General features: G+C 45.3%; 1 protein-coding gene across 2 annotated transcripts; it reads left to right on the top strand.

The window, feature by feature from the left end:
- The first annotated feature begins 21,499 nt into the window (after positions 1-21,499).
- CTCF (CCCTC-binding factor) lies at positions 21,500-50,688 on the top strand. 2 transcript variants are annotated; one of them, XM_019535562.1, is made up of 11 exons: positions 21,500-21,644; positions 29,325-30,117; positions 30,751-30,921; positions 31,702-31,835; positions 34,213-34,333; positions 37,496-37,645; positions 40,918-41,078; positions 42,487-42,669; positions 43,006-43,144; positions 46,174-46,335; positions 49,111-50,688. In XM_019535562.1, exons 1-11 carry the CDS (start codon positions 21,636-21,638, stop codon positions 49,290-49,292), a joined length of 2,205 nt encoding a protein of 734 aa, XP_019391107.1. In that variant the 5' UTR covers positions 21,500-21,635; the 3' UTR covers positions 49,293-50,688. The 2 variants fall into 2 exon arrangements, with proteins under 2 accessions (XP_019391107.1, XP_019391106.1); XM_019535561.1 differs by having other exon boundaries at positions 21,503-21,644; positions 46,171-46,335.
- The last annotated feature ends 21,017 nt before the right edge of the window (positions 50,689-71,705 follow it).

Here is a 71,705-nt window from a genome sequence, read left to right on the forward strand (position 1 = left end):
CATTTAAAGATCAAGTTATATGGTTGCTTTCATTTGGCTGCTTCTGTAGGTGTTTTGCCATGCACTCTCCCATCGGGTCTCTGACTATTATTTTTATTTTGTGAGAGCCAAATTGAATGCCAGTTAAGCATAGGACTTGGTGCAGATTCCTTGGTTTTTCTCTTTATTTTTATGCTACTTATTATTTGACTTTCACTCACTGTAAGAGATGTTCCATGTGAAACCCGAACATCTTCTAAAGTGCACATAAATAAGCCAGTCATAGTCACAGGAGGCTTTCCTGGTAGTTTCCTGCAACACGCCTAATTTTTCACTTCAGGTGTACACTCGTGGTGTGCATTCAGTACTTTGACTAGCCTTGGTCACCTTTTCAAACTTTACCCTGTGGTTCATCTTTCTTCATGCTTAACATAATGAATACTGCTGATTATTGGGCATCATGCTTCTCACTAGCAAGGATAGGTTCTTATTTCTGTTCTTAACTTTTTGCATCTGTAGTGCATTTAAAAAACAAACAAACAATGTTTTACTTCAAGTGCCATGGTTACAAACCTCTGTAAATAAGCTGTAGAGACTGTTCAGCGCCCCCCCTTTCCTGATCGTTAATACACTTGCTTTCAATAGCTCACTAAGTATGTATTGCTTTTTCAGTGACTTGCAAGGTCCTAATTTTTCACTATACCTATGCAGAGTTCAGTTGAAGTCAGTGGAACAATGGGTGCAAACATTTACATGGTGAAATCTGTTTTCAGGATCTCATTCTTACTTGTAGCACCTTACCTTGTCCATTAGTACAAAGCGAAAATGCTAGAAGAGACTAGAAATAAACACTTAAGGCAGAGCAACAGAGAATCTTTAAAAAAGATGGTATGTGCAGAGAGAGACTTCTTTCCCCCCACCCTCTCTTTGTGCTGGTGTATAAAGTAAGTGCAGCCTTGTCTCTCTTTGCTTTACTCGATGGAGGTAGTAGCTGTGTTAGTCTGAAGTCATGCAGAAGTACTTCAGACTAACTCATTCAGGAAACGTAAGCTTCCATAGTTAATGGCCTACTTCATTAGATCTGTCCCCTAAAGAAGTGTATGTCTTTCTGAATGAGCTAGTCTGGAAGATGCTGCTCTGCCCTGCCTTCTTTCTTGCTTTACAAGAAATTCAGGTCTTGTAACCATTGTCAATTGACAGTTGACAAGGCTATCTAGCCAGGCTTCAGAACTATTTTATTAAAGTTAATTTAACACAATTGAATATTTGGGAGAAATAAAGCCTAAGATTAAGTATTCTTGCCACTTCAATTTAAAAAATAAATAAATCATGAACTCTTAAGCATCTGTACTGTCAAGAGGCCCTCCAGCAAACTGGAGAAAGCTGGGCTTCGTGTTATTTCCAAAGTTGTTCCATGGGATGTAATAAGATATTTGCTTATATCTTGACACAAAGGTGGAGGCATTATCTAGAATGAAGTATCCCCCCAAAGCCCCCCAAACTGATGCTATGGTATCAGCTGACAGTATACATGATAGGAGCTTTGGCTAACTTGTGCATGTTAGTAGTTATTGTTGCCCAAAGTTCATGTTTCCCCAATATCTCAGTAGTCATCTTTACTGTTGTGCCTTGGAGGCCAGAAGAAAACACTTGGTGTGTATATCTAGGTGGATTCTACTCAGTGATTCCCTGTGCCTGCAAATTGCAGGCATCTTCTAATTTCTTTTGTATGGAGAACCTACACCAAGACTTAACTTCACTTTTCTTTAATAGCTTTATATCCAAGAATTGGTGTTGTGTTAATAAATATTTCTGTAAATGTGGGGTTGTGTGTAAAAATGAAAAGACAACCCCCCCCACAACTGAATGCATCCCAACTGTGCAGTTGGTCCAATGAAAGATACCACTCCAAAAGTCCTTGCCATTTGAGTTGAACATAGTCCCTTTGCACAATAACTGAAGAGTTCTGAAGTACTCTTTGCTTATACAGACATCTGTAACAGCAAACCTCTTTTTGCTAGACTCTTTATTTTGGGGCAGCTTTTTTTAGCCCCTGGTTGATGGAGCTTTCAGGCTGCCTCTGTACTGATCATTTTGGGACATCTTCTCATATTTCCTATTCATAAAGTCCATTTTTCTGTAAAAACTCCACAATTTATGCACTGAAACACCTTTTCTACCATCTAAGTCACGAGTATTCTACATGTAGGTGAAGCAGACCGTTAGTTCTAAATATATTACTCCTGATGACCGGCTTATCTGTGTGAGGAACCCTGCTGTCTGCTGCTGTTGTTTTAAGCAACTTGCTGACTTCCTACAAATTGTTCTAACATGATTTTGAACATGGGGGCAGTAGTAGGCTCTGAACGATTTCTGTGAGACCCTCAGTATGGCAACTTGACAAAAAATTTTCCAACATAGAGATGGCCTTGTATTCAGATAACTTTAAGGCCCCCTACTCCACCAAAAAAAAATCATCCAGGTTGACCTTTAGAATCTTTTATAATCTAGCTCAGGGATAGCCAGCTTGGAGCACATGTATCACAAGTGTAACAGGTATCATCTGTGGCATGTGGCAGATTGGGGAGGGGACAGGCAGTAGTGGCAGATAGGGCAGAGAGCAGAAAAGAATTACAGTAAAAGGTTTGTTATCTGGCATGAGTGGAGAGAAGAGGGAGGGTGCCAGTTATTCAAAAATTGTGGTCATCTGAGAGTTATAAAGACAGTGCCATACTTGTAGTGCAAATGCTTGGTGTGCATGCTGGATAGACTCAGCAAAGATTCCAGTCGTTAAAGTGAGGATTTGTATTCAGGGATATTGGAAATTCTGGTTTATAGAGTATTCCGGTTAGTAAAATGCTGGTTAACACAGCTTTTACTGTAACAGATTGAGCAGGGAGCAAAAAGCAGAGCAGCAGATGGGGTAGAGGAAGGGAACTGAGGGAACACTTGGAGTGTGTGGGAGGGTCTAATTTGTGGCGCACCTGACAAAAAGGTTGGACCTCAGTGTACTAGTTCATTGAAATATACATGAACTTCTGCCACTAACTTCTCCATGATCTCCATAAAATTTTCCATTATTAAATCCTACCCCTATCTCTCAGTCAGCTGGGACTCTTATGAGACTACCGTTCCAGTCATAAATTTAGCAAGTTTTGCCTTTACTACAAATTCTCCCTTGAAAGTAACTTCTTTTGTATTTAAGGAAGAATAGTAACACCCATATCAGGGTGGATAAAAAATCAACGATTTTATTTAAATCAGGTTTTTTTGTTTTAATCATTTTTTGTTGAGATGCTTATTTAAAAAAAAATAAACTTATATAAAGAAGTTTTAAGATGTGTTAAAGCTCAAAGAGATCATCATGGAATAGGGTTTATAGCTTCTAAGTCTATGCTATTCTGTAGCTTCTATTTGAGACAATATATTCATCTAACATTTTTAGAAAAGTTTTATAAATAGGTCACAGCAGGCCCTGTGTTAGGGACCCAGTCTTAGAGTTCCCAGAGGTTCCTCTATAGATTAGTAAAGATTAAAGAAAATCACTCTACCCAATGGGACTCAGAGCTCAGTCTAGAAGATTCCATTAAGCATCTCTGTGATGCTTGGTTTCAGTTCTCAAACTGTGGATTTGTGTCTCCAGAGATCACAGGCAGACAAGGTTCTTCTAGATAGATGTGATAACTTTTAGTAGACCAGCTAAATAGTTGGAAAAAATGTTCTTTGCAAGCTTTTAAGCACACGCCCTTCAGGCATAGGGAGAATTTGTTGTGTCCAGAGATGACATCCTTGTTAACAACAGTATATGGAGATGGGTGGGTAATCAGGTCTGTTATCTCTCATCAGACTTATTGGACATTTAAACACCTACCTTTGTCTGCTCTAACGTGCTGGAAATCCAGGCCATTGGAGCAGACTTGATTAATCGAGTCTGCTGAGCACATGAGCTGACACGGTGCTGCAGCACATGCATTTGTATAAATGGCAAAATGTGCATCAGCGTGCATAAAATGGCAGTGGTCCGCTTCTGAACTACAACATCTTTGATGTATGTTAGTTCAGAAGCATGCCACCAGCATTTTGCCATTTATACAAGTGCATGTTGGGCACTTCTGAAAGTGCCTGGTGCTGAGGCGCATGCATGTCTACAAATAAATGCCCGTTGTCTCTCTGCAAGCTTGCATACACAGTCAGGCCCTTACCTTTCTCTAAAAGTGCAAAGTTTCAAGAAATTAAATAAATAAAGCAGATCAAACAACAAGAATGCATTTGTTGTAGAAAACAGTGATTTAAATTAAGTCTTCCTAGTCAGTGATTTTTAAATCATGATTTAAATCTATTTGATTTAAATCAAATCCACCCTGACCCGGATTCTGTGCTGGTGAGGAGGGCTTTAAGATTATAATCACTGGGGAATCTTAGTCTCTGCTCTTATGCACATACACTTTTGAAAATCATAATTATAATGGCGGCAGTAACCATGGCCATCTGTATGCATGAGCACTACACTAACTAAACTACTGGTAGCCTTCAGCTTTCCCAGAAGATGTCAAAGAGATCAGAGTTCTGACTTAGCAGTTACTTTGTACTAACTTACTAAACTGTACTGCCTTGTTTGTTTAATTTAAACTTTCTTCATTCTCTTGGGTCTGGTCTTTATGCTTAATTTTTTTGGAATAAGTCTTAGTTTTATTGAACTAGCACTTTGTCACTCTGACTTCTATATGTGAGATGATTTAGTGACTTCCACATAATTACACAATTTCTAATTCTTCTGGACAATTTCTTTAACTAATATATAGAAAAATATTGACTTGATTGTCAACATTTCTTTTTCATAGAGCATGGGTTTTGCAGTTTTTAAACACTTTCATGAAGCTTACAAAAAGTCTCTGTACTCCTAGTTCTAACTCTTTTTTTGGTCTATGAGGAAGTTTCTCCTGAAACTATTTGTGCTGCTGTCCTCTCTTTCAAATAAACCAAATCTAATGTCTTGCCACATAAGCCACAAAAAGAAAGCAGTAATTTAAACTGAATAAACTTCAATCTTTTAGAATATTTGAGAATCTGAATACTAGTGCTTAGTTGAGCGGTAATGTCACTTAAGTCAGTTTCTTGACCCAAAATCCCATTGATAGATTTACTTTGCTTTTAAAGTGCACATTGAATAACATCTTGTAGGTATAAAAGTAAGTCTTCATATATAGCTGCAGTTATCCAATTATATTTGAGTAATAAAGTCTATAAATACAAACGCCCATACAAAATCTTGCAAAAAAAATCAAATCAAGGAAAGGACCCAAATGATTAAATGTACTAAAAACATCTAAATAAAAAATTCCAGGTTTGCTATCCTCTTCAGCCTAAAATTCCACATTAGTGCATGCTGAGATGCATATATTTAGTTAAATGGAAAGTGTTTATAGTTTTGAACAAAGGCAGGCCCCAATTAAAAGGCCAGATTTTAATTGGAGTTCTTAATGCAAATTCATGGACTTAAGCAGCCTGGGTTTTAGGAGTTCAAAATCCCAAGTTTTCCTAATTTTTGAAGGGATGTGGGGAAAGAGGAAGTTAGTATTTACATTATGTGCAGGTGTCAGTTCAGATTTGACCTAAAAGTGTGATAGAGAACATTCAGCTTACTTGTTTTGGAAAGATATTGTCATCTTCTAAATATTTTAAACTTAATTGACTTTTCAACCTCTAGTTTAGTGCCAGAAATGTATAGATTCAGTAGTGTTTTCCACATAATTACTCCCTTACTTTCAATGGACAGTGCTTTTTTTTTCCCCCCAGAAACATTTTAAAATAGTTTTGAATGTTTAAGTCCACACTCTGAAGTGTATATCCAGCTCTCTCTGGCTACCTGCCCTGGACTTGGGGATGCAAGGTATTTCATCTCTCTGCTCCTTGCAGTGGAGTTACAGCTCTGGAAACTACAGCTTGCCCAAGGGCTCCTAGAGCTTCTGAGGTTTTATTCTGTCTGCCTTCCACAATAGAGCACACCAGGGAGATGCCCAGGAATTGCAGGGCAGTGGCAGACTGGAACACTTAATCATTGTAGAACTTCTGTATGCAAGCTGAGCCTGCTACCACTGCTAGAGCAGGTGATTCTGCATAGCCATTGTGGTGTCATCTGCCTTGTTCTGTTCTGCCACCATTCCAGTACTCTGTAGGGTCATACTGGCTACCCCTTGAGTGCCATACAGGGTCATCTGCTTTGTAAATTAATACTGTATTGTTCTGATTATAGTTTTTTTCCCCACAGTAAGTTGACTGTTTGTTTGTTTGTTTTTTAGTGTTTCCTTCAATAAGAGAAAGATCCTCTTTGAATAATATAGTGAAGTGGCTTGTTGACACTTTCTGGTATATTATACAGCTTCACTTCTAAAAGTCAACACAAAATTTATTTCTATTATGTAGGTGGGTTTTTCAGATAACAAAGGATGGATTGTTGATGCTTTATATGTATATGTGGATTGTTACATTATGGTAAAAAATTATGATTCATTAAAAATAATTGGTGGCATTTCTATATGTGCATAGTATTTATTTGAGTATATGCATATACTACCTAGTTTTCCATCATGTTCAGCTTCTGGTAACATTTTGCCACTTTCAGGCACCTCAGGACTTTACAGTGTGGCAACTAGTTTTACCAAACCATTGTTTAGATCAGATAGCTTCAAATGCGTAAGTAGCATAGTGATCCATATTCTTAATATGCTGCGCCTGCTTTAATTGGTTACTTAAATGAAGTCATAGGACTGATAAATAGTCCTAACCTATACTAACCTAAATTGCAGTGCATTTTCTTAACTTGCAGAATTTAGGGATTCAGATAAATGTTTTATTTTATATGCTAATATGTGTTTGTCAGTCATTGACTTGCACTATAAGTTTAGAATGAACAAATTGCCTCTTAATGTCCTTGGAATGAAGAAGAATGATCTTTTTTTTAATTTCTCCAAATGTATTGTTCTGAAAAGGCTAAATGAAGAAGGTTAATATCACCCAAGTGTCCTGTGTCTAGGGTGGCCATCATAGAGGACAGTCCAGTTGTCCTCTGTCCTCTGTTAATACAAAACCTGATGCCTTTATGTCCTTTATTAAGAGAAAAATAGAGGACATAAAGGCATCGGCTTTCATATCAAAAGAGGACAGAGCAGCAGAAAACCAGAACGTCCTCTATGATGGCCACCCTACCTGTGTCCTCCAGAAAACCAGAACATCCTCTATGATGGCCACCCCACCTGTGTCCTCCATGTGTCCTGACCATGGCAGATGTTATAGTCCCTTTACAGCAGGCCTCTCTTTTTTTTTTTTTCCAGGTGCCTAGCTTTGTATAAAGTTGATTCAGTTTCACATGTCATGTTCTAGTGCAAGGGCAGGTAGTTTTTTCTGCTGGAGGGCTGCTTAACTAGGCTTGGTGAGCTTCTGTAGGCTGCATGGGTAGCCCTGCCCCTTGGCAACCGGGGGAGGGGCAACTGCCATCTTATGACCAGAAGTCCTGCCCCTACCCTCTGACCTTTTGCCACTGGAAGTCCCTCCCCTTTCTCCCAGAAATGCACCTTCTGGGGTGGGGTGGGTGTCATCATAGAACAAGAAAAAAACCCAAATCACACTAAAAGTCAAAACACCTACTATATCATTTTTGCTTCTATTACAAGAAATATTTTTGTTATGTTTTGTGTTTGTATATTGCATATAGAGGTGATTGCATAATTGCTCAAAAACAAATTCTTAGTTTTGTATATTGTGGGGGCATGTGGTTAGGGGATGTGTGTATGTTGGGGTGTCAGGGGCATAGAGTATGTTGGGGGGATGTGTGTATGTGGGTGGTTGTGGAGGCAGGATGTGGGTATATGGCGTTTGTGGGGTGTGAGGGAAGGGTGGGGACCCTCACTCCCATGGTGCAGCAGCAGGTAGGGGTGCTCATGTGTGGCACTGGTGCCCAGTGGCATACAGCTCAAACCAGCTGTGCACATTGCAGTCGGGCTGCCTTTATTGCTGGTGCTTCCTGCCACATGTGGTATGGCGCCCCCACACACACATGCCATGGGAGGGAAGCTCCACATGCTGGAGCTGGCTGTTTGTGCAGGTCCCAGGACTCCACGGGGAAGCAGGGGCTGGGGTTCCCCTGTACTTCCAGTGGACTCCCGGGACCTGTGTGGCAAGGAGTGGCAAAGGCATTTGGCTGTAGCGTGTGGAGCCACCCTCCTGTAGTACATGAATGCAGGGGCTGTGAATGCACTGTGGAGAGCAACGGCAATAGAAGTGGCCTGGCAGGACTGTGCCCTTTGTCGCGATGTGCAGCACTGACCAGAGCTGTGTGCTGCCAAGCAGCAGCGCCTCTGCTGAGCATGAGCGCCCCTGCCTGCTGCTGGTACTGCTGCCGCCTGTTGGTGCCATGTACAAGTGGGGAGGGAGTGCACACCCTACCCACCTGAGTTCTGTGCTGCCACCACCCTCCTGGGCACAGGCTCTGTGTTGCTGCCAGCCCTATGCTTTGTGCTCCCTCCCAGCTGCAGCTCTGCCCCCCGCCCCTGCTGCTTCTCTACCTAGTGTCAGGAGTGAGCAGGATGCAGGAGAAGCTGAGGAGGTCCACTGGCAGCTGCAGCAGTGGCACCAGCAGCCCCACTAGGAAGCTACGTGCTGGCCAGGCTGGGCCCTTCCATCTACAAGCATAGAACTGGGGCACAATAGGGTATATTGGTGAGGGTTAGTTGTTGGGTGCTGCAGGTCAGATGACAGTGCATGGTGGGCTGGATTCAGCCTGTGGGCTGTATTTTGTCTGCCCCTGTTCTAGTGTAATACCAGATGGCAAAATAGCTTTTATAGAAGAAATATAGAATCAGTCAGTCTGGATGCTTTTGTATTCCAAACATTCCTATTTTGAATATGGATTATAAACTTGTCTTTCAGATGTCTTTATCTGAATCATCATAAAATTATGATATTGAATATCTTCAAACACCACCAAGGTAAAGTACCTACCCAGAAATTAGAGAAGTAATGAAGGAGGGAAGGGTAACTGGTGGGTAGTTCAAGTCGAGTGGCTCTTATAAATGCAGCATTAGGTCAAGAGGAAAACTTTAGTGATTGTTTTGTTTTTTAAAGGTGAATCTTCAGTAGTGTGTTTGGGTTTTGGGAGGTTGTTTGTTTGTTTTTAGTTGTCCACAGTTTGCTTGCATTGGCTGAAGCTGGTAATGGGGACTAACTCTCCATGGCATTACTTTGTTTTGTAGACAACCTAGAGGCTAGTTAGCTTATCTCAGGAAAAATGGAAAAGTTGAAATAAGAGTCCATTATAGAGGTGCACTGATGCATCGGTCCCATGTTGAATCGGCACCAATATAAGGAAAATTGACATTATTGGCAATCAGATTTTTTTGGCTGATGTGGCTGATATTGTCTTTGATAAATGCCCCGTACATGCGCACAGTCACAGTGTGGTGCGCAGGTGGCCAGGAGTGCAACCTGGCAGTTTGGAAAGCAGCATTTGGGCTGGTAAGTCTGTTGTGGGAGGAGGTAAGGGGCATGGGGAGGCAGACTGAGGCTCCCACAGTGAGGGAGGGAGTGGGGCAAGGGCAGGGCGCAGGATAGAACTGTGAGCAGCTCATCTACAGAGTCCAGGGGGTGGCTCCTGCCATTTCATGCGCCCCAGGAGGGCATGCAGGGTGTGTGCCCCCCCTCCCCCCCCGATCTGTGTATGGGGCAAGGGTGAGGGCCCACTGCTGCTGTAGGCTAGGGCTGGAGGTGGCACTGGGCTCTTCCTGGCAGAGGAGAGGAGCAGGCTGGGCTGGGGCTGCACTTGGGGTGGGCAGCAGCAGCACTGGGAGGTAGGCTACAGCCATCCTAGAATTTGCAGTAGGCCCCTCTGAACCCCTCCTCCCAGTGCTGCCATTGCCCACCCCAATTGCTGGGAAGAGCCCAGTGGCAGCCCACCCACAACCTCACCCACACACAAATTGGCAATCACACGTTCCCCCCCCCACCCCACCCCCATGCCCTCCTCGGGTGTGCATAACAGTGAGAGCATCCTCACCCCCCTATGAGCTGTGGCTCCACCATGCCCCAGCCCCACTTCCTCCGTCACTGAGGGGGCCTCAGTCTGCCCCCTTACACCCCTTTCCCTCCCACTTGCCCCTTCCCTCACAATAGATTTACCAGCCAGATGCTTCTCTCCAAGTTGCTGGGCCGCATATCAGCAATCAGATTGGTATCAGCCAATATGGCTCTGTGGCAGGGCACCTTTGAGTGCCTGCCACTTTAAGAGCAGAGGCAGACAGCTACCAGGTGCCTGATGAGGGCAGCCATTTTGGGAACCTTAGGTATATAAAGGCTGCAGTTTGCTGCTGCCAGCCCAGGCTGAAACATTGCCTGGCTGAGCGGCATGGAACATTTAAAGGTGAGAGCAGGAGGCTCTTGGTCCTGGTGGTGTGGGGCTCCTAGTGGTGTGGGAGCCCCCAGGAAATGCCAGGTCAGTTACCACCCTGGTGAAAGGCGGGTCAGGGACCTTAATAACCCTGTGGTGGGTAATTCTGAGAGCTGGAGGAATAGTGGGGGCCAGGTACGCCCATGCGTAGGCACCTGAGCCCAGGAAGAATGCAGATTCCAGAGACCCCAGAGTGGGTAGTGTGTAGAGTGTTGGGAGGCCCCACACACTGTAAGTCCGAAGTTGGACCAGGCCTGAAGGGCTGTGCGTGTATGTGAGGGATGAGTAGGGCCGAAGTGCGAGTAAGCCTGAAGGACAGTCCCACAGGACTGATTGGGAGTAAGCCTGAAGGCCAGCACAAGGGCCAGCCTTGAAGTTGGTTGCAAGCTTGACCCCAGGGTGGGACATAGTGTACAGTTGCCCAGTGATGGGTTTGGGGCAGGATTAGCCCAGGGTTTGGCACAAAGCCAGACCACTTAAAGTAGGGGAACTCGTGGGAACCGAAGGAATGCATGGCAAGACCAGTATGTGAGCAGTGAAGCCTGATGGCCCAAGAGGGGCCACTTGGGGAGAAGCAAGGGCAATGGAGTGTGGCCTAGTATGGGCGGTGTGCCAGAGGCCCCAGTGAGATGGGGGCTGGAGTGTAAGAGGCCTCCTGTGAGAGGGGAGGTGGTATAAATGCATGGGTGAGTGGAGCCCAACTTTGGACTGGGTTTGCTCTAGTTTCAGACCAGGCAGTAGTAATCTGGATGCCATCTTTGAGGCATGGGCTGTAGTACAGGAGAGGTTTGGAGCTGCAGATAGCGCCTCCTAGCATTGGGGTAGTAATGGACAGTCTCCCGCATTATACCATCGGTTTCTGGAAATAAAGTCTTGGCAGGAAAGATTGGGTGGACTGCCCCATAGAGACAAGTGGGCGGGCTGATAGGAGATTCAGCCCCGAGAGATGCTCATTAAAAATTGGCCATTGGTATTGGCCCAAAAAATCTCTAGTGGTGCACCCATAATCCATTTAACAAAGAATTAAAAGAAAGAGGGTATAGAATTAATGATAATCAGCGTGGTTTTATGGGAAATATCTTGTCAAACCCAGTTTCTTTCTCTGAAATTCAAAGTTTGGTAATATACATGTAATATATTTGTGAAATGCTTGATTTAGTAGTATTGCATAATATTCAGACTTAACTGGCCCATGAAATATCAGTCAAACTCATGCTAAATTGATTAACAACTGGTTAATATACATGTCCCTTCCTGTGTCCTGCACCCTCCTCAAAAAAATCATGTGTCCTTGGGGATTTGCCTTGAGAGAAGCATTCATAGTGACTTTCTGTAGGGATTGATACTAGCTGCAAAGCCTTTTTGGGTCATGTAGCAAGCTGGACCCATTCGAATAGAATGTTTTAAGATATTTAATTTTGCCTGTCTGTCTGGGAGAAAGAAATACACACCATGCCAATGGAATGAGTGGGCTGTATCTTGGAAAACAGTGACAAAAGAGGATCTTGGCAGTAGGTGGACAGTCCACTTGGTGTGAACTTCCATTGTGGTACTATGGTTAAAAAGCAAACAAACCAACAACTCATGATCCTTACTCCTATTTACTCTTCTCCTGGTTACATGAGTAAGGGAAGTGCCAGACTTTTAAAAGGATGCTGAAAAAATCCTTTTCTAAAAAAAAAAAAAAAAAAAAAATTGTAAGGCTGGAGAAGAAGCTTTGCCCTGAGAGAAGAGGGAAATGCTCAAGCTGTTTAATTTACCAAAAAAAGATTGGTAGGTCACCTGATTACATTGTAAAAATACCTCTGGGGGAGGGGGGGAAGGTAGTAGCTATTAACAAAACTTCTAATCTGCCTGGGAGAGTTCTAATAAGAACCAATGACCAGAAATGAACCCAGACAAATTCAAATGACAAATGAGAGATTAGACTAATTCTTTTAGTGAGGGTGAAATTGGAACAAGCTATGCAGAGAAATGGTAGGTCTTCCACTTATTTATATCTTCAAATCTAGACTTCATGCGCTTCTAGAATATGTGCTTTAGTTTATCACAGATTTTTGAGGCTCAGTAACTGGGTAAAATTTTAAAGACCTGTAACACACACAAGAGGTCCTTTTCAACCAGAGTGCTGCAGCATCCTAGGGTGTTATGGGGTGCTGTGTAATATTAGCACTGCTAGATGTGCAAACATGCATGATGTGTCACAAAATAAACTCAGATTTCAAGTAGGAGTCCTTAAGATCTTTGGAATTTGCGACAATAGACCAGTTCTATTGTTTAGACAAAAAATCAAGTGAAAGCTAAGAGCTGGCATTTTGTGAGTGGTGCCTTGAGTTTAAAAAGATTGAGAACTACTGCTTTAACTGTGAATCTATTTAAAAAAAAAAAAATTGTAGACTGATTACTAGATTTGCACAAATGTGTATAGTAGGTACAGTAGTTAAAACACTAGCTGCTTGTTTAGTTGTGTGCTCCTACCACTAGTAGTATCATAGAAGTAGGGTCAGAATGGACCTTGTAGATCTTCAAGTCTGACCCCCCTGCCTGGGCAGGAGAAAAACTGCGCCCAAATGACTCTAGCCAGGTAGGCATCAAGCCTCTTCTTAAAGACCCCCAGGGTAGGAGCCAGCACCACTTCCTTTGGAAGTTGGTTCCAGGTCCTAGTCTATGAAGTAGTTCTTACGGATGTATAGAGGGCATTCTTTAGGGGACCATCTAAGATTAAAGTCAGAGAATCATTTTTCTGGTCTGAAGGAAAAACATTGGGACTACTCGCACTGGGGATGTAGAATATAAGTTAACTAATCACTCTTGCAAAAAAAAAAAAGGCGGGGGGCGGGGAATAGGTGTTGGTTTGTATTAGATGATAGATTAAATCTTCTGCATGTAAAGATGCTAATTCATATTTTATTTTGATTTATATGGGGTAAATTTGAATTAATTGGTAAATTTTTAGGGAGAAATATTTCTTTCTACGGAGGCAGTCCAAAGACTAATATCATGCTAATCTGCCTTCATGTCACAAATATTATATCACAGTTGTTGAATCGAAGATGGCATATAATTTGTACTTCGTCTGCTCTGGACCCACTGAGATTCTGTTTGTGTTGCAGTGTATTTTTCTAGGCCTTTACCTGTCATGCATCCTGTCTGTTCAAGAACTCTTAGTTTTGATTAGGTTGGAGAGGATTGCAGGCTTTTTCGGTTGGAGCCACAACTTAAGTAAATGAATTCAACATAGTGTAATGTTTCTTTTCTCTGAAGTCTAACATGGTTTGGTCCATATTCCTCAACACATTGTCTTGTCACAAATTAGGGCAGGCAACCTATTGTTGGAGAGGCTGAGGGTAGGAATGGGCCGAAAGGATTAATATTTTTAATTTCATCAAAATAAACTTGATGAAGTACCTAACTGTAAAGCAACTGTATGCACTGTGGGTCCCAGAGCAGGTGCCGCATGCGGTATGGGTGTCACATGCTGCCATAACCCTGGCCTTATGGGCAGGATGGGGTGGGACTGGTCCTGTATGTGCTGCTTGTGGGTCAACTTTTGACCCAGGGACTGGGTGGTGGGGCTATGTGAGCTGAATCTGGATCATGGGCTGTCATTTTGTACCCCGTTCTACATTATCAGACTGGGTTCTTTAAAGACTGACTTTGGCTCTGTTTCTCTATTAAGGAAGCCCTGTATACCAAGATGATGCTGTATAATGTAGGGTAAAAAGAGACAAGTTCAAAGATTCATTTTGTCCTGCTAAAGCATTGGCTGCCATTGACTCATCCCAACTCTATCAGTTCCTTCATGTAAGAGAGAACAGACCTAACTGAAGCTGTAAGTAATTAATTTCCCTTTTGGGAGAATTGTATGGAAAAAAAAAAAACCCCTGTGCTTCAGAGGGGAAGCTGGACACATACCACTGTTTATCCTTTCCCAGAATGGATCAAAGTTCTGCCAGTGCAGGGAAGAGAATTTGGTGCCCCCACATCAGTACAAGTGAGTAACTTATCAAATGTTCAGGTAACTGATTTGGCTGAGAAGGCTGCTCTTTCTTGTACTGTTTACTTTTTTCAAAGATGTTTGTTCTGGATGGCTTGCAGAGACCAATAAATTGCAGGGATAAAGTTTCTTATCTTTATCTTAATTTGATAATGGGAGAAGGCCTTGTGCCTTGTCCTCACCCTGTTAGGTATTTAATTTGGGCAGTGGTCCCCAGCTTTTGCTGGTCCTTGCAGTGGTGCTTAACAGACAGCCTCATTCTTCATTCTCCCTGGCAGCCAGTTTAATCTTTGTAATCTTTCATGGTAGCAAGCAGTGATACAGGATTTTGTTAGGAATATGTTGCACACAAACCACCAGTTGGGGTACTCTAAGGAAAGGGAATAAATTTTGCCTGTTTTGATTCTGTCACTGGTGTATCTCATGGGACAGAGGCACCCCAGTCTGCCCCTTTAACCCATATCCAGTCAGCATTGCAGCCTCCTGGTGCCATGACCCCATAAGGCCTTCCTCTGAGACTTAACAAATGTCAAGATCTCTCCCTTTTAGGGGAGAGGTCTCCCAAGTGTTCTTCCCCCAGAATCTTTTTTTGTTGATGTACATTAAGAAGGAAATTCTGCTTGGGACCTCAGAGTTTTTTCCATTGCTTTTAAAATAGCAAAGCCATAACAGTAAAATGCTAATGTAATTGAATATGTGAAAAGGAAAATTCTAGACTTGAAGTGGTGTTCTGAGTTTAAGTGTGCCCATTTTCATTTTTCTCACTGAACTCAGTGGTAAGTAGAGCTGTATTCTCATTTATTCTTGTTTGGGGGATGTTACAACATGGGGTGCAGGCATCCTTTCTAGGCAGTTCTGTCCAGATATTCTGAGGTGCTTGTACATCTAGAGCAGGGGTGCACAATCTCTAGCTGGTCTGTGGAGCCATGGCATCTGGCCTGTGGGGCTCCCCAGGGGTCAGGAAATTGGGTGTGGGGGGGAGTAGTTAATACTGCCACCCTCTCCTGCTGCCCCTTTCCCAAGCCTCTTTTTCTCCTCCTTCATGGGACCAGGTTGGGGACCCACTGTGCCCAGCCCAGGCAATGGATCAGGGCCCCAAGCCGGGTCCAGCCCACAAAGGGATGAGCACTGTTCATCTAGCCCACTGGGGGGGGGAAAAGGTTTGGCCCTACTAAGCTCAAACATGGATCCATCAAGCTCAATCATGTATAGAAAAGGAAGCACAACTGTTGTAATATGTAACTGTCTTTTCCTTTATCCAAGAGGCTGCAGTGGTAACAGGATTAAAGTCAGCATCAGAATAGAAGATCTCTTTTCTGTTACATGACTTGTCAAGCAGAAGTTTTCAGGCAACTTTCCATGTGTCCAGAACATTAAACAGAATTTTTAAAAAATGTATCCATGGATAAATTCATTTAAGTTGCGGGGGCAGGGGGAGGCTGGGGAGGGAATGGAAGGAGCAGGCATAGTATACTACAGCACTGAAGGTCAAACCTTTTTGGCAGGTATGTCACAAATGGACCATGCACTGTCCCCAGGTCTCAATCTAATTATCTTCCTTTCCCACTTTTCTGCTCTGCTTTCTGTTCCCTGCCCTGTCAGCCACTTTACTGCCTATCTTCTTCCCACAGCCTGCCATATGCCACATAGACGGACTGTTGTGGCAAGAGTACCACAGGTTGGCCAACTTTGCACTACACCCCTAATTGGTAAAGGGATCTTGCTTCCAGTGAAGTGTAACCCATTAAAAAAAGTCTTATGAAATAGTTTCAGTTTTTTGATCTTGGTGCTAATAGAGAATATTTTATCTATAAGCAGGCATATGCAGCCCTATCTGTGGTAGAGAATAAACTTTGACAAACAATATAGCCCCTGATAGTTAGGCTTTTTCATAAAGAAACCTATTTATGTGTACAGTGTGTCCTGAATCTGTTTTATCCTTCCAATAAAAAAGTTGAAAATGTTGCCATCAGCGACCAGGTTGTGCTTGTGGATGTTCCATATGCTATTTGCAGTACATGGGGTGGGGGGATTCATAAGTAGCACTGTGTTTCTAGTTAAAAGCATGAGGAATAACTAGTAAAAAGTTGCATTTGTTTGCGATTCATTGCTTGAGCTCTGTGAGTGGCCTTTGATAGTTCCATGATATTCCACATGAAAGGATGTGGGCCTACACCTTTCTTTTTAATGACATGAAGCATTGAGGGGACACTATTACCTTTGCTGCCCCCTTTTTTTGTGTTTAGTTTTGTTTTATTCTGGTCATCTTTTAGCTGCTTTAGTATTTTTGTTACCTGGGGCACTGAATGAAGACCTGGTACATAAAGAGCAAAGTAGGTTGGTAGAATCAAAACAACAACCCTAAAAAAACAAAAATATGGAGAGAAGGTGGTAGCACAAAAAACACTCCCTAACCTGATGTTCTGAAAGAAAGTTTAGGGCAGGGGCAGGCAATTATTTTTGCTGGAGGGCTGCATAACAGCTCCTGGTGAGCTGTTGAGGGCTGCAAAGGTATTTAGGACCCTTGATGAGTGTCACACCTCCTAATCACCTTGGTGATCGGAAGTCCCACCTTCTAACTTCTGAACTTTGCCACGGGAAGCCTCTCCCTTTGCCCCCTGAAGTACTCTTGGAATGGGGTTTGAAGTCTTGGAACTGGAAAAAAACAATCATATACTAAAAATTAAACTAATTCTATACATATTCTAATTTTATTTCAAGAAAATATTTTTGTCCTGATTGATCTGTTTGCATAGTGTATGTAGGGATGATTGTGTAATAGTTCAAAATAAAAGCTTACTCTTCTATATTGTGTGGAGGAGGGGCATTTGTTGGGGGGGGTGGGATTGTGAAGGGATGTGGGGCTTGTTGGGGGTGGTGGTATAGGAGTGTATGGGGTTTTTGTGGGGAGGAGGGTGTGTGGCTGTGGGCCTCCTGTGAACAGCCCCCAGCAGCAGGTCCCCTCTACCATATGTATCCCCCTGTTGCCCAGCCCTTGCTGCTGGTAGCAGGCGCTTGGGGCACTCGTGGCCATGGCAGGCAAAGCCTCCTGGCAACATGCAGGTCTGGCTGAGTCCTGGGGGCTGCATATGCTGGCCCAAGCCACTGGCACGTACAGTTAAGCCAGACTCGGCTGGATCCGTGTAAGCACATGGGGTTCATGGCATTGCAAGCAGGAGCTGCGTGTCATCAGACCAGGTCAGCTCTGTGCCTTCACGTGCTGGAAGCCCCACATGGAGTCATGGAACCAGCCTGACCTAGCCCAGTGGTGCACATCTCCCACCTGCTGTGTTGTAAGCTCCATATGCTGGCACAGAGTCAGCCCACCAGTGGGGCCAGCTCTGTGCTGCCACATGCAGCCCTTGGGATTCAGCCGGATCCGCACACTGCTGGGAGACTGCCTGCTGCAGCCGTGAGCCCCCTGAGGGCCTAGCTGCTGCTGTTGATGATTATGATGGCAGGGGCTGTGCACCATGGTGGGGCTCCCACACCCACCCACCCCCTTCCTGCAGGCAGAAGCTTCCTTCTCCACTCACCACCTATCCAGTTGTATGCCACAGTGTTTGGTACCTCCACATGAGGCTCCCAGCTGCAGTGCCGGGAGCCTCATGGAGGAGAAAGTAGAGTTCTGGTCCAATGGCACGTGACCTCTGAAAGCTTGTGCATCCTGTCAGCCTTCAGAGGGGCAGCCATGGGCTGGTAACAAGTTTTTTAGAGGGCCCCACAAGCCATATTTTGCCCTCTTCTGATTTGGAAGTAGCCATTGTGAAATCATGGAAACTGAATTTAAATTGCAGAAACTAATACATGCTAACTGCTTATGTGGCATTCAAGTTCTGTGGTAGGAATGTCTTCACGTAGTTTAGTTTATGATTCACTTTAGAAGAGGATTAAAGGTGTTTTTAGGACTTGTGTGCATAGTGATACTCAGGAAGATGCATATGAATTGACTAAAGGTTAGGGGTACACCGAATAAATATTTTTTTGGCCGACTTTTTTTTTTATTAATCCAGCCATATCAGCTGATACTGATCTGATTGCCAGTATGCAACCCAGAAGTTTGGAAAGCGGTGTCTGGCCAGTAAGTCTGTGGGGGGAAGGGTTGTGAGGGGTGCAGATGTAGACCCCTGTGAGAAGAGAGGGAGCGGTGGCTGGGGCAGGGGCAGGCACTGTCTAACCGGGATGGAGCATGAGACAGAGCTGTGGGTGGCTTGTCCGAGGGGGGCAGGGGAGGAGATGAGTGGCTCCTGCTGCTTCATGCACCCCTGGGGAAAAATGGGGTGCATGTGGCTCCCAGATTTGTGCATAAGGTGAGGGTGGGCTCTCTGCTTCAGGGCCAGGGGCTGTGCCGACCTCTTCCCAACAGAGTGGCTGGTCTGGAGCTGCGCTCAAATTTTGCCGTAGCCCCCCAGCCCTACCTCCCTCCAGGAAGAGCCAGGTACAGCCCCTGGCCCCAGCCCACCCTCGTCCTGCACACAAATCTGGGGGCGCATCTGCTGGGGTGTGTGCAGCAGCAGGAGCTGCACCCCCTGGACAAGCTGCCTGCAGCTCCATCCCTCTTCAACCTCTCTTAACCCATGCAGGTCTATGCTTTTGGTACTAGAAACCAGATCCACGCTTTTGGTATTGGAAACAGATGCCTCCAGCACTGTCCATTGATACAGTGCTATCATAATGGCAGGCCCTGAACTCCTGTGGCACCCTTTTGCAAGTTCACCCTAGTGGAACAAAATTACAAAATCCTGGGCCCTGAATTCTTAGCCATCAGAGTGGAAGGGGTGTATCATGGGGTACAGTACCATAAGTTTCTGGGGTACTTCCAGAAGGCTAAGTCACTCACCCAGAGGCACCTTTGGGCACCTTCTCCTGCGCTGCTTTCCAGATAACTTCCTAGGTCACTTTTACTGGGTGTAGCATCTGCGCATCCCTGCATTGGGCCTTCTCCTAAACTGACTCCCTGTTAGCAGGCCATCCCAGAACAGAGAAATAGATTGGCTTTCCTTCCACTAGTTTTGGCAGTCATGACTGCAACCCAGTTCAGGCCTTTATCTGTTCTTGCAGTGTTTGTGCCCACACCAAGAGACCCATTCAGAAACCTTGCAGATTCCTCTGACCCCTTCCCATCCTGCTCTGGTCATGATCTGCAATCTCCCAGGTCCTCATCGTAGACTTGCCCATCTCAACAGTTGTTTTACGATCCTGACTGTAATGAACCAACTCACCAAAATGGCCCATTTACCACCTTTACCACTGCATGGACCATCCATCAGCACAGGATATAGCATGGCTGTGGTTGAACCATACAGTTGCCCTTCATCGGCCCCTCAGCTTGCATCGTGTTTGACCATGGGTCCCAGTTCATTTCCTGGTTCTGGGGCTTTGGACTTCTTGGAATATATGCCCATCTCACATTGGCCTGCCATTCCCAGACAAATGGCCAGACAGATGAGACCAACTAGTCCTGAAGCAGTACCTCTGATGTCACCTCGGTTTCAAATAAAATAACAGGTTCTCTTAACAGTCTCACAATTATCCTACAGTAACTTTTTGTGCATGTCTTAGCCAGGTGAGGCCCATTCTTCACAAAATATGGGTTCCACCCTTGTTTGCACCCCACCTTATTCACACACTCGCTCAGCCCCATGGCTATGGATTGGGTACACCAGTGGGTTTTCAAATATTTTGGACTCTAAGCCCCCCTCACTCCTGACCTGCAGTCCCCTGACCCTGCTGGTGCCCCTGACTCCCAACGTGCTGGGGGGGGGGGGCATGGTCTGATGTTGCCACTCCCCTCAGGTTCTCTACCTTCCCACACATGCATGTAGCATCCCCCTTGGCCGCCTCCTGCTCCCTGCAGTCCCACACAGCCCTTTGCAAGCTGAAATGCTGCTAGCCTGCCAAGAGAAACCCATTGTTTCCCATATTTTTTCCTTTAAAAAAGAAAATCCATGGTTTTCTGCAAACCGGGTAGTAGTGGTGGCAGCAACAGCAGGCTCGGCCCAGGTGTTGGCTGCCCCAGCTGACCTCGGAGATCACAATCACGCCAGGTCTGCGTCCACCGCAGTTCCCATGAAACCTGTGGTGAGCCCCCAGGGGGTTGCATACCCCTGGTTGAGGACCACTGCAGTACATATTGATAAGATCGTGGAGGAATCAAAGCAACACTTGGAAAAGGCAAGTGCCCTACATAAGCAGTCAGGACCTACCTACTAAGTATGGTTGTCAGCCAAACACCTTCATACAGGCTGGCCTTACCAAAGCTAGACCATGACTTTAATGGCCACGTGCTCATAATGGGTCAAATCAACCTAGTAGACCTTTGAGATACAACTCCCTTGGACACTGGAGATCCACCTGATATTCCACATCTCTGTATGCAGCTTGAGTAAGTGTCAGTTCTTTTCCACACTAACCAACCTCTTACCCTTCCATAATCTAGGGACAGAAGGAGTACCTAGTCTGGAAAATTTTAGTGGAGATTCAAAGTGGAAGTGGGGAAAGTTGTACAACTTAGTAGATCTCATGTGGGAGCTTGCAGAAAATATTCATGCCCCCAATCTACTGAAAAAAAAATCCACAATGACCACCTGGGGAAACCAGTGCCTGGGGGGGGGGGTGGTGACAACCTCAAACCTGGAGCCCCTTCAGGCTGTCCTTTCGCTAAAGGAATTTATTGTAAGATGAGTATCCAGAGGACGTGGAAAAATCTTTTAAAATACTGTATTTAACCAGGAAGACGTGCAACATTTCTGTTCAGCAAGAATGAGCCCCAGTTGAGGCAGGAAACAATAACCTTATGAAAAGTTCTGAGAGCCATTTTGTTTTGCAGTGTTGTGCCAAAAGAGAACAATATTGCTGTTTTTCTTTGGGCACCTACAGATAAGCATAAAGTATATTGCAAAATTAATGAAATGATGCAGTAATTGCTGTAAAGATAAACATTATAAATGTGTCTAGCCTGATTTGGGTCACTTACCTCATGAACACTCAATGTGAATAAAAGCTAGTGAATTATTTAGGCAGTATTCCTGTACCTTTTAAAATAATTTTTCTTTCTGTATCTGCTGCCATAATGAATATGCTTATCAAGAAATGCAATTTGTTTTGTTCTGTTTTGTTTTCTTAGCTCAGTGGTGCCAGCATCTTGAGTGAGAGGAATGAAGAGGGCCACGGTCAGAGCATGAGAGTGAGATAGAAATTTGAAGAAGCCTGGGAAGGGATATGTGGACAGTAAGTGTGGCTGGCTAAAATATGTGGGTGGGATTTGATACAACTGGCAATTAAAATTCTCACTACAACATGGATTCCATTTTTTAGAGTTCTGGTTTTGGGGTGGGAGAGGTTGGGGATGTATATGCCAAGCAGAGAGAGAAGCTCCTGCCTTACCCATCATGACACTGGACAGCTGGGATCTAGGAAAAAAAACTTAAATCCCTTTGTACAGTTGTGTTTTAATACAATACAAGATGGTTAAAGGTGACCCCAAGCCTGTTGGGGAAATACAGATGGAAAGAAAAGTTAATCTAAGTGTAAAGCTGTGTAGTTTAGGTAGCAATTAGGAATTAATTCATGTGACTCAATGTGAGCAGTCACCAGAGTGAAGTAATGTCATGAAATTTTAAAATGCCAAGTAATCTGGATTAGAAAAATTGAATGTATATGCATAACATTTTCAGGTATACTACCTATACTTTGATATAACATCCTTGTGTAGGCAGGGAGTTAGTTTCTTTTGACAGACCCTACCTATAGGTGCCTAATTACATACACAATTGGACAGTCCCCTCATTAGGATGCAGGCAACTAGAATGGTCACAAACTCCTGCAAGACCATTTCAGGCTGGACATAAGGAAGAATTTCTTTACTGTCGCCCCCGAGGTCTGGAACAGTCTGCCATTGGAGGTGGTTCAAGCACCTACATTGAACACCTTCAAGAGTAAATTGGATGCTTATCTTGCTGGGATCCTATGACCCCAGCTGACTTCCTGCCCTTTGGGCAGGGGGCTGGACTCGATCTCCCGAGGTCCCTTCCAGCCCTAATGTCTATGAAATCTATGAGAAAAACAGTGGAAAGTATTTCCTATTTAGCATATAGTTGTAATATAACCATGAGTTTGAACTTTGATTTAAGGGTTTCCCTTTACTGTTAATCACTGTTGTACTGACAGATGTATAGAATTTCCATTTTATGTTCAAGTTCTCCAGCTTTCTCAACTTCTGAGCTGCTATGGGCCATCCAGGGCCAAGGGGAAGTAAGCAGAAGTTGGAGAAGGCAGTGGGAGCCTGGAGAGCCTAGTAGGAGCAGGAGTAATGGGGTGAAGGGGAGGGGTGCCCATATGGGAACCTGCAGGCCACAAGTTAACTGCGCACATGCTGCAATTTGGACAGCCCTATATTAGAGAATCCTTGTACAATCTAGTTGAGGTGGCTTCCTATGCTTTAGTTTTGGAAGCTGTTCTTGTTTCAAGTTGATTGCTGTTAGTGTCAAGTTACTGGTTTGTTTGGTTTTTTACCCTTTATCTCTTGCAGGAAAGACTCCATAGCATTTTTGGTAGTGATACTTCACAATATTTATTTGCCACTATCTGTGATAGCTTATAGGGTCTGTACAAACACTAGGTTTGCCATTAGAGGAAAGATCAATTGTCTATAGTTTGACATTTTTACTGATAATAAATATGATGTGTTCTTTCATACTGAAACTATGACCACTTGTTCATTTGTCATGACACTGACAAAGTTTGCTAGGCTTTAAAGGCAAATGGGATAATCCCACGTCAAAATAGTCCATGTTCTTCAATTGTTGAAATGTTCAGCACAAAGTGCTTGAAATTTATGTCAGTGTTTGCTAATTGGGTGCTTAAGCAACTGTACTTACTGCTATTAGTATTTCTTTTACCTCGCCCTGCTAGCCCTTCCTAGCAGCAATAGAAATTTCATATGCCTTCATTCTGTCACAGCGAAACTTCACAGCACCGTGCAGTTAGCTAGGATTTTGCATGTCAGTTTCAAATTTGCTGGGGGAATGGTATTTGGAAGGATTGATTTATAAAGAGCTTGGACTGTTTAAGTCAGAAGTTTTGTCATTGATTTATTTGGGTCTGGAGCAGAGGTACAGAATACATAGACTTTCCATGATTTGAAGCTGTGGCATATTTCCACTTGCATTATTAACACCAGGAACTGAACTTTAGAATGGAATGAATTGTAAATACATTGGCGTGAAAGCCTTAAAACTTTAAAAGGGATGTATGTAGGCCAGGTGTGGGCAAAATGCAGCCTGTGGGACGGATGTGGCCCATCAGGCCATTCTCTCTGATGCGTAGGGCCCCTAAAAAATTTAGAAAATTTAATATTTATCTGTCCCTGGCTGCCTGTCATGTGGCTCTCGATGACTTGCCGAAACTCAGTAAGTGGCCCTCCACCTGAAATAATTGCCTGCCTTGATGTAATGTAATGACATGAGCCATACAGTCAGAAGTACTAGTTTTGCAGGTAGTATTTACATCTGTATACAAGGGAGAGGCATTGCCAGTGATAGGCATGTCAGTTTAGAGGTGTCCTAATTACTAAGGCAAAACTTAAGCCAGGTCTGCACTATAAGGTTCTCTGTTATGCCACATTATGATCAGCTGTGCTTGATTTCTCTTTACTGGTTACCAGTCATTTTGTACTTTTTATTTCACTTATGTAAAGCAGTCCTAGTCTTTTCAGCTTGTCTTTTGATGGAGTTACTTGTCCACTCATTTTTGTCACTGGTCATTTTACCCCATTCTCTTTCTACTAATATCCTTTTGTGATGAGCAGGGATCCTGGTTTTCCCTGATTAAAATATACCAAATTCTTTGCTAAAAACCCCAAAATCAGTGATTAAAATTAAAGCCCCGCCCACAGCCTGCACAGCCTTGCTAGTGCCCCTCACCCCCCAGCCCTGCCAGAGGGGGCCTCCAGCTGCCAGCGGCTAGAAGCTTCTCTGCATGACTCCGCTGTTCCCTGCTGCCCTGCTTCTCTCCCGTGGGGCCTCTGAAGCCCAGCAGAGACAACCTGGCATGGCAGGCATTGGTGGAGCCAGGCAGCGATCTCACCACTGCTTGCCCTGTGCTGCCCCAGTGACACGCCTCCTACGTGCAGGGCTGTGCTGAGGGCAGTGGTGTGGGACTGCTTCCCTCAAAGCAGGGGCAGGGGGGGCAAGCAGCGGCAAAGAGATCCCCACGCAGCCCCTCTGGGTTGAGCCGTCCGTAGGGGTGTGCGAGGCCCAGGGACGTATCAGCTTGTGCAGAACCCGGGGGGTGGGGGGCAGGGTAAGCAAGCGGGTGGAGTGCAGAGCCTTGTACAGCACTGTCTGCAGGGGTGCCTAAAGTATGGGGCCCCGGGTGGTTGCCCTGATTTGCATGCCCACGCCCCTCCCCCCGGACAGCCCTGCCGCCAGGCTCCAGGGGCCCTGGGAGAGGGAAGCAGGGCAGAAGCCTGAGCCCACAGCCTGTGCCTGCCCTGGGTACAGATCTGGGGGGCACTGGTCCCACCTGCCCCCTTCAAGTGTGCGTGGCAGCAGGGAGCTGGCCTTCCCCTCCCCCACACGAGCCACCCATGGCCCCATCATACTTCCTGCTGGGGCCCTGCAGCCACGCATTGTGACTGCAAGCCTCACCTGGCTGGGCAGCATCCTCAGCCCTGCCCAGCTCCCTCTCCCCTTTAAGAGGAGGTTTGACATCTGCCTGGCTGGGGTTATTTGAGCCCGGTTCTTCTCTGCTGCCTGGGGCAGGGGTTCGGACCTGATGATCTACAAGGTCCCTTCTGACCCTACTTCTATGAATCCTCACCACACTTACCTGCTGGAGCTGCTCTGCAGGCTGCCTGGGGCCATGTGCGTGTCCATACATGTCGTGCCCCCTGTCTCTCTGCCCTCCTCCTGCTTCCTCCCATCTTCCTGCAGGCTGGAACTCTGCCAGCCTGCAGGGAGCTCATTGCAAAATGGCAAAATTAGCGGGTTTCTCTTGTAAAATGAGAAATCCGCATTTGCCTCTGGTGAAAGGTAAAATACACAGTTTACTTTGTTAAACCTGGATCTCTGGTGATGAGGGACCATTGATTTCTTATAATAATTTTTGCATTACTGCCCCTAATTCCATTGCTTAGGCCTCTGAACGTTGTTTGTTCATTTTGATTGCTCCGGCACCCTGCATTTTCCACAGTGCTGCCCAGATCTTCCCTGAGTTTTTTATAGTTGACTTAGAACCTTACTATATGTCAGTGGTTCAGATTATTCTTTTTGGTTTGGATTACCTTGGATTTGTCAGCATCTGGTTTCTCCTGGTCTCATTATTTGTTTATCTATTTTTTTAGGTCCTCCCTGATGTACCTTTCAGTCTTTCCTGTTGATCAAGTTAAATAGATTTTCATCTAACTTCTTCAACATACTGCTCCTTATGTTTTTCCAAGTAATTTTTATATGAATATAAGTTAACGAAAATTATGCAAAAACTAATTTGAACTTTATGCTAAATTGAAAACTGACCATTAACTTTTCTCTTTGTTCTCTTGCTCTACCTGGTTACTAGCTTGGGACTGCTTTATTTTCATTTAGTAATTTAAATTTTTAGAAAAGCTGTTGAAAAACTGTTCTGTTTTTTTTTTTTTTTTTTTTTTTATATATATAGTTTTGTTAATATGCTCAAGGAATCCCAATAGAATAGAGGAATATAATTTTCCTGTACAGAATCTATACTGATGTATCCCTATCATGTAACTTCGTTCCTTTGTGTACAGATGGGAAAGATTTCTAGTGCAACAGATATTCCGCTCCTGAAAGCAGTAAGTGCCACATTACTATCAGGAGTCTGTGGACTGATTTACGTGACTGATGTAAACCTATATCCCACTACAGTGCAGTGTAATAATGCAATTCATAAATGCAATTTTATTGACCCAAGAAGTTGTCTTCCATTCTTCTGTCCTTCCCTTCATCTTATCCTTCTCTTATTTTATTCTTTCACTTTCATCCTTTTGTCTTCTTCCTTTTGTCCTCCTACCATGCTGTTCTTCTCTGGGCTCTTCATTCATAATCAGTTCTCTGTGTCTTCTCTCTATCTTGCTGCTAGGATTTTGGCCACCCAAGGGGTGCCACCTTCTCTTCTCTACGACCTATTCTCCTTCAAGATGATTTCATCTAGAAAACAGGTTATGTTTTGCAGTTAGTTAAAGAAAAAAACTGTGTTCTGATCCTCTGAAGGACGCCAGTCAGTTGGCTACTCTTGTAAATCTTGTGTGCTTGGCCATTTGCCTACAGGAATTTAGGGTCCATGGGAAGCTAGGTGGTGTTAGAAAGGATCTGCTGGAGCAGTGAAAGGTACTGCACATAAAATAGTAGATCATTATTTTTGGTATTTTAGTGCCACCTGGAGGTTGGAGCTGCTGGTTGCAAACAACATTGTATTGTCAGAGATTTCACTTTGTTAGGTAAACCCTTCAACTAACCTCAGTGTTGGAGCATCCAGTTCTCACAAAAAGGCAGTTCTTAGAACGCTTACAATCTCTCTCGTGAGTGCCAAGCAAAATGCCTTCACATGCCATGCACATGTGCCAGAGGTTGCCTACCCCTGTGCTAAAATAGACTTAGATGTGGAGAATCTTGAAAGGGTCCAGAGAAGGACCCCAAGAATGATGAAAGGCCTGGAGGACAAACCTTATGAGGAAAGACTGTACAGGCTGGGGAAAAGAAGGCTGTGGGTGGACCTGGTGGCTAAGTATGTAAGGGGTGAATATCTGGAGCTGGGAGAAAAACTGTTCACTAGGGCATCCCAGGGGAGAACAAGGAGCAATGGCCCTAAACTGTTAAAGGATGGTTTCAGGTTGGATGCAAGGAAGAACTTTATGGTAAAGGGGTGACCAGAATCTGGAATAGACTTCCCAAGGAGGTGGTACAGTCCCCAACCTTGGAAGTCTTCAAGAGGAGACTTGAGGGGGCACTCAATGATCTTTCCATCCCTTAATTTCTATGATTTAGGATTCTTTCAATACTGAAGCATGCCTTATCTGCTACTATGTAAATAATACCTCTCCATGATTCTGCAGTGATAAGTGTAGCAAAATTGCTCCAGCCTTTATCTATAAGGTTAGTTCTTTATATGAAATTAGAATCATAAAATCATAGAAAATTAGGGTTGGAAAGGACCTCAGGAGTTCATCTAGTCCCGCCACCTGCTCAAAGCAGGATCATCCCCAACTAGATCATCCCAGCGAAGGCTTTGTCTAGCCAGGTTTTAAAAACCTCCAAGGATGGAGATTCCACCACCTCTCTGGGTAAACTGTTCTAGTGGTTTTACTACCCTCCTAGTGAGAGAATTTTTCTTAATACCCAACCTAAACTTCCCTTGCTGCAACTTGAGACCACTGCTCCTTGTTCTATCATCCACCACCATTGAGAACGGTTTAGCTCCAACAAGTCACTTGAATTTAGTGGTTTGTTGCCCCAGCAGTAAAATGGACCTTTGTATAGTTTACCAAAAGGGAAGGGGGAGTTTCAGCAGGAAATGCAGGAAGAGTTGTCAATTTGTCCGATTCTGTAGTTTACATGAATTTTTCTAAAGGAAGCCTCTCTGGTTCAGAGGTGGATAAGGAGAATATTTTTCTCACTGTGCCTTTTACTATGTGCTGTTAGGGGGCAGTAGTTTCTTTTTTCCAAATAATGGTGATTTCATAAACCTTACTGTTTCTGTCTTTGACAGAGTCCAGTGCACATAGCTGTTTTCCATAACTGACCAATGAAGGAAGCTAAGTGGGCCAAGTCCTAGCCTGCAAGTTCTTGTTGAGAACACTTTGATGGGGCTCAGTGTATGCATGGTACTGTGAATAGATCTCTGTGTAGGACATTTATATACCCTTTTCACTTCAGAGGCTAATTTAGCCCACTTAGCTTCTTTCATCGCAGCTCCCTTGGTGGTGAGCTGGAAATGCTTTCAGCAGGGCCAGTGGGCCAGACTCAGAGGTGGGTCTTTTGGACTGTGAGTATTCCTGTGGGCCAGATGTTTAACACCCCAAATTATATTTTTGTTCTTGCTAAGCAGCATTCAGCCAGTAGAGGGCAACAGGCTCAAGCATATGTGATTCAAGTTCTACTGAAGTCATCATCCTAAAGCATTTTTTGCATGAATAGGAGCAGGATAGGGTGCCAGAATATCCACAGCAAATATAATTAAATAAATTTTATTTTACTCTTTCATATTTAAATTCAAGTGCATGTTAGTGTTTTTAATGACATCTGTTTGGAAAGTTATTTAAGTTTTGTGAGCTAGAGGGAGACATTAGAAGCATGAAATAAACCAGATTTGAGTTACTCTTATCATTCTGAGTAACTTTTAGTTGCATATAATTCTTAACCAGTTTACCCTTTCTCCAAATCCATAGAAACTTTTAAACTTTTGTAATTTTAGGGACAGATGAAACTTTCCAAATATATACAGTGCTGTTTAACAAACTGGGTACAAACATTACTTTAATTACTTTATTTTGATGTCTTCTAAAAAATATGGTCCAGCTTACTATGAGATTACTCAAAGCTATGTTGACTAAGGAACTACATGAGCAATAATTTATAAATAGTGAATAATACCAATGCATATCCTGCCTGTGGAATTTGTAGATTGTAAGAGAAAGAACTTCTGTTAGTGAAGTTGGTACAGAAATGTGCACATTTCAGTTTTGGCTCAATTGCTTTCCATTTTAAAACCAGGCTAGTAACATGAAATCAAGAGAACCTAAATTATAAAATTGTTTGGTTTCTGTGTTTGGTCATTAGTGAATGTATTGCTTTTGCCTAGCCACTTGCCTTCAATTTGATCATCTATCCTGTCAGTTTTCTACTTTTCATGGTCACTAAGTAGTTCCTGTAAATACTTTTCTTGTTTCTGCAGGAGGAAGGTGAAATGGAAGGTGAGGCAGTTGAGGCTATTGTGGAGGAGTCTGAAACTTTCATCAAGGGAAAAGAAAGAAAAACCTATCAAAGACGCCGTGAAGGTGGACAGGAGGAGGATGTTTGTCATATCCCACCTAACCAAGCAGATGGGGGTGAAGTAGTGCAGGATGTCAGTAGTGGTGTGCAGATGGTGATGATGGAACAGCTGGATCCAACACTCCTTCAAATGAAGACTGAAGTAATGGAAGGCACTGTGCCTCAGGAAACAGAGGCTACAGTGGATGACACACAGATAATAACACTTCAGGTTGTTAATATGGAAGAACAGCCTATAAACATTGGTGAGCTTCAGCTTGTCCAAGTACCTGTTCCAGTGACTGTACCAGTTGCCACCACTTCTGTGGAAGAACTTCAGGGAGCGTATGAAAATGAGGTTTCAAAAGGAGGCCTACAAGAGGGAGAGCCTATGATCTGTCACACGCTCCCTTTACCAGAAGGTTTCCAGGTAGTGAAAGTAGGTGCAAATGGTGAGGTGGAGACACTGGAGCAAGGAGAACTTCAGCCACAGGAAGATCCCAATTGGCAGAAAGATCCAGACTATCAGCCACCAGCCAAAAAAACAAAGAAAACCAAAAAGAGCAAGCTTCGTTATACTGAGGAAGGCAAAGATGTGGATGTGTCTGTGTACGATTTTGAAGAGGAGCAGCAAGAGGGTTTGCTGTCTGAGGTCAATGCAGAAAAGGTGGTGGGCAACATGAAGCCCCCTAAACCAACAAAAATAAAAAAGAAAGGTATGTGGCTATTCTTTCCCTAGCCCTTTTACAATATAGATATCAAGAAAGGTGCATACAGTAGGTCTGAAAAAAGGAAGTCAAATGTGTTACTAAACTCCTTTGGAAATAAGGGCTTTACTTACATTTTAGAAACACTTTTGTAGCCCTACTGCAAAATAGCTGGGAGTCTGGTACTTTATCATCGTTATTCCCAAATAAAGCTAACATGTACAAAAATTATATAATCTTTCCTATTTCCCTGAATAATACAGACATTAGCTTTCAAGATTTTATTTTTATATCAGAAAATAAAATTCAAGATATATTTTTTCTCTTTGGCAAATGATTTGACATCAGAAGAATACATCTTTGTTTTGTGTTTATAAATAAAAATATTTTTTTAAATTATGGAACTACTCATTTTATCCTCTGAATAGGGTGGAGGAAGAAGTTGATTAATGATATACCAATTAAAATTCGAAGATAACAGTTTAATACTCTGTATGGCTAATCAGAATCTTGATTAGTTTTAGTTATTAAAGTTTCTGCTGTCTTTTAAGTGATGATAAGGAAATTAAAGATTTTTGGAACTTAAGTTATGTAATGCTGTGGAGCAGGTAGGTAGCTAAAGATGATTTGTTTTGTGGTCAGGTGTAAAAAAGACATTCCAGTGCGAGCTGTGCAGTTATACCTGTCCACGTCGTTCCAACTTGGACCGGCACATGAAAAGCCACACTGATGAAAGGCCACATAAGTGCCATCTCTGTGGCAGAGCTTTCCGGACAGTCACGTTGCTGAGGAACCACCTCAACACTCACACAGGTATTATATGCACTGATAACATTGTTTTTGGAGATTTTTAGAGTTACAGTCCTGCTTTCTGTATGGAAATAAGAATGCTGTAGGGTCCTGTGGGATCACCCTGTAGGAAAGGAGTTACATAATGCTGTTTGTTTGTAATATGAACCAAATCAGATTTGCCTTTTTGCTATATTGGGCCAGTACACAACAATAGGACCTCAGTCAGTTTTATAGCAAACTTGTATTGAAGCTAATGGAAAGCTCCCCGTAACTTCTGTGGGAGGTGGTTCAAGTTTATGGCTTGGGATGAGTTATCTGGTGATGCTGCTGCTCTTTGCAGGCAGGAAGGACAAGCAACCAAAGCAGAACAAACAGACCAGGGGCCAGAGATACTCAAGGAGAAATGCAGGGTGGCGAGATTAATAAAATGTTTTTAAAAGATATTTGGTACTTCCTTTTAGTATAACAACTTTACCTGTAGAAGGGCAGTAGGTAGTTAATTGAACCAGCAACCAGAATAAAGCATGCCTCTTGTTCCTGTCCCATCCCTGGCAATGTGATTAAGTAGATGAAACTTTTCCTTATCCCTCATTTCTTTACATACGCAGTCTTTGTAAATAACTGTTCAACTACTGTAGAAGATGTAATAAATTCTCGTGTAGCCTATTTTTGCTATAGTCTCTCAATTTTTTTCCGAAGTATGAAGCCCCAGTTCTCAGTTTATAATGAGTAAAGCTAGCATGTACTTTTTTCCCCCCTCACCAACCTTCAATATCTTCCTGTCTTGCAACAAATGTTTAGGTACTCGTCCTCACAAGTGCCCAGACTGCGACATGGCCTTTGTGACGAGTGGAGAGTTGGTTCGGCATCGCCGTTACAAACACACTCATGAGAAACCATTCAAATGTTCAATGTGTGACTATGCTAGTGTGGAGGTAAGTTTGGGTTTAACAACATAAGCAATCTTTCATGTTGCATGTAGAAAACCTCTGTTATCATTACCATTACCATTATAAACTTGTTATTTTCAGGAGGTCATGCCTTGTCCATAAACCTGGCCCTGGGTAGAAACTTGTTTTAAAAAACACTCTGTCCTTAAAATCAGGTTGGTATTTTTTGGTTAAAGAGGACCTGGTTCTAGAATTTGCGCGCACAGGCTAGAACTTTCCAACTGTTTAGATTTAGATTAGACATTAGGAAAAATTTCTTTATGGTGAGGGTTGCGAAAATCTGGAATGGGCTTCCAAGGGAGGTAGAGGTCTTTAAGAGGAGACTAGATAAGCACCTAGCTGGGGTCATCTGACCCCGGCACTCTTTTCTACCCAGGGCAGGGGGTCGGACTTCAATTTACTGAGGTCCCTTCCAACCCTAAAAATCTATGAATATCTGTGAAATCTATGTTCTTGTGGGGACCCAGTATTGGCTTTTATTTAAAAATAACTTTTCAAGATTAATTTGCTGACTTCCATTGGAGGGGAGGGGTTAAATGCACTTCACTTAAATCTCAGAGTATTTATACCCCCAGGGTTTTGTCAGCCTGTTCCTTAAGAATGAACTTCTGCTGGCAACCTGAGTGATTACTTGACAGCCCTAATAATTATTAATCACTGTTAACATGTGAAATTAACACAAAAACCAATTACTGTGCTAATGTTTCTAACGTGTTAATTGTGCACATGGTTTTGGAGCCTGTGGCCAGGCTCCTCTTCACTGCCGTCATCAGCACCTCCGGCAGGGCAATGATAGCAGTGCAGAGGAGCCAGAGGGCAGCCCAGGCTTCTTGAATTCCAGGGGCAGGGCACACGCACGCACGCAGGTAAGTCTGGTGGGGTGTCAAACCTCATGGTGAGGGATGGAGTAGGTTGGAGCTGCAGGTGGCTCATCCCAGCAAGGAGGGCCTGGAGGGCATATCCTGCCCCAGATTTGTGTGCAGGGTAGAGACTGGCTGCCCACTACAAGCTGGAGGTCTGCTGCCTTTGCCCCAGGAGCTGTGCAATGCTGGATGAGTATGGGTCACAGCACAGGTAGTGTGCAGCTCCCAGGGCAAAAGCAGCAGGGTGCATGGTTGCAGCAGGCAGCCCACCTCTGCTCTGCGCACAAATCTGGGAGACATGCCTGCCACGCCTCCCCCCAAGGCTGTGTGCAGCAGTGATTCATACATAACATCAGTTTGGATGCTTTTAGGCATCCTACCTAATAGTGAATACTCACCACCTTGCCTTGAGGTGGCCAAGGGCACATTTAGTCAGCAGTTGCTACGGTGATTGAACTTTTTTTTTCCTGGAGGTATAGATGCTCTGTGTGAGGCTTTATCATCCATACAAAAGAAGGGGAGGATAGGGCTGTTGGGGATAGGTGTTAGCCATTCCATTTATTATGCTGGAAATAACAGTGGGAGCTGCTCCCCACCTTATCAGGGAGGCATGACTGGAATTATGGAAGATTGCAGCATTGGATCATCCATGCATGACACCCTTGCTGCTTATCTTGCATCTGCAGCGCTTACTCTCTCCCAGCAGTCAGTCCTCTTCTCCTATATCCAGAACTGGTTGTAGACAGTTTGCAGGTGCCCCAAAACAAGCTGTTCTGGATTTCTTCATCATCTACCAATTCAGTAACCTGCTGACAGCTTGCCACAAAGTTCCACTTTTTGCCTTCTTAAAACTTTAGTCACTTGCCTGTTGGTGTTCTGGAAGACCACCTCACAGCAGGCCAATCATGTAGGCAAGAACCATCCTATAATTGCAGGTTCAGCATCACAATGCCATGAATATTGCTAGAATTCAGAGGTGTTTGGCCTCTATCTTCAGGAGCTTGGGGTGGTAGACCTCTATTCTTGTACCTTTGCACTGAGAAATCCTCAGTGCCATCTTCCTGCATGGTTTGTGACTAGCAAAAGTGAAGACCTGGAACTGGGTCCTTTGGACTCAAACTCCTAGAAGATATGGCAAATCCTATCATAGGAAGTCTCAAGGCTGAGCCACAAGCAACACTGGGCTCCTGGTTTTCTCCCCCCAGTGACTAGCAGTGAGGTGCCATACTAGTCACTGACTGCATGAGGTCTGAGCTGGTATGACTGGGGTATTAACTGCATATCTGTCCATGACTATCTCAGCAGAATCTTAAATTATCATATAAACCTTTTTATACCAGTTCAAGAGTTTGTCTATCCAAACTCTTTAACCCAACAGAGTACTTCAGGTTGCATATGAAGGATTTTGATCGTTTGTGTGAATTGCTGAATTTCTTGGCTTGTATTGTCTTAAAACTTTGACTTGCCAAACTAACACTAGCTCCATTCTTGGCTTTCAGGTCAGCAAGTTGAAACGCCACATTCGCTCTCATACTGGAGAGCGTCCATTCCAGTGTAGCTTGTGCAGCTATGCCAGCAGAGATACTTACAAACTGAAGAGGCACATGAGAACCCACTCTGGTATTGATTCCATACTTTTAATATCCTCTTTGTTTCAGCATAGAGGCTCAGGGATTCTCAAGTGTATTAGAGTTCTCAGCGGGTGTTACTCTGCATTAGGCACAATAAGGCTGCTACATGCTTATATGAAAAAGTTACGCAAACTCCGCCAATGAAGAAAATGCAGGAAGACTGATCAGCAGGGATCCCGGTTTTCCATTTCCCATGGAAAAAAGGAGAAAACCACGGATTTCCCCTTATCAGAGAAAACGTGGATTTTACCTTTTAGCAGAGAAACCCCTGGATTTCCCACATTTGCAAAGAGCTCCTGCAGGCTGGAACTCTGCAGAGCTGATTGCAAAATGGGTGGGAAACCCCCAGGCCTGCCCAGAGGAGGAAAGGCAGGGCCTGAGGCTTTTAGTCAGTCCCAAGGCTTGCTTCAGGTTCACTTTCCTTCCTGTAAAGTTAGGTAAGTGGGGGAAAGCTGGGTGCAGGGAGCTGGCTGGGGGCTGAGGTGTTGGTAAAAGATATGGAGTGCCTGGCTGGCTGTAGGCCCAGCCAGGCTCGGTGCCTCCATGTGGAGCTTCCCTTAAGGGCCAATACCATGCTGCACCACTTTCATGTGCTGCCGGCCAGGCAGGCACTCCGTGTGGGGCTTCCCCAACACCTCCCCCTCCCTCAACCCAGGTGGGCAGGCAGGTGGGGATGGAGCACGTTCAGGGGTGCCGCTGCAATGTCTCCCTCAGTGCCTTCCCATACTTTCCTTCTTTCCCAGGGGAGGGGGAGGGCCATGTGGCACACCACAGCGCCTCCCTGCCCCCCCCCACTTCAGCCCACTTCCAGGGCTGGGGTGGGGGTGAGGGCAGCAGTGCCCCTCTGTGGGCCATACACGTGCTGCCCAGCCGGGGGGGAGGGGTGGTTCTGATGTGGTAGCTGCTGCTGCCATGGTGCTTTTGTGCAGCTGATCACATGTCTGGTTCCACAGGCGAGTGGCACAGTAGCTGCAGTGGCGGCCACCACATGCGAACCCCAGCTCCCTGCAGGAGTTCTCCCCTAACCGGCAACATGCAGATGGGGGATGAAGGAAAGCAGCGCAGGGCACGGCAGTAGCGGCTGCGGTGCTGGCCGCCCTGTGCGAACCACCTTCCCCCACTTCCCCGTGCCCAGGCGGTGCATATACAGCCCACAGAGGGGCACCACTGCCCTTGCCCCCCGGCTCTGCTCCTGGAAGTGGGCACAGAGAGTGAGCTGGGGTGGGGAGTTGAGCAGTGTGCAGCATGGGGCTGATGGCGCCCAGTGTACCCCTCCCTCTCCCCCAGGTAAGATGGAAAGTATGGTAAGGTGCAGAGAAAGACACCACTGCCGTGCCTCTGGGCACATTCTACCCCCACCCACCTGCCTGACCCGCACACACCCCTACCCCATATTCCCCCCCATTCTTGATCTGGCTCCCCCCAGCCCCTTCCCTTCATCTGTCTGTGTATGGGGGGTGCCTTTCATTTTAATCACGGATTTGGGGGGTTTTATCAGAGAATTTGTGATGGTTTTTAATCGGGGGGGGTGGGAACCAGGATCCTTGCTGATCAGTGCACCTAAATCTACAGACTAAAATTTGTTACTGAATTGAGAGATGCAAAATTGGCTAAAAAAATTAGTCTCCAGTTTTGTCATAAAACTAATTACAAAATACTGGCATATCTTTAAAGTACTATGCTGACATAAATCACTTAATATCAGTATTCCATTTTCTGGCTGCACACAGAACATTAAGGTGACATTTGTTCAAAGTGTAATACAGGAATGTTTGTTAATGGAGTTTGTGAAAATCCTATAGGTAACTTTCCTGTTCATGCTAGAAGCCAGGGTTTCCTAAAAGTGAACCACAGTGCAATGCAAGTTCTGCTGCTGAAGCAGGAAGGAAAACATGTTTTAGCAAGTTTAAGTGTGCAGGGAAGGCCCTTAGAACTCGAAGCAGAAATCGGGTTGTGTTTCCTACTAGAGGTGCACTGATACATTGGTCCATATCATATCAGCGCCAGTAAAAGGAAAACTGACATTATGGACAATAAATGCTGTTTGCATTTGCAGTTGCACATGCACACAACCAGCCTAGAGCTTGGAGAGAAGCATCTGGCTGGTAAGTCTGTTGGGGAAGGGTTGGAAGGAGGGAAGGCGGGGGGGGAGGCAGCAATCAAGGTCCCTGCGATGTGGGGCTGGGCGTGGGATGGAGCTGTGAGCAGCTCAGGTGGGGGGCGGCTCCTGCCACTGCGCCCACCCCGGGGGAACCATGGGGAGCATGTACCCCCAGATCTGTGCATGGGGCAAGGGCAGACTGCTGGGGCTGGGGGCGGCATTGGGCTCTTCCCAGTTGGGCTGGGGCTGGACTCAAGGCGGGTGGCAGTGACGGCACTGGGAGGAGGGGCTCTGGAATGGTAGCCCCCCTTCCAGTGTCGCCATTGCCCACTCTGAGTACAGCTCTGTCCCCCTCCACCCTGCCCTCCTGCCCCACTGGGAAGAGCCTGATGCTGCCTGTGGCCTCAGCCCACCCTCACTCCTTGCACAGATCCGGGGGGCACATGCCCCCCATGGCTCCCCTGAGGTTGCATGCAGTGGCAAGAGCTGCCCTCCCACACACCCCACAGACAAGCTGGTTGTGGCTCTGTCCCAGCCCCACTCCCTCACTTCAGGGGCCTTGATCTGCACCTCCTTTCCTTCCCCCTCCCCTCTCCCCACAGCACCAGCTGGGCGCTGCTCTCTAATCTCCCAGTTTGCTTATTGGTAAATGGATCAGTATTGGCGGACATGGCTTGTTGATAACGGCCGATATGGCTTTTTGGCCATCAGTATTAGCCCAGAAAATTTTTATTGGTACACCCCTATTTCATACATCTTGTTACGCAGCACACAAGTCCCTTACAGATCTCTTCTCCCGAATCCAAATTTGAACTGCTTCTCTTGTGGAGGTACGGTTCAATTGTCAAACACTGCACAGACCTAGTAGATACTAAGATTTCCCAAACTCTTCCTATTGTTCCCTGGCCTCTAAAAATGGTTGCCATTAAATTGCTGTGCCAGCAGCTTTGTCTTATGGCTGCTCTTTCCAATCCAGGTATATTTTGAGACTTGACTTATTAATAAAACTAACCACTTGTGCTAATTATTGTTTCTTTTTCCCTACCACAGGAGAGAAGCCATATGAATGTTACATCTGTCATGCTCGCTTTACTCAGAGTGGCACCATGAAGATGCACATTTTGCAAAAGCACACAGAGAATGTGGCCAAATTTCATTGCCCCCACTGTGATACTGTCATAGCAAGAAAGAGTGACTTGGGTAGGTACTTCTTAAATGTGTTGATTAACAATGTAAGGTTCTTTAAACAAATAATGAAGTTGTTTAACTTCGTGGAAGAGGAAGCATTTTTTAAAAAAATCATAGGCTTTAGTAGAAACTATATTGCATAGGTTATAGAGCTAGAGTGGTGCAGAATAAGGGACATGTCAGCCTGAATAAAGTTAGCTGTTAATAAAGATTAATTGATTTATAATAGCAGCCAGTTGCTGTGAAGGTATTAGTTACTTCTACACTATTCCAGTATAGCAACATGTTTGCCATGCACACAAAACAGGTCATCAGTCTGAAGCCCATTGACCTAAACAAAAATAAAACTTTCAGTTCCATATGTTTAAGGCCGGAAGGCTCCTAGGTCATCTGGTCTGATGTCCTGTATATCACAAATGATTTCATTTCACCCAGGTACCCCTTTACCCTTTTTTGTTAGTCTAAGCATTTTGGCCTTCAGGAAAGTAGGCTGCACATTCACAGGCAAAGAACAGGAAAGGTAGAAGTGCTGACATTGCCTGATGCTTTTGTACTGGCTGGGAATTGATTTAGTGAGACATGATTCCAACAGGCTAGCCATGCTGTGTGCAATGGTCAGTGATGGAAAATTGCAGAGATTCCCTTCAGTTGAATTTGTGGGGAGAATTTCTTCACGACCTCAATCTGATGAGGTATTGCTACTCAGCATGCGAGCAAACTACGCCAGCTAAGCAACCAGAAGGGATTATCCATACCACTCAGATCACTTGTCCAACCTGCCTAGTCTCCAGTTCAGCAGTGGCTAATCTCTGCTTCAGAGGAAGGCACGCAAGATACTCCACAACAGATTGCATCTGTCTAATTGAACATGGGTTGCAAATGAATTTTCTTCACCATTGCAGAAAACTATTTGAAACCCTGAAGTATAAAAAAAACTAATTTATTTTATACTTACTGCTCTGTATTAACATGGTTCGTGCAGCCGTGCTCTTCCCTTGTCTGTGAATGGACAGGCCATGGATAGGGAGATTTACATATTCAGAGGCTAGGATTGTAAGCTCAGAAGGAAGTTTCATAGTATTAAGTATTGCTTTCCCCCAAAACACGCATGTTAAACCATCACATTTTCTTCCAGCAGATTGACTAAAGGTTTTTTACTTTCCAGGTTTGTCTTAAACTTAAGTCACAGACGTGGGGGGGGGAGAACCCCTCAAAACAGCCCTTTACTTTCAGCTCAGTGCACCCCCACGCCAACCGCAGTGTATGCCCAGAAAATGCGTTGCTTTAGTTCGACCCAGCTCACCCAACTTCTGTGTAGATTGAGTACTTCAGCAGGAATTTTTGGTGCTTTTATCTAATAGCTAATTGAATCCGCTATTAGATAAAAGTGCCTGATCTATACTGAAGCTGGAGAGCTGGGACAAACTAATATGCTTCCTCTTCCATTAGAGCACTGTTTTGTTCTGATTTGGTTTGGTTTTTGTTTGTTTTTTTTTCATATCTGTAAATCTACCCCTTGAGTCTCATTTTGCAGTCATAGGATATTTTTATACCTTTGTCAACAAGTTTGGAAAGATTTCCAGGATCAGGTGGGCGGGGGGGGGTTGTTTATTTGTTTTTATTCTATCTGTTGTCTTATGCAGTGACTGCAGTACCTCTCTTCTCTTCCATAAGCTGTATTATGTTGAGCTCCTTTAGCCTCATACTATAAGGCTTTTTTTCAGCCTATGGATCATTTTTGTGACTCCTTTGAACACCAGTATTTACATACCAGTTTTTGAAGTCTGGACACCAGTGGTCTTGCAGTGTTGTGTACAGAGGCAAGATCATGTCTCCACTTGTACTTGATAGTCATCTTTCTATAACCACGAAGATTATATTCACTTTTCTTGTCATAACATTTTACTGGAAGTTCATGATGAGAATATTGAGTAGTATGGCTCCTTAAATCCTTCCAAGACAGTGGCTGGCACTTCAGAACAATTCATTCTTGACAGTTTACTTCCTTTGTTAGCCTACCTGGCCTTCTGTATAAGGAGAAAGTGATAGGTGTGATTTTTTTTGTTGGGTTTTTTAGGGTATCGTTGTGGACCCACCTAGATATCATAGTTGCACAATAGTTGAGAAGCCATGCTTGGAATACTTTGTCAAACTAGAGGGACATTTCATATGGGACTGTTAATGAGTTGTTCCCCATTCATGCCTACAAGTGTAGCATTAGCTACTCCTTGTTCACTTAGTCATAACAAAATAGTTTATTTCTACCTAACTGAGAAAAATAAGCTGGCTCAATAAGTGTGAAAGGAAAAATATGCCACCCCAAGAACTAATTTAGAGCCACATCCCTCTGTTCATATTGGTAATCTTTTTTAGAAGAAATCCCATAACTGAAGGCAGTTAACATTTACTGTGCCCTGTGGTATGTGGTTCTGACAAGAATCATGAAGTCTTGGTCTATAGCAGGGGTTGTCAACCAGGGGTACCCATACCCCTGGGGGTACTTTTGAAAGGTCCCATGGTGGGTAGGTGGGGACAGTATGCCATCACCCTGTGCTGCTGCCTCACAGGAGCAGGGGCGGGGCAAGAGCAGAACTGCACAGACAGGCGCTCGCCATGCCCCTTCTCTATGTCTGGCCACTTGCCCCCCCCCCACCTTCCTCAGGGGTACACTTATTAAAAAAGGTTGAAAACCCCTGGTCTATAGCAACAATAATACCCTAATAATCTATCTAGTTCACTTTACAGTTGTATGACTTTCTTTTTTTTAAAACATCTTTTTATGTGTGGTTCTTTTTTCTATCTTTCTTTTTACTGGCAAAGAGAATGAAAGGGTCAAAGGTAAGAGTTAAAGCAAAGGATCCACCAAAGCCAAAATTTGGCCTGAGGCTCTAGCAGTCTTGTTTTGTTCCCTTTATACATACAGATTCCCTCTGCTTTGCATTTTAACTCCTTGTTGTCTTATTAAGTAGTTTTTGTGACTTAATCAAAATATATATAGTCAGATGTTAGTACCTGGGACTTTCCCAACAAATTAGACTTTGCTCTAGAATGGAAATCGATCTTTTTCATGAGTAGGAAGAGACACTGTAGAAGGATGTATTTAATCATGGAGCATGGTACTTTTCAAAGTAACTCCAAAGCAATAAAGTGTAGAGACTTTTGGCTTCAAACCAGATGATGTGAAGAAAGCATACTCTCCTGAGAAAATAGTTAAGGAATTGTCTCTGCCAGTCTTTTTAAAGTATGGAAAATAATAGGTTAAACACTTTTTCTTGTGATACTAGGTGTCCATTTGCGAAAGCAGCATTCCTACATTGAGCAGGGCAAAAAATGTCGCTACTGTGACGCTGTGTTCCATGAGCGATATGCTCTCATCCAGCATCAAAAGTCTCACAAGAATGAGAAACGTTTCAAGTGTGACCAGTGTGATTATGCATGCAGACAGGTAAGCCTAGGTGACTCCTGAAAAATCACAATGGCTGCATGAGCAGCTAACTTTGAACAGAGTGAATGGCGCAACAAACTATGAGCTAGGAATCGGGATGTTAGATGGGGAGCATGAGCAAGTGGGCTTAACTGCTGCTCCTTGTCGCGTTGAAATCTTGGGGACCTCTACCTCTTTCTTCCTCCCTCTCGCCTACCATATCTTCTTCGTGAAGTTAGTTCTCGGGAGCTTAGCTGATAGCTTGAGTGATGATTATACAGGTGAGATCAGTCTTCTGCAGGGCTCCACCACCCCCACACCCTGCCCTTTTCTTCTTGGGTGACAAGTCGTCTCTTCCTGCTGCTATCGAGTACAAGTCACCAGTTCTTGGATTCTCACCAACCCGGTTGGCTGTGGGCTTTGTGGGAGATCCTAGCCATGCCCTCTAGGCAAGGTTGCTCCTCCTCATATGTCTCTACCCTGCTTGCAGTAGTCTTCCTTCTCTCTGGGATCACTGGATCCAGGAGATATGGAGTCTTTGCTTTCCAGTCCCAGGATTCACATTCCAGTGCTGCTGGGTCTCAGGTGTGGACTCTTGGGCTGGATTAATCAAAATTCAGATGTACAGGGAATCAGGCTTTTCCCCTTGCTATACTTCTCTAACTTGGGATTACTACTTAAAAACACAAAGGAAATCCAGGATCCTACAAGGCTAGCTGCTGTCAGTGTCCTTTCTGCCCTCTTTCCTGAGAGCATAGTAGTTCTCTCTCTCTCTCTCTCTCTCTCGGGCCAATCAGCACGGGCCCGTGGGGCATGTGCTCCTTGGGCCAGGTGTTGGCAAGCCAGCTCCTGTCGAGCAAGTTCCTTCCCCCCGAGCTCCCCCAGAGCACCACAGCAGCACAGCTCACTCCACCTCTGCTGGCAAAGATCTAAGCCTCCTAGCAGCTTCCTTTAGTTTGCTGGGTGACATAGTGCCCCCGGACCTGGCTGGGTTTTTTTTTTCTTTCCTTTTACGGAGCTTGCGCCCAGCAGGTTGGGATAGTACTGCTCATCCAAGCCCCACCAGGTGCCTTTTCCCTATCCCCTGCTACAGGGAGCTACTAACTTTGGTAGCAAGTAGCATTTAATGCCAATGGATTGTAATCTGTTTAAGGTTAAGAGAAGGTTCAGTGGCTCTTGATAGGCTGTAACCTCCAGAAAGAGGCACTATAAGCTATCTTCTTTAGAAGAAAAAAAAAATATGCTTGGTTCAGGACAAATAGAATGTAAAGAGGATGCCAGCATTGAGATAATGCTTCTAGACTAAAATGTTAGTGCTATTCCTCAGTAAAAGAAACTGTGAACCTTTTATATTCATAAACATCATCTTAGATCATTGTTGCTGTGCATCTTGTTTATTCTTCTGAATGTGTGTGTTCTTTAATACCAGGAGCGGCACATGATCATGCACAAACGTACCCATACTGGAGAAAAGCCTTATGCCTGTAGCCATTGTGATAAAACCTTCCGTCAGAAACAGCTCCTTGATATGCACTTCAAACGTTACCATGACCCCAACTTTGTCCCTGCTGCCTTTGTCTGTTCGAAGTGTGGTAAAACATTCACTCGCAGGGTAAGCAAGTAGAGCTTTTTTTTTTATTGACCTCCTATAGGGAGAGGAAGATGTTTCTGTAAAACAGTAAGTGGTAAGGCCATGTTTGAGAGAGACCTGGACATAGCTCATAATCAGCTTGAGTGAATTCTTTACAGCAGTAATGTTCTAAGCAAACTGAAGAAACATTAGGACAAAAGGCAAAATAAGACCCAGGAGTTCAGTTTGTTTTCTGCATGTTAAATAGATCTTCTTTATAAAGAGGAGTGAGTTTTGAGAAGTACTACTTGGGTTGTGAATAAAGGCCTGTTTACCCAGTTTTGATTTTAGTACTCTTCTTTTCTTTTCCCTCACTAGAACACCATGGCTAGACATTCTGATAACTGTTCTGGCCCAGATGGTGCAGAAGGAGAGAATGGAGGGGAGCCTAATAAGAAGGGTAAACGTGGAAGAAAAAGAAAGATGCGATCTAAGAAGGAAGATTCATCTGACAGTGGTAAGAGCTCTGCTTACTGAACAGATTAAATGTACCAAGAATCTTGTGGCTTATAATTAACTATATTCTTCCTACAGATTCTTCACTAATCAAGATCTGTCTTCATTGAAAGTTTATATTATAATTATTGTGTATGCGCTTCATTTCACCTGAAAATTTGGTATTAGGTGAATAACTTCTAATATTGCTGACTGAAGTTCTAAAATGATGTGTTCTGCACTGATCTTAGTAGGCCCTCACTATTATGGAATACTGGCATCTATGGCCAGTTGGTATAGTGGTTGGGGCAAAGGTGCATGTTGAGCCTTCTTTCTGGAGAACAGAGTTTTATTATTAATTTTAGGGGAATGGATGCATAGATACAATTTTTAATTTCCTTGTGCAGTAGTTGATTTCTCTGGCTGTCAGCGGGAGGGGTGATTCTTTATTGTGTATATGGGTAAGGAGTGATATTGCTCTGTATTTTTGTGAATTAACAGTTAAACTCATAGTAACCTCTGAGCTTGTGTGGCTCTTAATCCCTCTTTATGGTAAATGATGTGAGGGTTTTTGGCTCTTGGAGCTGAGGTACAGTGATTTGGAAATATTCATTGCCTTTAAGTCATTTTAGAATTTCATTTTATGTATAGCACATGGAGGTCTTGGTGAAGACCAGTGTGTCCTGGTGCCCGGGCATAGAATTATTGAAACAAAACAAGCATGGAGTGAGGTTGTGGCTTGCAGAAGGTCACTTACCAAGTAGAACCTGTCTCCTGCTTTCCATACTAGCGACTCAATTTTGCTTGAGAATTTGCACAAGTTTATTTAGAAAATGTACTAAATCTTTGTTCCATAGAATCAGTGTAGCTCTATTTTATTTTCACAAGTTCCTTGAATATGACCAGTTCTCCATTTGAGTAATTGTTCACCTACTTTCTCACTGAGAGGAGAAGAGAAGGGTTGGCCCCTGAGTCTTGAACTAGAGGCTTTGCCTTGGCAATACTTGCAGAATGGGCTTCAACATAGCCTTGCTCCCAGGAGATGAAGAGATGGTGTGCATTTCCTACCTGTGCCCCCCTCAGTAACCTTCCTGAAATGCTGCAAGTGCCCCAGCAATCAGTGCCTGCACTATGTCACTAACCAAAGGCACCTTCCATCAGTGCCTCCTGCATATATTATAATACCTTCATCAGCCAAACCCACCCTTCAGAGCTTCCTAGGAAAAGACAGATTTCCAAGCATAAACAGTCTTCCAGTTTTCCAATCTTCCCCATTATAAGTCATCCAACATACAAAGCTTTTGGTGTGGTTGAGAGCTATGGTAATCCCATGTGACCCTTCTTTCAAACAGCCTGTCCTACCTTTGAGATTCAAGAGCAGGATAACCGCAGGTTATTAGGGCTTGGAAACGTTTCACCAGTGGCTACGCTGCCAGATTTGCTGTCATACCACCTCCAAATCCCCCATAAATGTCCCTTTTCAGGGACCCTTCTCACAAGAGTGCTGTACTGGCAAGTCCCTGTCCTGCCAATGACCAGCTGAATGTTGGCACCATCAGGGCTGCCTCAGTGCTGCCAACAATCAGCTGATTAGCAGTTGGCAAGGACTGCACTGGGCTCTAGCCCTAGTGCAGTCCCATACTGCTAGTGATCAGCTGATTGTCAACGTCCGTACAAGCCCTGTTGTAGTCCCAGATTCAGTTGACAGTTGGCAGATTGTCTGCTGTTGGGAACTACTGGGGCCAGTTGGAGACCCTGGCATGGTCTGTTTTGCCTCCTGTTCATTTCAACCCACAATGGAAACCAGGCACAAAATTATTACACAAAAAGGTGTAATAATTATGTGACTAGTTTTGTGTTTTGTTGTGCCATTTATGCCTGAACACGTGGTCAGGTTACACTTAGGATGAGATGTACTGGTTAATCATGTTTTAAGTGTAGTGTATGCCAAGGTTTTAAGGCATTAACTTAATTTATAAACTTTTTCAGGACCTAAAGGAGGTTTTGTAAGTTGTTATAAATAATCAAACTTACCACTGCACTCGGAATTTTTCCATAACTAGTAGACTCAAAATATTCCAATGTTTTTTTCTTAATTGAATGAAATAGAGTTTTTAAATCAAGCTTTTGAAAGATAGTTTTTCAAAGGTAGATTTTACTGTTGAATTAAATGAGGTCCAAAGTATTTATTGTGCCACCAAAGAGCAAAGTCCCGGAATAATATGCTCTTCAACTTGTGTAGATGCAGGTATTTATCAAAAATTGTAATACACTAGTACACACTTTATTGGAAGAGTAGTTAATTTAATGCAGGGGTGCTCAACTTCTGAGGGGCTGGAGGCTTGTGTGCCACACTGGGTGCCCCCTGCGGCATGCCCTCATGTGCCCCATTTTTGTTGCAAAGAACTCAGACCACAGTGGGTCAGAATGTTTTTGACACTGGATTCCTATTTGAAATCTCTGGGTTTATCTTGTGAATTGCATAGGTGGTTACACCCCATGGCATACCCTGAAAAAGACTGCAGCACTCTGGTTGGTAATCGCTGCTTTGGACTCAAAGCATAAGAAAGTTCTCAACCACAGTGCCTGGCAGGGGGAGGGGTGTCTAGAGGAGACTTCCCTAGGTCTCTCCCAGCCTTCCTTTTGCTAATGGAGTATGGTAACTAGTGAAGATTCCCATGGATAGCCATCTCTGAATTTGAATCAAGCCCTGCTCTTCCCTTCAGTTGGAAAAATGTTTCATGGTGACAATTGGTGCTACTGGACATGGGGTCAGACCTTTTTCCTGCTTTGCTAGGTGATGTTTCCAGCCTTCTAAGGTGAGACTATCCCAGTATTAAGAATGCCTACCTTAAACTCCTCACCCCTAGTACTTTTGTTTGCCTTCTCTACCATCAATGTTTACTCTCCAAGGATGACTGTAGGGAAGTGATTCTTTCTCAGAATGAAGAAGAGTGTTGTTCTTTCTCTCCATAGGGAGACTTTGTTGATATTTTGCATCTACATAAACTGAAAAACTTACTTCATTCATTTTCTTTTTTTTAAAAGAAGAAAATGCTGAACCAGATCTGGATGACAATGAAGAAGAGGAGGAGACAGCAGTAGAAATTGAGGCTGAACCAGAAGTGGAGCAAGTGGCCCCTGCACCACCTCCTGCTAAGAAACGAAGGGGAAGGCCACCAGGCAAAGCCAACCAACCAAAGCAGCCCCAGCGTAAGTTGCTGCCTGAGCTCCAAACTAGGCATGCAGGTTAATAAGCTTCTTGGATGTCTCCCTAATGAAGGGTTTTCACTCACTCTGATGGAGCTGATAACTTTTAACTGTGTGTTTGCTGTCTCTTACTCTTACTGAGACACCTTTGCCCACTTTCAGGGCACAGTGCAAGTCTTATGTGAGTTTCTTGAGAAACCTGTAAAGCTGACCTGTTTGGGACCAGCACCAAGAAAGGAGAGGAGGAAAGTTGCCTTTTCGTTGTGGGTTAACATACTTTAGATCAGGGCTGTTTAACTTCTAAGTCTTCAGGGGCCACACATAGCACAGGCCACACTAGGTGAGCCAGGAGTTACCAGGCTGTTCAGACATCCCTACCCCTTGCTACTCTGTGCTGCTGTCTGGGCAACCCATCCCCTCTCTCACTGCTACACCAGGCACACTTGCACTTCTCTCCCCGCTTTCCATCACTGCTGCACTGTGTGGGCATGATGCCCCCCTCTCCTGTTGCTCTGCATGCCTGTGCAAGCACCTCTCCCACCACTGCATTGGACACCATCCCTCCCACTGGTGCCCCCTGGAGGCACTGATCCACCCTTGCAGCCCAGATTCACCCTCAGCTCCCTGGCTGTAGCACCAGGGACAGGGGGCAGCAGCCAGAAGGAGAGGGAGCCCAGATACCCTAGTTGCTGCTGCAGCTGAAGCAGTGAGGGTAGCACCAACCAGGTGAGAGCAGAGGGGGGGTACAACTTGTAGGCTATATGTTGCCTGTGGGCCGCCAGTTTGACAGCCCAGCTTTAAATCTGTATAAACTGCTTCCAGATGTCATGGGAAAATGCACGTTAAAAGCCTTATAATAATAATTCAGGTTATAAAGCAACATAAAATGGTCCAGATTATGTGCTCCACCGGCCCCATGAAGCTCAGCCCAGCAGCGGGAGGTGGAGAGAGAGTCAGTGGCAGGGCCTCTCGGAACGCAGCCCTGGCCAGTGGCTCTCTCCTGCCTCCCGCCACCAGGCCTGGGGCCAGTGGCAGCACCAGTTTTCCTGACGCGGGGTACAGACTGCGCCCGGTGCTGGTCCCAGTCAGCAGCGGCAGCCTTCTGTCATCCTGAGCACAGATCCGGGGGCCCTCACCCTCGGGAGGAATTCAGCACAGCCCTCCCAGGCATACAAGCCCTCATATCTGCAGGCAGGATAACAGGAGGCTGCTGCTGCCGGCAAGTGACACCAGTTTTGCTTTTAGCAGTCTGAGGTGCAGTTTCCCAGAAGCCCCTGCACCCATGTCCTTGCAAGTTGGCAGGCTCCATATCCTCAGAAGGGGCTACCATCCATGCAATGTTCATCAGAATCAGGCACAAAATGACAAAGTTATAGGCATTTTCATGATTCCCCATTATAGCCTATGGGTGAAACATTGAAACACATCCAAACAACAAAACAGTTTTGACAAAATGGAACAGTGCTTCGAAACTAAACAAAATGACCAAATGAAACACTGTCCCTTTGAAACAGAAGTTGAAATGAAAAAGTGCTGTTTCTCACAGCCCTACTGATCACCATATGACTACACAGAGACAGTCTCTTACCTTAACATTTTAAGAATAAAGAGCAGTAAAAATATTATATGGCATCCAGAGAAAAATTATAGTTAGAAACCCAAGTAGTAGGGTGAACTGCCTCACCTATTCAAGAAGTACTGCTACCTTACTGGTCTGCAGGGTACTGGAGGCCCCAGGTGGACTCTGGCAAGGTCTCCCGTTCCAGTGTCTAGGTGTTTACACTGTGGTCTCACTGCTGTATGAGTAGAGGTTTATAGTAGTGCATTCACATCAGTTAGATGGCAGTGTTGAGTTAACATACATCCAAACAATTACTACAGTCTTGGTTAAATAATGTATGCAATGTCTTGGATGCTGTCTAGTAATGCAGATGCATATAGAGGCTGCTGCAAGGAAATAGGATAGAGCACAGTCATGATTTTTTGGAAGACTGGCAGACAGGTCAGAGTTTTGGCTGCAGGAAGCAGTTGAACCAGTGTACACTGCAGATGGCATAGATCTCCATTGCTTCCCACCCACACCTTCAAAAGGCCGGCACGGAATGGATGAATATGCCCATGATTGAGATTTATTATAAAGTCATAGAGAAATAGGGAATTGGACCTCTATAGGTCATCTAGTCTAGCCCTTTGCCTCGGGCAGGATCATTCCTATCCAAATCATCCCATACAAATTCATTATCTAACCTATTAGCAAAACTACAGTCAATCCTGACACGCCCACAAGACTTAACACCCCATCTTGCCACATGTAAAGCAAGGGGACTGTAGCAGCCAATGTCCTGCTGCTGTGAAGGTTGTTTAAAATACTCCTGAGAGATCTAAGGAAAAATCCCCTGCTATGAAGAAAAGCAACACACTCCCCCACCCCTCGAGTCTGTACCAATCTGACCATGGGGTAAAATTCCTTGCTGGCTAAATATCTGACCCTGAGTAGAGGGCAAGACTCTCCAGCAAGAAACTTCTGGTTTTGCATCCCAGTAGATGCATTGTTCTCCTTGCCCTTGTCCTTTCTTGCAGTGAGTTTAGATGGTATGAAAACACTGCAGAGGCATTTTGGGCCCTGTTTTATGTGGTAAGGTGGATTTTCTAAAAAGATATATAACTTCAGATTCTGTAATAAATTGTTTTGTGGAGAATTAAACATTTCTAGCATGCGTGCAGCCTGCCTGTAGGATTGGTGAGATCTGTTTTGAACTCTTTTCTCTTTCCTTTTAGCTACAGCAATCATTCAGGTTGAAGACCAGAACACTGGTGCAATTGAAAACATTATAGTTGAAGTAAAGAAAGAACCTGATGCAGAAACAGTAGGAGAAGAGGAGGAAGCTCAGCCTGCTGTAGTGGAAGCTCCCAATGGAGACCTCACTCCCGAGATGATTCTCAGCATGATGGATCGGTGATGGAGGAAAGGCCATGCGTGCTGACTGAACTGGCCTGGGCTGTGTTTAAGCGGCTCAAATCTATTTTTCCTTTTACCTTTTCTTGGCTTTGGGAAATGCATCATTTTAGACCATTTTACCAAACATACTGGGAAATAAAACTTCAAAATGATGTTAGAATGTGATTTAACTAGAACTTGCTGTTTTATGTTAGCATTACTACAGGATCATGGAACATTAGGAAATATTTTGGAGTCCTTGAGGGGTTTCCTCAGATGCTTGGTTTTTGATCTGAACTGCATTGTAATGATGGTCCAAGGACAGTGTTTACATGCAACAAGTTTTAATAATACAAACGTGGAAAAGCGAAAGCCCAGACTAAAGTAATGTGGTAAACCACTCCGGACTTGTCCATCCAGTTCCCAGAGTCCTCCAGCCTCCTTCTCCCAGTAGTGTTTTTAACTGTAAATGCAGACTTGGGAAGGTTCTAGACTTTTAAAATGTTTTTGTTTTTGCTTTTCCCCACTGACTAGCTCCGGTTCTCCAAGTCGGCTGCACACGGTAGTTTTGGCATGCTCCAGCTGGTTTCTGTCCTTAATATGCTTTGCTTTCTGCAAAGCATTTCTGTAATGGTCAAGCTTGTAAATAACTTTTTTTTACATTTTAATCTTTTTTCCATTAATTAAGAGGTATGAAAAATGCAGTTTCAGTAAACCCCAGTATTTTAATTACTTCCAAATGAAGTGACAAGAAAATTGGTGGAGTGTAAATGTTGGAAAACCCATTGACAACAGATCATGAAAAGGAGAAAAGTACCCAGACTATTTGCTTGCTGAACAACAGAAACCCACACGTGAAACCAGGTTACAAAGCACGTGGAACTGGCATTTGAAACATGTATAATTCCCTTGTTTTCAGTTATACCTTCACGACTACATTTTCTTTGCTCTATTTTGTAGTTGTATTTTGTGTTTATGAATCCAATGTTAAGACAGAAGTGGTGATTTTTGTATTTGGGTCACTGCAGCCCTCAACCTGGGCCAGGAAATTTTACTAGGTCAGTAATTATAAAATTTTGGATCTCTAATGAAAAAAAAAAGGAATAATGTGAAATACAAATGATGCCTGTATATGAACCGTCACATGTTTAAAATATGTAAGCTTTTTATAGAGCCTCAGTCTTGCTGATTTCAAACAAATTTTTCTTCTATGTATCGCTTTTAAAAGAGCTATCAGTTTAGCTATCAGACTCTAGGTTGATGCATTTTTGTACTTAGCTGTACTGTGTGATATTTTTCATTATTTTAGGAAGCCAACATGAGAAAAAAACTGTTATAAAATATGTAATGGGGTTTGAAAAGCTGAGAAGGAGAATATACTGCTGTACAGCTAATAAATAATAATGGATTAACATGCATGCTCACTGACTGCTTTCTTTGTACTGTGAAACCATTTCTCCTTAAACTCCCAAACTGTTCTGTGGCTGACTTAGGAAAGATCTTTCCTCCAACTGGAAGGGCCCTAAGCAAACTGCAAATCTGAAATTGTCACGGGTACCATGCACAAGAAAGCATTCTTATTTTAATCATGTATAATATGTTGGTGGGAATGTTGCTGCTAGAGAAAGTTGACAAACTACTTATGTTAGAGAGCAGTGCTGACAGTATCAGTTGCATCTGTTCATACAGACACTGATGATTTGGCTTGTAATCTATTTTCTCAGGTAGTACATTTAGAGATCTTTAGTTGGTGGCTAAAATATTTAGTTAAAGCCCAATCTGTTTCCCAAAAGGAATGCAAAAGTAAATTTGTATCTGCCTCCTACCCTGTGCTCTCCACTGTTTACATTTTCTGTGTTTTATTGTTAGCTCTGGGAACTTCTAAAAAGAGGATTAGGGAGTTCTAACTCTAGCTGTCTGGAAGGTACAAGCAGATTGCATGGTTAAGCAATTTTGTGCAACAGCTTTTACACGGATAGCTTTGCATAATTGTAATTGCTACATATGGAGGTCAGAAATCTTTCTACACAAACAGGTTTTTCAAAATCGTAAGTGGGAATTGTTTCATGCTAGATTTCAAATAGGAGTTAGGTGCCCAACACAGAGGTTGTGTCAAGGTGCTAGTTTATGGGGACGGATGTACCAGGAAATGGGCCTGTTTAGGGAACAGATGTGTCTCTGACTGCAGTGTCTTAGTTAAGGACCATCTTGCCCCTCTTTCACCTTCATTATCTTCCTGGATGCGCCCTCTCAGACAACATGATGCTTGTATTCTTTGGGAAGAACCGTGATTCTCCCACTCTGGGCCTGTGGCTGCAATACACTGTATTAGTCATGCTCACCCAGCAAGTTAGAATGGACTTGTCACGTGGTTCTTCACTTTGGGAATCTGACCAGTGGAAAAAAAAATATAATATTAATTTAGCATTACAGGCCCTTAGCTGCTTCTGCAATTTTCATTCATTCCTAGCTGTAGTGTGCCTTCACCCTGCAATCATTCACATGTAATTTATGTAGGTCTGACACCATGTCATCTAGCCATCTTTGTCTTGGTTGTCCAGGTAGCCTTCTCTGCTCCAGCACCCTGAGGAACACTTTCTTTCATGTTCTAATTGATTCCGTTCCTTCAGTGTGGACCAGCCACTGTAGTCATTGTGCTGATTTTTGTGTCTCAGGGTTGGGTCCCTGTACAGTTAATACGACTCATTATTGGTTCCTGTGTGCCATTCTAGTGTTATGGAATCATACTCTGTACCAAAGATTTTTCTGTAAAATCTTCCTTTCAAAATGATCTAGTAGTATCTTGTTGGCTTATGCGAGAACCAAAGGTTCATTGCCATAGATTATACATGGCCTGAATGTTTTTATAAACTTGAAGCGTAGTTTTCCTTGGGAAGAGCTTTGGTGACACAAGCTTCTGCAATGCAAAGTAGGCTCTGTTTCCTGCCTCCATTCTTCCTTTAACTATGTCTCTTAAACTACATCTTGTGTAATCTTTGTTGGATCAAACCATGGCATAAGAGAGGGTATTTTACCATATTTTCTCACATACAATACACATCCTATTTTTAGAATGCCCCAAGAAGGATTAAAAAAATTTTTTTACCAGGGTCAAGCATCAGGGCTGGGGGCTATATGCTGGGGCCCCATCTAGCATGTCAGCTCTGGGGCCAAGCAGCAGTGCCTGCCCAGCACATTGATGTTGTATCTGTGTAGTGCACTGGAGCTCCATCCAGCATGCCAAGCTGAACATAACAGGTTTAGGAGTCTGTGCTAGGTCAGTATGCTGGGGCTGACTGCATACCAGCCCCACCTGCCATCTCATTCCAGCATGCTGTTGGAAAGGAAGTCTTGCCACAGGTCCAGGAATTTGGCTGATGGGGAAGGAAGAGAGAGTGTGACAACATTAATTGCTGTGACTTCCAGAACCACGGCAACGTTGCCACTGCTCTATGCCCCATCCCAACTCCTGGACCTGTGGAAAGCCCTTTTCCTCGCATATAATGCACGCCCCAGTTTTCCCCAGCTGTTTTTTTGGAGGGGGGAAGTGCAAGGGGTTTTTTAATTAAAATACAGTAAAACACACCTGTACAAACCTTTCCCTTCAGTGTGATGTCCCTTCTATGCTGATGTCCTAGTCTTATTGTTCAAAGATTTTTGTTGGGGTTTTTATCCTGAACCGTAACCTAAATATGCTTTACTTCTGTTTAGCCCAGTGTTGGGAATATTTTGGTGCAGAGTGCCAAAACCCCCACAACCTCTATGTGTAACATGGTGTGCCAGGGGCAGATGGTGGGGGAGCCGCAAAGGGGCCTGGTCCTTGTTGTGTCAGCACAGCCTAGGTCCCCTCCCCCACCATCTACCTGGAGGTGTGCGTGCCCCCACTGGCCAGCAAGGAGTTGGGCTGGGGCTCCATGGACTGCAGTGGAGTTGCTTGCAGCCTCCTTGTTGCCTCTCGTGAGCAGCCTGGGCTTCATGGTCAGTGGCATGGGCCTGCCCAGAACCCAGACTGGCTCTGGCAAGCAGGCAAGAGGCTACAAGTGGATGTACTGGGATGGCTTGCTGCTGGCATCGGGTGCACCAATGCCTCAGGCAGATGGTAGGGGAGCTGCAAGGAGCCCAGATCTTTGTGGCAGCACAGCTTCATCTCATCCTACTTCATCCACCCCAGGACATGCGTACATCCACCACCATTAGCAAGCTGGGCCAGGCCTCTGCCTACCCCAGTACAGCTGCTTTCAGCCTCCTGGCTGCCTGCCACAGCTGGCCCAGACTCAAGGCAAGCCCAGGCTGCTCGCAGGAGGCAGCAGGGAGGCTGTACGCAACTCCACCGGAGTCTGCAGAGTCCTGGCCCAGCTTGTTGCTGGCAGCGGGTACAAGCATACCTTTGGGCGGACGGTAGGGCTGGGGCTGGGGCTGCACTGCCAAAACAAGGATTGTGCCCCTTGTGGTTCCTGCCACTTGCCCTAAGGCATGTGTGCCAAACAAAATGCTTCTACGTGTCATGCTCTGGCACGTGTGCCAGGGCTTGCTAGACCCTGGTTAAAATCCTTTGTCTCTGTCTTGCCCTGTGGCAAGGAGGAATAGTTGTTCTTACTCTTCTTTATGGTAGCCTTTCAGATATTTGAGAACTGCTATCATGTCCTTCCTTAATCTATTTTTTTGTTGCAGAAGTAGTTCTTTAAGCATTTCCTCCTGCAGCTTGCATTCCAACCCTTTTACCAACTCTGTTTCTTGGCTTTAGATCTTCTCCAGTTTCCTACGTCCTTAAAATGTATGTTGATGTTTGCCATCTGAGGCCCAACCAGTACTGTGTCGAGTGGCATTAACGTTTCCTGTCTTACATATAGTATTTCCCTTAATGCTGCCTAAAATTGCACTTGCTTCTTCTGATTCAGTATTGCATTACTGACTTAAGTTTGCAATCCATTCTAACACTAGGACCTCCTCAGGAGTGCCAGTGCCTAACCACGTATTCCACATTCTTTGTTTGCATTTTGTTTCGTCTTTTGTGTAGCTCCTTACATTGGTCTTTTGTTGAATTTTATTTTATTGTCTAGTGCCAAGGGCTGTTTGTACATTATTTCAGTTTAATTATCCTTAGATTTCATATTTCATAGACATTAGGGATGGAAGGGACCTCAAAAGATCATCAAGTCCAGCCCCCTTGCCCAGGGGCAGGAAGTCAGCTGGGGTCAAAGGATCCCAGCAAGATAAGCATCCAAATGCTTCTTAAAGGAGTCCAGAGTAAGTACCTGTACCACCTCTGGTGGCAGTCTATTCCAGGCCTTGGGGGCTTGGACGGTAAAGAAGTTTTTCCTTATGTCCAGCCTGGAACGGTCTTGGAGGAGTTTGTGACTGTTGGTCCTTGTCATCCCTTGGGGTGTTCTGGTAAACAGGTGTTCCCCCTGATCCTGATGCACACCCCTTATATATTCATAGGCTGCTACCATGTCACCCCTAAGCCTGCGCTTTTCCAGGCTGAAGAGCCCCGTGGCTCGCAGCCTCTCTTCATAAGGCCTATTCTCCTGCCCTCTGATCATGCGTGTGGCTCTTCTTGGACTCTCTCAAGCTTCTCCACATCCTTCTTGAATTGTGGAGCCCAGAATTGGATGCGGTACTCCAGCTGCAGTCTCACCACAGTGGAGTACAGCAGGAAGGATGACATCCTGAGACTTACTTGAGAAGCATCTATGAAAGCAAGCCAGAGTTTGGTTTGCTTTACCAGCTGTGACATCACATTGATGACTCATATTCATCCTGTGGTCAGTCGTGACCCCTAAGTCCCTTTTGGCCTTGGTGCTAGTGAGCGCAGCACTGCTGAGCCTATAAGCATGCTGTGGATTTTTTTTCCCCCAAGGTGGAGTACCTTACATTTGTTAGTATTGAAAGTCATCAGGTTTGTATCTGCCTACTTCTTTAGCCTATCCAAGTCAGCCTGGATTACCAACATATCCTCCAGTGTGGACACTGTACCCCAACATTTGGTGTCATCGGCAAACTTGGCCAGTCCACTTCTGACACCAGTATACATGTTGTTGATAAAGATGTTGAACAGGTCCAAGGACGGAGCCTTGGGGGATACCACTGGTTACGGAACGCCGTGATAATTCACTTCCGTCGACAACCGCTCTCTGAGTTCAGCCTCAGAGCCAACAGACTGGGATGTAGCCAAGACCACAGTTAGCCAATTTTTCCAAGAGGAGATCGTGGGACACCAAATCAATGGCTTTTTTGGAGTCCAGATATATGACATCAATCTCTTCACCCTTGTCCAGGTGATACGTCACCTGGTCGTAGAAGGAAATCAGATCAGTCTGATGAGATTCGGTTTTTAAAAACACTGCTTCAGTTTAGGGCGAAGTAAACCCCCATGGCATGTACACAAGGGTTGGGCCCAATCCTTGCCTGCCTCTCTGGCAGCAGAGTGGGGGAAGGGCAAAGCACCAGTCCCCTGGACAGCTCAGGCAGGCGGGCAGGCTTGGGGGGATGACCAGGCTTGTCATTTTGTTGTTGTTTGGTTGGGTTTTTTTCCTTCAGTGGAGCCTGCCTGCCCAGGCTGCTGCTAGGCTGCCTGCACAGGGCCCAGTGCTTCCCTCTGTGGCTATAAGGTAGCAAACTAAATACCTCAGACATGTTGTATTTTACTGCATCCCAGTCATTTAATGTGCAATATGCCACTGATAGTGTAAACAGCCACGCCATCTAAGTGCATTACACTGTAAATAGCCGCACCATTAAAGTGGTGCAAAAGGGCATTTAAGCCACTTTAAAAGCCAATTTTGTGTTGTGTACAAAGGCCCCAGATCTCCAATTAATCAAGATTCTTATTATTTTCTGTCAAGTATTTGGCAAGCATCTGTTCTTTTACAGGTTGGCTGATCTCCTATGCAGGGATTTAAACTAGGTTTGTCAGGGGATGGGGATGCTGAAGACAGGGTGAACCTAGGATCAATGAACCATGAACCACACACTGGAACAGTCCACGTAAGTACCGAAGGGCCCATTAGGCATCAGGACAAGAGGGTACCAAAAGCACCCACTGGGCGGCTTAGGTGTCTCTATACTAATGCTAGGAACATGGGGAACAAGCAGGAGGAACTCACACTCCTGCTTGCAAACAAAGACTTTGACTTGGTTGGGTTAACAGAAACCTGGTGGGACCCTACCTGTGCTTGGGAAGTAGGCTTTGAGGGCTATAGACTGTACAGTCGTGATAGAGTGAGGAAAAATGGGGAGGGGGAAGGGGGCAGCATTGCTCTCTATCAGGGCTGTGCAAAATTTCACCAGCTGTTTCATTTTGACACTGTTTTGACTTGGTTCGAGCTCGAAAGAGCGAAATCAAAATGAAACAAAGGGCTTCGAAACTAAACGAGGGCAGTCAAAACATTTCAAAAGTTTTGAAATGTTTAGAGTTTTGAAGCTGAAGCTGGGCTTGCTTGCAGGGAAACAGAAGGGGGAAGGGGGGGCGGGGAAGAACTGCTCTGATATTGATTGTGTAGCTGGCCAGTGACCGCGATCCTTTACTGAGGTCCCTTCCAATCTCAGTGCTCTGGGGAAGGGATGGAACAACAGTATAAAAAGCAGCATGGTTTGAACTGGGCTGCTTTCTGCTTTGGGGTCAGTTACTGAGATGTCTTCCAGAAGCTCAGCAGCATTTGACAACAAAGGCTAACATTTATTTCCTACTTGCTAGCCTAGCAAGATTCAGCAATACCTTGGCTTTCTTTCTATACCCTTTTATTTTAGTATTACATTCATTGATTGATTCCTTTCAAAAATACTCTTTCTGTTTAGTTTATTTTCATTTCAAATCTGTGCTTTCTCCCACAGTGTGCATTCCATTCACTGTGCAGGAAAGCATAGCATAATTATATTGCATATTATAATATAGAATTTATATAGGAAAACACATACATACATTTATATATTTTTATTTTATTTATTACATAAATACATACATACATCACATAAATACACATACATACAATTACCTTATCTACATATATTACATAAATCTGATAGATAACACTACAGAAGAAGAAACAGATTTTCCAGCACACCAAGGCAAAGACAAGACACTATGAAACACACCATGAAGCGTGGTGGAAAAGCAACTGGCAATGCTTCATGGAGGGGCAGAAGAGGGGGTAGGGGGAGAGCTGTAAGTTCCTCCCCACCTCAAACTGAGAGGCAGTCTCTTTGTCACAACAAGCAGGTGTAAGGCTTCCACTAATGCAGGCAGCAAGGAGAGGGGAGCACTGCCGGTGCCACTGCCTGTGCGTGAGTCTGCATCCCCTTCAAGAGCACCAGCCATAATGCTGCCCCCCCACTACCACTATGGCAATAAGCACCAGCACAATGATCTTCTCCATACCCTTATCACTTCCTATGCTGAGCCTTCTAGTGCCAAAGGAACAGCTGGAGCTGGAGCTGGAGCTGAGTGCCCTAGCAAGGGAAATTCTGGGGAAGAAGGTGGAATCATCTGAGTTTGTGCTCCACACCCCTCAAGTTTCCCCTAGAGCCAGGTCTCCTTCCCCAGAAGGCACTTCAGAGGAAGCTGAGGTAGAGAGCGCAGAGGCAAGCATTAGGGCTGTGTGAAGCTTTGGGTGGTGATTCTATTCAGGGGAGATTCAGCCCAATTTGGTGGCCAAATCTTTGAATCTTAATTGAATCAGGGGACCATTTCAAAGGTCCAAATCAAATCAAAGCTCTCCGAATCTTTGGAATCTTTGGAAAAGATTCGGAGAGCTTTGATGATTCGGGCAGTCCCCAGTGACTGCAGCAGGGAACTGCAGCTGATAAGTAGTAGGGGTGAGGGAAGGGGGGGCTGAGGGAAGGGACCACTCGGGGAGAGGACCATGGGGGGACCCCTGCCAGCCCCCCAATGCCTCAGTTCCCCCTGACCCACGCCCACTCCCCCAGCCCCACCATGGCTGCCTCTCCCCTGCCCGCCCCTTTTCCCAGTACTTTAAAGAAAAGCTCAGGTGCTCACTGGGTGCTGCCAGGGAGGGAGGTGATCCCTGTTGCCCCCCATTGCCCCACGCTGCATGGGAGGCTCTGCCACAAGCTCCCTGAATCCCTCCCCTTCTGCCCCAGTCCCCCCACAGGCCAGCTCTGTCCCTTTAAGAAAAAAAAAACAAAGGAGAAAAGCCCCAGGACTCAGGGCTCCTGGTGCAGCCTTGGGGCTTTGGGGACTTGTGCAGAGCCCCCACCAGGTATAAAGCAGTGGGTGGGGGGCAGCAGGGATCACCTCCCACTGCCAGGAGCAGTGAGTTGGGGGGGCTTATTTTTATTTTTTTCTTAAAGGGCCGGAGCTGGCCCATGTGGGGCACCCATGGAAGGTCTGGGGGAGGAAGGGGGGAGATTGGAGGGCTCATGCAGAGTCCCCCATGCAGCATGGGGTAGTGGGGGGCAGCAGGGATTGCCACCCGCCCAGCAGCACCCGCTGAGTCAGAACGTTTTTTGGGTTTTTTTGTTTTGTTTTTTTTTACAAGTGCCAGGAGCTGGGGCAGCCATTGCTGGGCTAGGAGAGGGGCAAGGGATTGGCCTGGCCTGGCTGATTCAGAGATTTGGTTGCTGCTGAATCCCCAAATCAGATTTAGCCAAATCAAATCAGGACAGTGATTCAAATCACTGTCCCCCAAATCAGCTGAATCTGAATTTGCAGCAAATGCTAGATGCTTCGCAGAGGCCTAGCAAGCAGCTCAGCTGAGTCAGCTCCTCCTATTGCTGTGCCTCTGCCTGCTGAGGAGGGGAAAATTGCAGCATCCACACATGCACCTGCACCCCAGAAGCGAGCGGGTAATGTAGTCTGGGATCATTTTGAGCTGGTAGATGATTCCACATATGCCATCTGCCTGCACTGTCAAGCCAAAACCAGGTGGTGCAAGATAACAAAACATTAGCACCACGGGGATGCTGATGCACCTCCACAGGCTCCCCCCCCACCCTTGCCCTTGCTTCTCAGCCTGGAGTGGGAGCATACCCAAAGGGAAGTCCCCCTCTCGCTCCAAAGCCCCTGTCCCCCCCAAAGCAGAGGCAGGGCACCCTGGAACAGTGGGGGAAAGGCAGATGGGGGGGGTGCATTGCAAGGCAAGCAAGATCACCCAGAGCACTGGGGAGATGCTTGCTGTGGATGGCCAGCCCATCTCCTTAGTTAAACAGTCAGGGTTCAGACAGGTCATGGAGCTCATGGCCCCAACATACCAAGTGCCCATACATACCACCTTCATCAGGACAGTGGTGCCCTCCATGTGTGAGGCATGCAGGGAGTACTTGAGGAAGGAGCTGCACAAGGCAGGTCTACAGTTGGCCTTACACTTCACCTCAAACATCTGGAGCAGCCAGATGATCATGCATTCCTCTCCCTCATAGGTGTGACCAGTCAGGCCATCAGTGGGTTCTCCTTCAAGCCAAGGTGATGGATGAGTCCCACACAGCAACAGAGATCATGGGGTCCATGAATCACTTGGTGCAGGGGTGGCTTACTGGGCAGGGCGAGCTCACCTGTGAGTTCACAGTCATGGACAACGAGGCCAATTTGGTCAAGGCTGTCCGTAATGCCAACTTTGTTGGCATCCACTGTGTGGCACACAAGTTCCACCTCATTGCCAGGGATGGGGACAGGGCTGCCAGTGACAGTGTCAGCACCACCAGCAAGGTCATTTTGAAATGCAGGAAGGTGGCAGGCTACTTCCACTGGAGCAGTGAGGGGGACAAGATGCTGTGGGACAAACAAGCAGAGCTGAACATCCCGCACCACAAAATCATGCAGCATGTGGAGACTCAGTGGAACACCACATACCTGATGCTGAAGCGGCTGGTGGAGCAACAGAAGGCCATCCATGAAATGGCTTTGCTTGGGGAGATTGGGATCAGCAACCCCCTTATCAGAGCTGAGTGAGATACCTTCTCCCAGATCTTGGTGGTCTTCAATCCCTTCCTCTAGGCCACCAAGACCCTCAGCTCTGGCTATGCTCTCCTTAGCCAGGTGATCCCTGTAGTGAGGGGGTTTCGGAGCCAAAGGGAGAACTTCCAGAGGATCAGCGTTTCTGGCTGGGGCAAGTTGCTGTCACCAGATGTGCAGGTACTGGTGAGGCAGCTGGAGGAGGGCATCAGGAAATGGCTTGATCCCTTGCGGTCCAGTATGGTCCACATGCTGGCTGCCATGTGTGACCCGCGGGTGAAGGGCAGCATATGCAGCAGCCAAAGCCTATATCAGTGGATGGAGGTGCTGGTGAAGAGTCAAGGAGGCAGAAAGGCAGAGGCAGGGGGATGTGGAAGAGGGCAATTCACTGTCCCATGCCAGCATGCCATCCATTAGCCAGTCTCCTCCTTCACCACAGGTGCTGCCAGTGTGGGCCAAGGAAATGTCTTCCATGGTGGGGTCCAGAGGTACCAGACCCCACCATCAGGCAAGTAGCACTCAGCCCTTGGTGGCTGCCTATCTTGCCGAGGATGTGCCGAGGATGTGGAGTCACTGCTGTGTGACCCCTTGGCCTACTGGTCAAGCCACAGCCAGATCTGGCCACAGTTGCCTGGGAACACCTGTCCTGTCCACTAACCAGTGTTCCAAGTGAGAGGGCGTTCAGCATTGCTAGGGATGTTGTGACAGCCCACTGCACCTCCTTAGATCCTGCTTTGGTGGAATAGCTGGTGTTCCTGAAGTTGAACCTCCCACTGCTGGGGTTCCCCAAGCTCCAGGTGCAGATGGAGTGAATGCCGCCCTCCTCATTCCATCTGCACCTATTTCTTGTTTTCATTTTTTAAAAAACATTTAATGCCCCGCTCTCAGAACTGGAGGGGTTACTCACTGCATGGAAGAACAACAGGGAAGAACATGTCCCTGCTAAGCTCCATGGCAGGATGAACTTGGAGGTACAGTAGACTCCCAACTTACACAAATATTGTGTTCCGGGGGAATTTCACATAAGTTGAATTTGTGTAAGTCAGGACTACTTTCCCCATAGGAAATAATAGAATAGTGAGGGGTTGCATACCCCAGACATACCTTAGTCATAGATAGGTTTTTGCCCCTTTTCTCGGTGGAATTGCCTTTAAGAGGCATGTCTAGCATCTCACCTCTGCATCTTGAGATGCCGCTACCACAATGGTGGCACAGCTCTGCTTGATTATACCTGCAAATCTTGTGAGGCATTCGCATATATACACAAATGTCACAAGCGTTCATGTATATACACAAATGACGCGAACCTCAAGGGGCATTTTCCAGTCTGGACCCTAATAAAAAAAATTGTGTAAACGGCTGACACGCGTATGTTGGAATCACGTAAATCGGGGGTCTATAGTGTGGGCTGGGGCTATGGGGAAGGCAGAAGCCCCAGCTCCTAGGCATGACCACTAAAACTGCACTCTGCCCAGGGTCGGAAGCCGTGCAGTCCCAGGAAATTCCAAGACCAAGGATCTCCTTGGTGAAAGGTGGGAAAGAGGCACCATACCCTCCAGCTACCACATGCATGCACAGTCCTGGCTGGGGAAAGCCCAGGCCCATCATGTCTTTGACAGGCCTGAGGCTTGTTGGTTGCAGTGGAGTTGAGGCTCCAGGTGAGATCAGCTAGCCTGCTTGGGATGCCAGCTTTTGGGTTAAAAAAACCTATCGTCAGGCTGAGGAAGCACCTGAAGTTGGTATGTGTGTGCTGTTTCTGGATGGAAGGAATAGTAAACAAGCCAGAGAATGGCATGCAATGCAGGCAAGAAAGCCAGTCAGTTAAAATGGAAATGGAGGCGTCAGGGGGTGAGGGACAGGCTGGGGTGGGAGGGGAAGGGGAATGTAGCAACGCAGGTAAAAGTGGAGAGGTATTTATTTTAATGAATGTCCTATCATTTCATAGATTTCATAGACATTTGGGCTGGAAGGGACCCCAAAGGATCATCAAGTCCAGCCCCCTGCCCCAGGGGCAGGACGTCAGGAAGGATCATAGGATCCCAGCAAAATAAACATCCAAATGTGTCTTGAAGGCATTCAAAGTGGGTGCTTAAACCACCTCTGGTGGCAGTCTATTCCAAACTTTGGGGGCTCGAACAGTAAGGAAGTTCTTCCTTATGTCGAGCCTGAATTGGTCATGGCGGAGTTTGTGACCATTCAATTGTGTCTTCCCTTGGGGTGCTCTGGTGAGCAGATGTTTCCCGAGATCCTGGTGAGCACCCCTGATAAACTTATAGGTGGCCACCAGATCACCCGTGAGCCTGTACTTTTCCAGGCTGAAGAGTCCCATGGCTCTCAGCCTGTTGTCATAAGGTCTGTTTTCCTAACCTCTAATAATGCGCATGGCTCTCCTCTGCACTCTCTCAAGCTTCTCCACATCGTTTTTGAATTGTGGGGCCCAAAACTGGATGCAGTACTCCAGCTGTGGCCTCAACAAGGCCAAGTAAAACGGGAGAATGCTGTCCCAGGATGACTGCCATTGGAGGATGTTCAAGCACCCACTTTGAATGCCTTCAAGGCACATTTGGATGCTTATCTTCTGGGATCCTATGATCCCTGCTGACTTCCTGCCCATGGGGCAGGGGGCTGGACTCAATGATCCTCCGGGGTCCCTTCCAGCCCTAATGTCTATGATAAGAAATCTATGATATGAAACCTGGAATTCTCGAGGCAGCTCTCAGAGGTGGTACGCTCAAGGGCCAAGGTTGTCAGTCATGGGTGACCTAAACGACCCTGACATCTGCTGGGAGGAGCAATCAGCTAGATTTGCCCATTCACATAAATTTCTCATCAGCACACAGGACGTTCACCTAACGCAGGAGATAAATGGCTCCACTAGGGGAAATGCCCTACTGGACTTAGTGCTTGCTACACGAGATGACCTGGTGGGAGATCTGCAGATACAGAGTAACCTAGGGGATAGCGACCACCAATTGTTAGAATTCACTATCCAGTGAAAAGCTGGAAAGATAACTTGTAGGGCAGAAGTGCTAGACTTCAGAAAGGAGATTAGTAAGCGAGTCACTGAAGGGCAAGACAATTGGTGAGATGGGAGTCCAGGAAGGGTGGGTGTTCCTCAAGGGAATGATCCTTCAGGCACAAAAGGGGGACCATCCCAGTGCACATAATGGGAGGCAAAAGGGCCAAGAAACCCTCTTGGCTGAACAGGGAAATCCAAGAAAGCCTAAGGAGGAAAAGAGAGGCAAGCACACTGTGAAGTAGGGGGTAGCCACCAAAGAGGAGTATATGTGCTTGGCTTGCACTTGCAGGGAGGCAGTTATGTGATGGCCAGAACCATCACATAGTTACCATAAGCAGTAACTATGTGCTTCTTGGAGGCATTTGGAACTTTTGTCTAATATGAAGCTTGTATTTTTGTAACCCGCAAATGTAACTTGTAACTGTTTGTGGAACTGACTAGGCCTCAAAGACATAGCTATAGCTGTGAAATTAGCTGACCTAATAGTTCTCTCTTGCTCAGAATTTAGCCTTGATGATGATAAAAACTGGATTCAACTGTCCAGCTTATCTAGTACATTTCAAAAAGGACATCGCAAAAAAGCATAGTCAGAGAGCTTTGAAGGGGCTGGATTTAGGCAGGGTAATGTTAATTTTAAACCTGAAGATGTTGTGTTGCAATTTGCTTATTGGATAAACCCAAGCTTGGGCAGTAACTTATTATAATAATTTCTAACACCTTTTAACTCCATAGGATAACAGCTATAAAGCAATATTATGAATGGCTATATGACTAAAAATTAGCATAATTAGCATATAAAAGAACACACACATCATAGTAACTCTCAGGAAGGACGGAACAGAAGGGGCATTGCTGTCCCAGACCCCACGGATATCTCTTACTCCCTGTGAGAGTGAGACCAGATCCTGACTGAGGGGCTTCCACCGGTATCCTTTGAGCAGCCCAGTTCAGAGACATTTGACTTTGCTGATTCAACTTGCTGTGCATCTTCTAACCGAGGGACTATCGATAAGTTACTAACCAAGTGGGAACTCTTAGTTAATTTCTTCATCTGTTTTATTATCACTGTCAATTTTAGTCTGTATTGTTATGTTGTCTGCTTATTAACTTAACCTTTTTATTAACTATTATATATGCAAACAATATCTTGTCATAAGTAAAATTCATTCCTTTTTGTAAGTGAAATTTGTCATTTCTTTCCTTTCCAACATCACCTTCTCGATCCTGAACCAAAAAGCCCAGTGGCTAATAAAGTTGCAGTGCTCAGTCAGTCTGCAACTAAATTGATATACTCACAGTGCCCAGCTGGCCTGTGACACAGTTAGCAAGGCCAAAGCAGAAATGGAACTCAGGCTGGCAACAAAAATTAAAGACAACAAAAAGTCCTTCTTCGGGTACATAAGGAGCAAAAAGACTGCACCTGGCAACATAGGACCCCTACAGGACAGACTAGGGCAATTGGTAACAGATAGGAGGGACAAAGCTGAGCTCCCAAATGAGTTCTTTGCATCTGTGTTCCCGAACATGGATAAAGACATATCTCCCAAAAGGGCTATAGATAGGCACAAGAGGGACTCCAACCTACCAACAGTTAATGCTGACCTAGTGAAGGGGCATTTGGAGTGGTTGGATGTGTTTACGTCAGCAGGCCCAAACGATCTTCATCCAAGAGTGCTGAAGAAATTGCCCAGTGTCATAGCAGAACCACTTGGGGCGGTTGTTTGAGCTCATGGCACTCAGGACAGGTCCCAGAGGACTGGAAAAGGGCCAATGTGGGCCCTATTTTCAAGAAGAGGAGAAAGGATGATCTGGGTAAATATAGGCCAGTTAGCCTCACCTCTATCCTTGAGAAAACCTTCGAAAAATTATTAAGGATCACATTTGTGGGAGTCTAGTAGGAAAAATAATGCTGAATGGCAACCAGCATGGCTTCATAGCAGGTAGATGCTGCCTGACTAACTTTGTTTCTTTTTATGACCAGGTCACAAATTGCTTAGATGCAGGAGTTGAGGTAGCTGTCATCTACTTAGATTTTAAAAAATGCCTTTAATACAGTGTCATATCCCATTCTTATAAATAAATTAAGTGGTTGTGATGTAGATTACTACATGATCAGGTGGGTGGAGAATTGGCTTATGGGGCGCACACAGAAGGTGGTGGTGGATGGGTCATTATCAACCTGGAAAATATGCACAGTGGAGTTGCCAAGAGTTCGGTCCTTGGACTAGTGCTGTTTAATATCTTCATCAGTGACTTGGATAAAGGTGTGGAAAGCACTCTGTCCAAATTTGCGGATGACACCAAATGATGGGGCAAAGTAAACACACTGGAGGGCAGGGAGTGGATTCAGGCAGATATGGACAGGTTGGGAACATGGGCAGAACAGAATAGGACGCAGTTTAACAAGGATAAGTGCAAAGTGTCGCATCTAGGGAGAAAGAATCACCAACACACTTTCTAAGCAGCACAGCAGCAGAAAGGGATCTCTGAGTCATAGTTGACTCCAAAATGAACATAAGTCGTCAATGTGACAAAATGATAAGTAGAGCCAACCGCACTCTTTCGTGCATTGGAAGGTGCATCATGAGCAGGTCCAGGGGGGTGATACTTGCCCTTTATGCGGCATTGATAAGACTGCAACTGGAGTACTGCATCCAGTTTTGGGCACTGCACTTCAAGAGGGATGTGGATAATCTTGAGAGGGTCCAGAGGAGGGCCACTCATATGGTTAGGGGCCTGCAGGTAAGATCCTATAAGAAGAGGTTGAGGGGCCTGAATCTCTTCAGCCTCCACGAAAGAAGGCTGAGAGGGGTTCTTGTAGCTGTCTACAAATTCATTGGGAGGGGGCAGCAAGGAATAGGAGATACTCTGCTTGCCAGGGCGCCCCTTGGGGTTACTAGGAACAATGACCATAAACTGATGGAGAGCAGATTTATATTAGACATTAGGAAAAATTTCTTTACGGTGAGGGTTGCCAAAATCTGGACTGGGCTTCCAAGGGAGGTTGTGTTCTCCCCTACCTTGGAGATCTTTAAGGAGACTAGGCAAACACCTAGCACTCTTTCCTACCCAGGGCAGAGTATTGGACTCAATGATCTACTAAGGTCCCTTCCAACCTTAAAATCTAGGAAATCTATTTGCAATCCCTCCCAGTTTTGCTTCATCAGTGAGCTCTCTATTCCTGTATTCACACCATGAATAAAAATACTAAGTAGTCCTGGACCCAGAACAAATTCCTGTAGAACCTCATTTACTTTTGACACAAATCTCAGATGACATTTTCGTAAGCTTGCTAAAATACTTTGTGTCCTCTTCATATCCCTTATCCTCCTAACTATTTACTCTGCTTCTTTAGCTGGCTTCCTCAAGTACCTTGGATGGAATAAGTTTTGTCATTCAAATGTTGTCAAAAACTCTGTGATGTGTGTATAGTCTGCAACCTTTCAACTTGAGTTAATTTTATTAGCCATCTGGTTGCATTTTCTTTTTTTTTGTAAAGACTGAGGCTAAGTAGTCAATGAACAGAATAGCTTCTTTGTCTTTCTTCTGTCTGATATACCTGTAAAACTGTTTTCTTTACCTTCGATTGACAGTTGTATCTCACTTTTTGCCCTTGCTTCCCTGATTATTGTTCTTATGTTCTTCTTTTTTTTTTACTTTGTTAGTGGTTTACCCTACCTTCCATTGTCTGTACGCTTCTTTCGATTTTTTTTTAGGTAGCTAAGCTTATGTAGTCTCCTGCTGCCTTATCTATTTGCCATGTTGGAAGAGCCTATTGAGTCTCCAATGCTATGTCCATGAGGAACTGCCAGTTCTCCTGGACCCCTCTGGACAGGAGTTGTCTTTTTTTCACAAAACATCGACCTATTGGTGAAGAATCCAAAGTGTTTTTACTGATACCACCTTTTGAATCACAAGTTAGCTTAATATGATCCAGAAATCCCCAGAGGCTTTCCTTTTCCTAAGAAAGAATGCACATTTTTTAAAATTCTAGGTTCTTCTTCAAGTAATGGTCCATGTTCGCATTCTCACTTGTGGGTGTCTCTTGCATCTTGTGCTTTGATTAGAGACTTGTTTGCTTTAGCAGTACTCAGAGTGCATCTTAACCCTGTCACTCATGTCCCTGGACTGAGGCATTACAGCAGTACACACATCCTGCTTGACTTGAGGTGAAGGTTGCATTATGTCCTAGTGGTCTGAGTCTTAAGAAATATTTTAGACCCATACTCTCTTATCATAGAATCATAGAATCATAGAAGTCAGGTCGGAAGGGACCTTATAGATCTTCAAGTCCGACCCCCTGCCAGGGCAGGAGAAAAAAAAACTGGGCTCAAATGATCCCAGCAAGGTAGGCATCAAGCCTCCTCTTAAAGAGCCCCAGGGTAGGAGCCAGCACCACTTCTCTTGGAAGCTGGTTCCAGATCCTAGCCACCCTGACTGTGAAGTAGTTCTTGCAGATGTCTAATCTAAACCTCCTCTCCAACAACTTATGGCCGTTATTCCTTGTCATGCCAGGGGGCGCTAGGGGAAACAAGGTCTCTCCCAAACCCTTCTGGTCCCCCCGTAGTGAGTTTATAGACGGTCACCAGGTCCCCCCTCAGCCTTCTCTTGTGAAGGCTGAACAGGTTCAGGTCCCGCAGTCTCTCATTGTAGGGTCTGCCCTGTTGTTCCCAGATCATGCGGGTGGCCCTCCTCTAGACCCTCTCAGTGCTGTCCACATCCCTCCTGAAGTGTGGCGCACAGAACTGGACGCAGTACTCCAGCTGTGGCCTGACCAGTGTTGCATAGAGGGGGAGGATCACCTCCTTGGCCCTGCTAGAGATGCACCTGTGGATGTACAACAAGACACTTATGCTCTCCCAACCCTTTTTTTTGCTCTGGAAAGTGTGTATGAGAGGTTTTTTTCTTCTTCTGGATCCTGCAGACTCCTTCGTGGCTCAGTGTCTTAATATTGGTACTGACCCCTTCCACTTCTTGTGACAGTATCACCAGCCACCATCTTGTGGCATTACTGACAATTTTCTTGATGCATTCACCCACCAACTGCCACTTGTTTCTGGGCTTTTGGCTGTGCCCTTACTGTGATGGCCTGATACTCGTATCTGACAACTACATACTCGGTGCCTGTTCTGCAAGGAGAAATTCACATTCCTGACAGCTGCTTATTCTGTCAAAATATTTCAAGCAGTACACTGAGGAAAGAGAATAAGTTTCAGCTATTTTTCTTCAACAAGTCACTTATCTCTGTGTCCAACCTAAGGTTGAGGGCCTTAGCTCAGCCTCAGTATTTCCCAGGTGCTAGTAGCAAAGCAATATCCTCCTCCCCAGTGCTGTCAGGATAAGCACCTCTGTACTGATCCCAGGCAAAATCTGGAAGCAGGTCTAAAAGAAATGGACAGAGCAAGTCTTCATTCTTATCCTCTTCATCATGGTACCAAAGACCCAGCACCTCTTCACCAGTAAAAAGGCCTTCACAAGGAAGATAAGACTTTGGCAACCTCTTGGCCCAGAGAGATCATGGAAGAGGTTCTTGATGACTACAGACCTCTGGTGCTTTCTTTTGGACCTGATATGTTGGTCCTGCAAAATCATAGGGAAAGCTTAAAGAGACCCAGAGATGGATGTGCCACCACTGTCCAGAACCAGTGCCCACAAATCAGGACATAAACATACAGGGAATAGTCTTGCTATGGGTCTGTAGGCAAGAGACTTATTGATGCCCTCATTACAAAGGGGAAGTAGAGTGTTCACTGAAGTCACTTAGAGCAATTAAGCTTAAATGATGTAAGGTAACATTTACCTCTCCGTGCTAAGGCAGTCTGTATGCTTTGCTGCCTAGCCTTGCAGGCCTCCCAGACCCACTTCTGCACCTCAGCACCAGACTTGTCTATACTGGCAGTGGCACAGTCACCAGGGCTAGAACTGTCATCAGGTATGGATTTACTACTTCCCTTGGCATGGATCCTGGCCAAGTCGTTTTGGTTAGAATGCCAGTCCAGATTTTCTTTCCATGCCAGACAGCTACTACACCTTTAGTCCTGTTGCACCATATGCACTCACCAATAGATAAGGGCTGCACTGGCTGAGCCAAACACCCCAATGTTTCAATACCGTGGCCTATAGGATGCCCTCCAGTACTAGTATGTCCAGGCTGGCCTTGGAGCTTCCAGTGGTTCTTTCCACTTCCCTTCTTCAGAGGGTTATGCATCCTCTAGGGCACTAGCTAAGGTCAGGGCTTTAGTCATAAAATGAATGTGACCACATGCCCCAAAAGATTGTAGAACCATGTTTTGTGTATTGGACTATTTTCCTGTTCCTATGAGTGGAGGTTCAAATACCACTTGTACCAGACACAGAGGAGAGGTCTCACTTATCTGGGTCAATCACTGCATCACCTATGCTTCCTGCCCAGATTTTCACTAATAAAGGCATCCAACTGGATTTTGCTCTTCAACACATATCTTCTGCCCTTAAGCAATGGGCTTGGCAGGACACCTGAGAGATGCTGAACCCTGTACCATCTGTCTTCCCTTCTATAACCTCTTAGCCCAGTGGCAATGCATAGGGGGTGCACAGGGGTGCATGTGCACCCCCTGAGAATGCTGGTGCACCCCCTGACAACGCTGGTGCACCCCCTGACAAGTGTTGCTGGGCAGGGGCAGGGCAGGTGAGAGCACTGGCTGGGGAGTGCACCAGGAGAAGCGGTCCCCCCACAGCCAATTGCACTGACCTGGAAGTGCCAGTGGCATGCCCAGAAATGCCAGCGGTGCGCCACTGCCCATTGTGGATCAGTAGGACTGGCCGTGGGGGGATCCTCCACCATAGCCTGCAGGATCAGCCACAGAGGGACATGCCCCCCACCCCGGCCTCTGACTGTCCGCTGGGGGGGCAAGTGCCCCCCGACTCAGGAGGCACCAGTTGCCCATGTCTTAGCCTGTATTTATCTTTCATGGACCCATGTCATTTAAGGCTAGTGGGACCTGTATGTGGTAGCAAATCAGTATTCCATCCAGTTCAAATCATTATCCCTTTCCTCACTCCTTTCCAGAGATCCTTCCTTTGAGAGCTTGCCGTGGGGAAAAGTCTTTACTGGCAGCAGTGACGAGCAAACAAGTGTGCGCTCTGTCTTGTGGGAAGTGGGGGAGAGGATTTCTATGGGTTTTACTTCTAGGTTCTAAAGGGGAAAGCAAGGTTGGAAATCATTCTTGAATTTAAGATGTTCATTTGCAAGATCAGGTTCAAGATGGACTTTCATTTTGAGGCAGCAGATCAATTTGCCAGTGTTTTACCTAAATCCCCAGTCCTTATGAGCAGAGGCTTTGCTGCATTCCATGGACGTTGAAAGAGCTTTGGCCTAATGCCTTCATAGAATCAAACCACTTAATTTCCATAGCTGCCATTTCTGTCAGTAGCCGAGATCCAAGGACACAGAGACATCAGCCCAATGGTTGTCCAACTGGACCTCAGTCTACATAAGATTATGATATGAGACTCTTATGGAGGGTCTGCCATTCCACAAGAGCCCAAGCAACTTTTGTATAGAGGTGCATCGAAACATCAGTCCATATTGTATCAGCACCTATAGAAGAAAAATTGACATTATCGGCAATCAGTTTTTTTGACTGATGTGGCCGATAACGTTGCTGATAAATGCCATGTTGCATGTGTGCAGCTGCAGCACGCATGCAGCCATCCAGCAGCTTGGAGATCAACATCTGGCTGGTATGTCTTTTGAGAGGAAGGAGCAGGGGGGAGGGAACAGGTGTGGGGGGCAGATTGAGGCCCCCATGGTGAGAGAGGGAGTGGGGCTGGGGCTGGAGCAGGTACTGCCCAGCCAGGGCAGGGCATGGGATATAGTCGTGAGCAGCTCACCTGGGGGAGCAGCTCCCGCCACTGTGTGCACCCCCAAGGGATGTATAGGGAGGTGTGGCCCCCTGGATCTGTATGTGGGGCAAGGGTGGGATGCCACTGTGGGCTGGAGCTGGGGATGACACCAGGCTCTTCCCAGTGGGGAGGCTGGGTTGGGTCCGTGCTTAGGGCAGGTGGCAGCGGTGCTGGGTGGGGGGCTACAGGGGAGGACTGTGGCCACTCCATAATTCACCATAGCCCCACCCCCTGTATCTCCCCCTCCCTGCACCACCACTGCCTGCCCTGAGCACAGCCCCAGCCAGGGACCCAGCAAACAGGGACTGCAAACAGGGGAAGCAGGTCGCACACAGTTGCTGGAGGCAAGAGGAGGAAGGAGGAGAGAAGCCAGGCACCAGATCCTGCTCAGGAAAGGTAAGTGATCCAGCTGCCTGTACCTTTGGTTTTGCTGAGTGTTTATTTGGTGGGCTGTGTGTGTTTGAGGCATTTGCTCTGAAAAGTGGGGAGTGATTGCTGATTACTGATTGTTGTGGGATTGCTGACTGCTGTGTGATTGCTGCCTGGGCCTGACAGAAGCCCTAATGAAGGGGCTGAGTCAGCCTAGGCCCAGAAGGGTATAAAAGGAGACTCCCCAGATGACC

This window comes from Crocodylus porosus, unplaced genomic scaffold (assembly GCF_001723895.1).
Source record: "Crocodylus porosus isolate Cpor-Errol unplaced genomic scaffold, CroPor_comp1, whole genome shotgun sequence".
Taxonomy (NCBI): Eukaryota; Metazoa; Chordata; order Crocodylia; family Crocodylidae; genus Crocodylus; species Crocodylus porosus.

Excerpts from the sequence above, each read along its gene's own strand:
- CTCF (XM_019535561.1), top strand. Across the intron at positions 31,836-34,212 it reads GTGACTATGCTAGTGTGGAG|GTCAGCAAGTTGAAACGCCA; the intron begins GTAAGTTTGGGT and ends CTTGGCTTTCAG. Across the intron at positions 37,646-40,917 it reads AGCAAGAAAGAGTGACTTGG|GTGTCCATTTGCGAAAGCAG; the intron begins GTAGGTACTTCT and ends TTGTGATACTAG.